The 64679-nt window shown below is 36.3% G+C and overlaps 14 protein-coding genes and 2 non-coding genes across 17 annotated transcripts; 5 read left to right on the forward strand and 11 right to left on the reverse strand.

Moving 5' to 3' along the window:
• Nucleotides 1-1004: 1004 nt before the first annotated feature.
• LOC125195446 (floral homeotic protein AGAMOUS-like) lies at nt 1005-1535 on the forward strand. The gene has a single exon (XM_048093594.1). The coding sequence runs from the start codon at nt 1005-1007 to the stop codon at nt 1533-1535; it is 531 nt and encodes a 176-aa protein (XP_047949551.1).
• Nucleotides 1536-7743: 6208 nt separating this feature from the next.
• LOC125193409 (cation/H(+) antiporter 15-like) lies at nt 7744-10747 on the reverse strand. The gene is made up of 3 exons (XM_048091192.2): nt 10356-10747; nt 9259-10236; nt 7744-9149 (listed from the first exon to the last, which is right to left on the reverse strand). The coding sequence occupies exons 1-3, from the start codon at nt 10578-10580 to the stop codon at nt 7869-7871; spliced, it is 2484 nt and encodes an 827-aa protein (XP_047947149.1). The 5' UTR covers nt 10581-10747; the 3' UTR covers nt 7744-7868.
• An 809-nt stretch (nt 10748-11556) lies between these two features.
• On the reverse strand, nt 11557-13602 carry LOC125192700 (high mobility group B protein 14-like). Its single transcript, XM_089070196.1, has 6 exons — nt 13443-13602; nt 13238-13369; nt 12636-12693; nt 12499-12543; nt 12002-12082; nt 11557-11886 (listed from the first exon to the last, which is right to left on the reverse strand). The coding sequence occupies exons 1-6, from the start codon at nt 13496-13498 to the stop codon at nt 11824-11826; spliced, it is 435 nt and encodes a 144-aa protein (XP_088926322.1). The 5' UTR covers nt 13499-13602; the 3' UTR covers nt 11557-11823.
• Nucleotides 13603-17539: 3937 nt separating this feature from the next.
• LOC125195447 (agamous-like MADS-box protein AGL61) lies at nt 17540-18272 on the reverse strand. Its single transcript, XM_048093595.2, has one exon. It carries the CDS (start codon nt 18118-18120, stop codon nt 17599-17601), a length of 522 nt encoding a protein of 173 aa, XP_047949552.2. The 5' UTR covers nt 18121-18272; the 3' UTR covers nt 17540-17598.
• An 832-nt stretch (nt 18273-19104) lies between these two features.
• LOC125191917 (3-oxoacyl-[acyl-carrier-protein] synthase I, chloroplastic-like) lies at nt 19105-22997 on the reverse strand. Its single transcript, XM_048089351.2, has 7 exons — nt 22390-22997; nt 21289-21720; nt 20358-20531; nt 19886-19999; nt 19689-19790; nt 19516-19582; nt 19105-19402 (listed from the first exon to the last, which is right to left on the reverse strand). The coding sequence occupies exons 1-7, from the start codon at nt 22852-22854 to the stop codon at nt 19335-19337; spliced, it is 1422 nt and encodes a 473-aa protein (XP_047945308.2). The 5' UTR covers nt 22855-22997; the 3' UTR covers nt 19105-19334.
• Nucleotides 22998-23883: 886 nt separating this feature from the next.
• LOC125191918 (NAD(P)-binding Rossmann-fold superfamily protein) lies at nt 23884-25929 on the forward strand. Of its 2 annotated transcripts, none has more exons than XM_048089352.2 (5): nt 23884-24040; nt 24150-24350; nt 25078-25197; nt 25269-25541; nt 25626-25929. In XM_048089352.2, the coding sequence occupies exons 1-5, from the start codon at nt 23930-23932 to the stop codon at nt 25788-25790; spliced, it is 870 nt and encodes a 289-aa protein (XP_047945309.2). In that variant the 5' UTR covers nt 23884-23929; the 3' UTR covers nt 25791-25929. The 2 variants fall into 2 exon arrangements, with proteins under 2 accessions (XP_047945309.2, XP_088925834.1); XM_089069708.1 differs by having other exon boundaries at nt 25642-25929.
• Nucleotides 25930-26085: 156 nt separating this feature from the next.
• Nucleotides 26086-26237, reverse strand: LOC125197698 (U4 spliceosomal RNA). The gene has a single exon (XR_007172225.2). It is a non-coding gene; the product is annotated as a U4 spliceosomal RNA (small nuclear RNA).
• Nucleotides 26238-27229: 992 nt separating this feature from the next.
• TRNAR-ACG (transfer RNA arginine (anticodon ACG)) lies at nt 27230-27302 on the forward strand. The gene has a single exon. It is a non-coding gene; the product is annotated as a tRNA-Arg (tRNA).
• A 98-nt stretch (nt 27303-27400) lies between these two features.
• LOC125191919 (uncharacterized protein At4g18257-like) lies at nt 27401-29382 on the reverse strand. The gene is made up of 3 exons (XM_048089353.2): nt 28994-29382; nt 28387-28719; nt 27401-27895 (listed from the first exon to the last, which is right to left on the reverse strand). Exons 1-3 carry the CDS (start codon nt 29299-29301, stop codon nt 27739-27741), a joined length of 798 nt encoding a protein of 265 aa, XP_047945310.2. The 5' UTR covers nt 29302-29382; the 3' UTR covers nt 27401-27738.
• Nucleotides 29383-30159: 777 nt separating this feature from the next.
• Nucleotides 30160-32042, reverse strand: LOC125194408 (large ribosomal subunit protein eL20). The gene is made up of 4 exons (XM_048092602.2): nt 31898-32042; nt 31679-31794; nt 31524-31587; nt 30160-30686 (listed from the first exon to the last, which is right to left on the reverse strand). Exons 1-4 carry the CDS (start codon nt 31910-31912, stop codon nt 30345-30347), a joined length of 537 nt encoding a protein of 178 aa, XP_047948559.1. The 5' UTR covers nt 31913-32042; the 3' UTR covers nt 30160-30344.
• Nucleotides 32043-33870: 1828 nt separating this feature from the next.
• On the reverse strand, nt 33871-35744 carry LOC125194409 (large ribosomal subunit protein eL20z-like). The gene is made up of 4 exons (XM_048092603.2): nt 35373-35744; nt 34986-35061; nt 34704-34818; nt 33871-34095 (listed from the first exon to the last, which is right to left on the reverse strand). Exons 1-4 carry the CDS (start codon nt 35596-35598, stop codon nt 34036-34038), a joined length of 477 nt encoding a protein of 158 aa, XP_047948560.1. The 5' UTR covers nt 35599-35744; the 3' UTR covers nt 33871-34035.
• A 493-nt stretch (nt 35745-36237) lies between these two features.
• Nucleotides 36238-39212, reverse strand: LOC125196323 (S-adenosyl-L-methionine-dependent methyltransferases superfamily protein). Its single transcript, XM_048094795.2, has 10 exons — nt 39074-39212; nt 38920-38989; nt 38707-38835; nt 38562-38625; nt 38415-38475; nt 37672-37756; nt 37516-37572; nt 37059-37172; nt 36780-36850; nt 36238-36656 (listed from the first exon to the last, which is right to left on the reverse strand). Exons 1-10 carry the CDS (start codon nt 39175-39177, stop codon nt 36335-36337), a joined length of 1077 nt encoding a protein of 358 aa, XP_047950752.2. The 5' UTR covers nt 39178-39212; the 3' UTR covers nt 36238-36334.
• An 863-nt stretch (nt 39213-40075) lies between these two features.
• On the forward strand, nt 40076-42517 carry LOC125193892 (uncharacterized). Its single transcript, XM_048091827.2, has 4 exons — nt 40076-40218; nt 41206-41474; nt 41601-41864; nt 42035-42517. Exons 2-4 carry the CDS (start codon nt 41247-41249, stop codon nt 42383-42385), a joined length of 843 nt encoding a protein of 280 aa, XP_047947784.2. The 5' UTR covers nt 40076-40218; nt 41206-41246; the 3' UTR covers nt 42386-42517.
• Nucleotides 42518-42901: 384 nt separating this feature from the next.
• On the reverse strand, nt 42902-46829 carry LARP6A (RNA-binding protein). The gene is made up of 11 exons (XM_048091826.2): nt 46527-46829; nt 45951-46032; nt 45244-45338; nt 44980-45051; nt 44823-44902; nt 44608-44692; nt 44141-44188; nt 43988-44053; nt 43772-43915; nt 43349-43469; nt 42902-43274 (listed from the first exon to the last, which is right to left on the reverse strand). The coding sequence occupies exons 1-11, from the start codon at nt 46719-46721 to the stop codon at nt 43150-43152; spliced, it is 1113 nt and encodes a 370-aa protein (XP_047947783.1). The 5' UTR covers nt 46722-46829; the 3' UTR covers nt 42902-43149.
• A 2124-nt stretch (nt 46830-48953) lies between these two features.
• On the reverse strand, nt 48954-51445 carry LOC125195687 (ornithine transcarbamylase, chloroplastic-like). The gene is made up of 5 exons (XM_048093847.2): nt 51237-51445; nt 50313-50647; nt 49856-49987; nt 49478-49753; nt 48954-49263 (listed from the first exon to the last, which is right to left on the reverse strand). Exons 1-5 carry the CDS (start codon nt 51418-51420, stop codon nt 49081-49083), a joined length of 1110 nt encoding a protein of 369 aa, XP_047949804.2. The 5' UTR covers nt 51421-51445; the 3' UTR covers nt 48954-49080.
• A 171-nt stretch (nt 51446-51616) lies between these two features.
• Nucleotides 51617-53654, forward strand: PFD6 (prefoldin 6). Its single transcript, XM_048093848.2, has 5 exons — nt 51617-51775; nt 51910-51980; nt 52072-52196; nt 52597-52657; nt 53354-53654. Exons 1-5 carry the CDS (start codon nt 51706-51708, stop codon nt 53408-53410), a joined length of 384 nt encoding a protein of 127 aa, XP_047949805.1. The 5' UTR covers nt 51617-51705; the 3' UTR covers nt 53411-53654.
• Nucleotides 53655-64679: the final 11025 nt, after the last annotated feature.

Genomic DNA, 64679 nt, shown 5'->3' on the forward strand with positions numbered 1-64679 from the left:
TTTTACAAATTTGTAAAATCATTTAGGAGCATGTAATTAAATGGTGCCACCAAAAAGAGTAAATAGCATAAAATCTTACTGTCAAACAATCTTCCACCCCTCTCTCTATATATATTTAATTAAACACGTGTGTATTTTTCATAATTAAAGACATACTTATCATTTTTATTTTTGTTATAATTATTATAAATTATTAGTATTATAAAATTGTTAGAAAACCATGATTCTTGTATTTGTTCTCGATTATACGAATTTTTTTTGGTGAAATTTGATATGAAATGAGAGCCAAAATACATATGTCGACGTTATACGGATGAATTAAACCTGCGCATAAGAATAACATTATCATTTGATTAAAAAATATGAACAACATCACGTCGACAATCAATTTTATTTATCATGGAAATAATTGAGAACAAATACAAATTCAGAATTTTTTAAACTACATAGTTGTGGGACATACCAAAATTTGACCAAATGGTATAGTTTTTGTTACAAATTTTTGTAATAATAATAAAAAATTGTTTACTAATTTATTGCTTATATTTATAGAATCGTTATAATAGTGTGATTCATAGTGATATAGAAGCAGTAAAAGAATTCAATTATTGGGAAATGATTCACGTCATATGAATTATGAATATCCACATCGATATTCTATTTTACTGAAATATACTGTACAACACTAGTACTACTATTAAAAATGCTATTTAGTAATAATTAAACAAATAGTATTACAAATAGGCGGAGAAGTAAATTAAATAATCTAGTTTAGTTTTTTTGCAGTATGGCTAGGTTTTCCGGTTGGTAATCGCAAAGAAGGAAAGTAAGAGAAGGAAAGTAAGAGTAAAAGAGTAAGAGAGTAAGAGAGTGAGAAGGAAAGTTTCATTAATTACAGCAAACGGCTATAAATATTGGATTGTTAATCCAACAATTCACACGTCTAATTTCTCTTCATTCGATCTAACTATTTTCTACTCTTCACTCTTGTTTCTGATCTACCAATGGAAAATCCTCAGAAAAAAACGCTTGGTCGAAGGAAGATTGCGATGAAGAAAATCGAGAAGAAATCCAGTCTTCAAGTTGCCTTTTCCAAGCGCCGCGGCGGCCTTTTCCGCAAAGCCACCGAGCTCTCCATCCTATGCGGCGTCGAGATCGCTATTCTGGTGAAATCTCCGGCCGGCAAACTCTACTCGTTCGGCCATCCCTCCGTCGATGCTCTCATCAACCGCGTGGCCCCCTCTCCGGCTGCGAAGAGGAGATTGCCTTACGGCAACGATGGTGGTCTGCAACTCCACCAATTGGAGCAATTGCTCAACTCCTTGGACAAAAAGGTTGAACAAAATCCGAACGATTGCGGCCTTCCATTGTCAATTCATGATGAACAACCTTCTTCTTCTTCTTCAAATCTGATGGCAGCAGATGAGTTTGTGATGGATGCAGCACTTCAACAACTCATCGCAGCAGATCATGACATTGTGATCGATACAGATAGCTTTTGGGATGTTGAAGAAGCTCTTGCCTTCTTCAATTGATTACATCAGAATTGTCGATCACCCTAATTATGTGAATACATTCATCTCCAAAATTAGGGCTTTTATGCTATCTTCATATCACTATCATGTACTGTCACATTTTACGTTGATAATAGATTAATTCTCAATTCAATCGTGTTGTTATTATGCTTTAATTTGATTCTTCCACACTCGTACAAATTGTTGAATAAACGATTGGTGGTTCTTGATCAAAATTTCGTAAATCTCCCAAACTACCAAATTTTCACTACTACACGCACAAAATTGCATAACTCTCCTAAACTACCAAAATTTTACTACAAAGTGTTTTGGATAATTCATTATTTTGTGTAAGAATCAAGTCAAAATAAAATTGAGTCAATAGATTTGGTCATGTTCATATAATTAAGGCAAGTTTCAAGATGTTTGTATTAAGGCAATATGATCGCAGCAGATAAATTTTATGATTATGAAGAAACGTCTTCACCACTTATCAGAATTATCACATTTTGGGAGCCTAACTATGCAAATAAATTCATCTCGAAAAATTAGGGGGTTTTTTCACATCTGAATTAGGGTTTTTTATGTTCATGTAAATAAGGCAAGCATCGAGATGTTTGTATTAAGGCAAGTGTGTTTAAATTAAAGAACGTTGAGGGAAAATCTTTACAAAATCTACAACTTTCCAAACTTAAATAAGGTAAGCGTGTTTTAGATTTTTGATTATGTCATCAAGATTGGAAGCATTTAATGAATTTTGGTGCAACTTTTACACTATGGTATATATACGTTGAGAAAACTTTACTATTTATGCATGCAAAAAACTAGTTATAAAGGCTAATGTACCCTTAAAGCTTTAGATTATATCTTATTGGGCCGAGGATGAATTATAACCAATCAAAAACTAAAATTCAAAATCCGGCCCAACTAAAAAGGATATTGATAATCAACTGAAAACTCATTGCTGATCCTAAAAGAACACTGGAAACATTTGTTTTTAACAATATTTATTTACTATATATTCCATTTCAAATTAATTCGTATGCCGTAGAGGGAGCCCATTTATATCATAAGCCGTATTTTTGTTCTTCTCGATTGATTTTGATAAGAAATAAATTGTAAATTTTGAAATTTTTTTAAAGATAGGAAATTTGCAGAATAATTCACAAAATATACCAAAAATGCAGTGATATTATATGAATAATTCACAAACCGTATAAAATGTCTGAATGAATTGTCTATTTTTCAATTTTTTTATAGGATGTGTACAATATGTATACAGCAAATAAAGACAGTACTCGTCCAACTAATATTGTACTATAAAATTATTTTCGCGCTTTTTTATATAAAGCTCTTGCTATGTGATTTTTACAGTCATTTGTGTGTGAATTAGTATAATGATAACTTGATTGATGGATATATGAAATACTAAATTTATAATTAAAAAATAATAATAGTTGAGTTGTCATATCTATTTCGGGCTGTTTTACTAAGAAACAATTCCTTTTTTTTTTTTTTTTTTCAAAAAAACAACATATTTTCTCCTTTTTACTTTATTTCCTATTCATTTATCTATGTTATTTTTTTCCTATTTTATTTTCGTTTTTCTCAATTCATTTAAAATATTTTTTTTAGATCTCGTATTCGAAAAAAAATGTCCCTATTATATAGGGATGGAGAAAGTATAAAAATAGGACTTAAACTGGAACGATAGACCAAACATTAAAGATTGGCGACAGAAGAAAAATGGAAGTTAGCAGAGGTTGATTTGTTAGATATAAAAATGTGCCTCGTGGGCAATGGCTGGCCTGCATGATTTTGAGCATATTTCAATTAAATGCCGCATAAAGTGTGACAACAAAGCAATATACATATGCAGTTTGTTAGGCAAAATGACAATAAGGCCTAATTACATTTAATATGATTAGCTATTGCAGCCACACATAAGAACAACCAATAAAACAATAGTTTATTAGTACTTTATTTCATACCACGCGCAATTTTATAGTACAAAATTTTATCATGCATTTTGGTTGGTAAAAGTATATACACTTTCAATATATAAACTACATAAATAACTTAAAAAATATTATGATAGGTTTACATGCTTTACATTAACTGAGAATTGAAGTTTAAACAAAACCAGAGCTAGAAAAAATCTAATACTAATAACTCTAAAAATCAAAAGACATACATATACTAACATCGACTCCTGGGATTATTTTTTATATATATTTCTTTTATTTATCTCTCTTTATTATGAATAGACGTGAAAGATCTCTTACTGCAAGAGTACTCTTATTTTGATTTTCTATATATGGTCTACAAAAAAATTGAACGAACCAAAATTATACCCTTCGAATTAAATACTAGTAGTTGGGCAAGAAAAATAGAATATCAAATTTTATATATTAAAAGTATATCTGATTAATTCATATATATGGCCAGCAAGAAAATAGAAAAATACAACGAAGAAAGAAAATTGGAATATCGGTTCAAAAGCAAAGAAAAATATTCGTTATATCTTTTCCATCATTTATTTGTCACTTTTGACGCCTTTGTCTTTTAATACCACAAAGCTTCAATCTCAATTGAATATTTCAAAAGTGCTTTTCTTTCACGACAGAAACGAGATTCTTTACAAATTTTAACATACATTTCATGATTTAAAGAGGAAAAAATTGTAATTGTTATTTCTATAATGGGACTATACTATATTTATAAATATATACTATATAAAAGTTAAATTGTACGTAATATTTACGTAGTTAAGTCGACTTATAGTGTAAAATATTTATTCAACTTAAACCTATTGACCATTGACATGAGCAAAACATAATGATACTAGAATTGCATACATGCTCCTATGTTTATTTATTATGTCTATGCTTTTTTCTTAAAGACAATTATGAAAATACAATACTTATCAATTGAATAAAACTAGTAGTACTTCTTTTTCTGTTTAATTAGTTGTTTTGTGGTAAGTAAAGTATCCATGTCCCATTCCCTAAATATATCTTATACGACCTTGAGAATCCAAATTTGTATTGCAAAGAAATCTATTTATTTGCATTAAAAAGAAAAAGGCAATTTCACTTAATTTAAAAATGTTCACAAAATCCTTCTTTTCCAATCCAATATGTCGGAGTTTTAATCACTCAATTACTAGAATCCTCTTTAAGAAGAGCTCATTAAGAATGGAAGTAGTGTAAAGGAGCTTGCTCATAGTAGAATCAACAATTGCATGACATTTTCCCTATTCACCCCACTAAAATGGAGAACCATTAGGTTATGTTGCAAGAGGGGGCGGGACCGGCGACTCACTACGAAGGAAATGAGGGCGAGCTAGTGATGTCCGATTGTTGGATTGTCTAATTTGGCATACCGAAAATAAAGAAAAATGTCAGTATTGAAATCGTCATACCGAAATCTTTTTGGTAAGGTAGAGTTACGGTTTTTCTCCTACCAAATTTTCGATAAGTTATAAGGTATGATGGTTTCAGTAAGATTTACTTACTCATCCCTACATGTGTTGGCCTAGCGGTAGAGTGGTTGATGTCAAACCAAAGATCACACGTTCGAGTTCATCGTTACAATTTCTTTAAAATTTATATTTATTTATTCTTTATTTGCCAAAAAAAAAAATAATTACTATTTACAGAGAAAATCATTATTGATCAAATTTTAATAAGTTACAAATAAAGCAATACAAGAAGAGTGGAAGTATCGAAAACAGGCTGTTCATAGTAGAACCAAGTATTGCACGACATCCATCCCATTCAACCCCACGAAAACGCGGAACCGTTAAATACAAGGCCTACTCGCAGGGGCCCACATAAACACTACGTGAAATTCCCAAAACACCCCTGATGACGTCCGTTATTCTACTTTCTCCCCTCTATTAATTCCCGTTTTTCTCGTAATACTAAAAAAACAAAAAACCCAAAACTCATTGTCGTAACCAACCGCCGTTTCACGATCTCAATCAGATCAGCGGAGGATTCGATTCATGGAGAAATCTTCGAGTTTCTCGCTGTTCTTCAAGAGGCTGAACAAGAAGGGGAACAGCAGCCGGAGCGAGAGCGGGAGAAGCACCTCCTCCGGCAGCAGCGGCGGTGGCAGTTCGTGGCGGTGGAAGTTGAGGGGCTCCGCCGCATTGCGGTGGAAGAAGAGGTTCAATCTGCACCTCTGGTTCATAGATGACGTCCTTTTCAAATTCGTCTCCGCCTTCGAGGCCGTGTGTTTGGTCTCCGCGCTCTGCTTCTTCTTCCTCTGCTGCGGATGCCATTTCTGATTTTGATTTTTTTTCTTCTCCCCTTCTCGAATTGAATCGCACAAGCACGTGGTTCTGGAGTGATAACTGACTGAAGGATTTGATCTGATGTTTCATTATTATGGCTGCTGTTTTCTTTTTCATTTTTTTCCAGTTTGATCTTTTTCCTGGATCATACTTATGTGTAAAGGCTAACATCAGCTGTATTAATTTTACTGATATATTCTTTATGATTTCTGCTGTAATTCAATATCGGTTGTGAAACTTCTGAATGATTTAATCTGCGTTCTATTTCACTTTGAATTAGTTGATTGATTTTTCATAAATATCAAGCACTTGTTCGATAAATTATTTGATTTGAAGATCTTTGATAAAATTCTTTATGATTTCCAGTTTGATTAGGAGATTATTTTGGAGTAATGGGAAAGTTATTCTTATTCAGATATTTAATTTGAGTAAAAAACAATCTTTTCCTAAATTAATGTAGAATTCTAAATATGTATAGTAATATATTCATTCCATTGAAAATAATTAATATTTCTAAAATACTTCAAAATTCCATTTAATTATATACTACATGTTTGACACGGTTTATCATTTCGATCGTCCCTGAAAGTTTGACACAGTTTACCATTTCGTTTCGTTCCTGAAAGTTTGACACACTTCACTTTTACAATTTTTAGTAGTAGACCTCATATTCCACTAACTCATTCCTACTCACATTTTATTATAAAACTAATACTTCAGAAGTAGGACCCACATCCCACCAATTTTTTCAACTCACTTTCCATTACATTTCTTAAAATTCTTATCGGGGCAAAGTGTGTCAATATTTGGGAGACGGAGGTAGTATAATATTAGTAGTATTTTTTAAGCTAATATTACTAATATTTAGAATTTCGATTTTAATCTGGAGGGCCATAAAATTTGAATTATTAATTACAAATATTGCATCACTACAGAAATCATAGTATTCTCTAAATTAAGATAAAATTTGTGTCTATATTGTGCTCCCTTAATTAATGGAGAATTTTTTTGGGTTAAACATTCCGTTATAATCATTCAACAATAGGTCAAGATTCCAAAAGTTGGAGAAAAGATATACTACTAGAAGAAAAAGAAGACAATAAAATAAAGTTTGAAGTGGCTAAAGAATTCAAAAATAAACTAAAAATTACAGCAAATATATTCTGTTTAATGCTTAACCGTTGTGGCTGCAATTTGGCAATCAACGGTCGAAAGCTACCTAATGCTCACGACAAACGACAGTTGTAATCTTGTGTTAATTCAATATTTATTGACTAATTTTAATGCCTTACCACCCAAGGCAAAGAAAGATCCTTAATAATTATATGCATTAGTTACTGTTAAAACGAAGACCATAGACTCCCAACGGTTATTAATTAATAGCAGTAGGGGGTGTTTGGTTTGCAAGATTATATCCCGGATTAAATTAATAGTGTGTTTGGTTCATGAGATTAAGTCCTTCAACTATGGATAATCATAGGATAATTAGTCTTAGCTAATCCTCTATGACTAAAATAATCCCACAACTCAATCCTAGATTATATCTTGGTATTATTTTATCTTGTCAACCAAACACCACCGTAGTATAATAAGTGTTGTTTAGCGGTTATGACTCATTATCGTATAATTATTATCTATCTAATATTAAGTTGTATTAAGATTATTTTAATTGGATGAGTAACTAATTAACTCTCTAAGATTAGACCGTGAGATTGTTTTAGTTGAATGACAGATTCTAACTCATTATCATAAAATTATCCATGATTAAAATGTGACATTCTTAACTTTGTCATTTCCATTTCAAAGCCCTATTATTGCTCTAAGGTCCTAACACAAACATTAAATGAATAGTTATAACTTTTTCGGCCGTTGTCTTCAATTTTCTTTTTAACTTTAGATTATGAAATACTACCATATAGAAAACTGAAATGAAAACAAAAAGTGAAAGTTTCTCTCATTATGAAAAACTGTAACAAGAACAACATCAATTGCCACAATCAAACTCATTCAACAAGCCTAATACAACTCACAACTAGATTGCATCAATCCGTCCATCAATTTTCATGATCCCACTTCCTGAAACTCCCAAAAGACTCAAACTTCTCGCTCTCCACCGGCGCCGTTTCCCTCACCATCTCCTCTCCGGCATAGTTCACCGACGTGGCCGACCTGTACGACCCCTCCCTCGACCTCCCGGACTCGTTGTACTGCTGCACGATCATCACCGAGAACGACGACTCGAACTCCGACGTCACCAAAAGGTCCCCTATCGGCCCCAGCTCGGGACAGTCACACCAGTCCGCAAGCCCCGTCGTCAGCGCCGACTGCATCCCTCTTCCCCTTCCGACGATGTACAGGTCGTGGTAGTGCTCGTCCATCGACTTGATCGCCTTGATCGTCTCCTCCTCGTCGTCGAGAACCAGGTCGAAGCACCGGATGTTGGCGCTGTTCGCCGTCGCGTTTCTGAACTTGTTGTAGTAGTCGTCGTCGAGGAGCTTCTCGCGCTCCGTGTCGATCTCGAGGCTCACGTGGCCGGCCGCCTCGTGATTTGCGCTGGCAGCCTCCGAGCTCGGGATGAACCTCACCACGGTGAGCTTGCTGTCCGTCTCGTCGGCCATACGCCACGCGTACGCGAGGGCCTCGCGGTCGTCTGGCCCTCCGAAAAACAGGGCCGCGACGTTTTGCGCGTGGTCCTGCGTCTCCGCGGCCCCTCGGTCGACCAGGATGCCGACCGAGCAGGGCGCGTTATCGAGGATGCCCTCGTTGATGCTGCGGAGGGACGGGTTGATGTCCTCCATCTCGCCGTCCGCGTTCCGCTGCTTGTGGAACGGGATGACGAGAAAGGACGCGCGGCGCTCCCGCGCGACCGTGCACACGTCGTCGTCCATGGTCGTGTAGGGGCAGCGCGCGGTGATGACCTGCGTCGCGACCCCCTCGGACCGCAGCTCGTAGTTGTCGAAGGCCGTGATGATCTGGTCGGCCTGGAGCTCGACCGTGCTGGAGTTGCGCAGCCCGGCCTTGCGCGAGCTGTGCACGACCATCATGGTCGAGGCGCGGCCCACGAGCTCCACGAGCTGCAGGGCGAACACGCTCATCGGGGACTGGGCACGCGCGTTGGACGTGCGGAGGAGGTGGATGATGCTCGGGACGTTGCGCGTGGTGTGGATGCACGCCACCACTCGGAGCTCCTCGTCCGATTTGGCCTTCTGCACCGTGCGCCTCTTGTACGCCACCACGTTCTGCACCGGCTTGAACCAGACAGCCGCCGGCGTTGCGATCATCGTCATCACAAGAACCGCCACGATCATCACCGAGTATGTCTGCGTGCTCAATGCCTATCAAGAACACAAAAACAACCATTGCCACTTTACATTAGCACAAACACAAACACAAACACACACACAAACACAAACAAAAACAAAAACAAAAACAGAGGCACACTACCCCTTGTATCTGGCCGGATTCAAGAATGATCAAGGCCATCACGCTCTTGGTATTGCACATGAACCCGACGGCCATCGCCTCATCGACCGGGATATCAGAGAAGGCCGAGACCGCGAGAGCGCTCAGCACCTTGACACCGCAGGCCAAGAGTATAACCAGCAAAACAACAGCCCAAGAAGTCTCATTCGACATCGAATCCACATTCGTCCTCAGCCCACAAACCACAAAGTAAACCGGCATCAGAATCCCCATCACGAAATCCTCCAACTTATCCACGATCGTCACCTCGAGCACCTCATTAGGTATGATGAGTCCGAACACAAACGCCCCGATCATCGGGTGCGTGCCACACGCGTCCGTGATGACCCCACTAAGGGCCATCCCGGACACAATGGAACATATATAGAACTCACTATACCCCTGCCCCTCGGGGGCCCTCCGGATGATCCAGCTAAGGCCGGGGCGGACAAAGTAGACGCAGCCGAGGACAAACGCCACAGTGCTGATCACGGACCACTGCATGTTTGACTGGGAGCTCGTGACAGCGAATCCGAGGGCAAGTAAGCCCCATGAGCACGTCTCGTTGATGAGGGCCGAAGACAGGGCGGTCTTCCCGCTCTCGACGTGGAGCATCTGCTGCTTGTCGAGGATCTTGGTGAGGACGGAGAAGCCGGTGACGGTGAGGGCAGCGCCCCAGAAGAGGCAGCCAGCTCTCTCCGGCTTATCGATTTGGAAAATGAAGTATAACCCTGAGCCAACAAAGAAAGGGATGATGATGCCAGAGAGAGCTACCTTCATAGCCTTTGGACTAGTTCGCATAATTCCTCTAACATCCATTTTCAATCCGATTAAGAAAGCGTAGTAAGTGATGGATAAATGCGCCATCGGCTCCAATATTCTGAACGAATAATTTGGGAATGCGAGCTTTCTGTATGCCGCAATTCGCCCAAATACGCTTGGCCCTAACAGTATACCACCCTGAAAATCGAACAAAATACCAAATCAAAACAAAATTGAACATCGATTCAACACAATGCAAACCCTAAATCAACGAATTGATCAAAATTGAAGGGAATCGGAGGGGGAAAAGGAGTTACGAGGACTTCAGCGATGAAGGGGGGTTGGTTGAAGGGTTTAAGAGCGAAGACGAGGAGGTGGATGACGCCCATGGAGAAGGTGAGCTGGATGAGGAAGAGAGAAATGAGGGGGGTCAATGGATCGGGGCCTTCCCAGAGGCCATTGAACCGGTAAATGGTTTCGGCGTAGCACAGAATGGTTTGATTGAGCTTGGCAATGTCCATCATTCCTGGAATTGCCGCCATTTCTGTGCTGCTACCACCTCATGCGCCGCGGCGGCCTCCTCTTCTTCCTCCTCCGCGTTGTGGAATTGTTGTTGAAGCGGAATGAGATTGATTGTGGGACGATGAGAGAGAGAGGGAAGGGAAATAAGGAGGGAAACTGGTTTTTTTCATGGTCCTCCGTTTTCCGTGGGAATGGAAAGCCGTTTACTTTATTAGGATATTAATATTAATATTATTATTATTATTCAAACTACTCAGTGATATTATTATTATTAATTTAAAAATATATAATATCATCGCTAAATTCAAATCTGATAACAGCATGCATGCATGCACTGAACGTACTTTCTTTTGTAAATCCACTTTGTATTTCTCCATATTTATTTAAAAAATGATAATTGACCGGAAATTCTTAAACTTTCTTAAACTTTCTTCAAATTCTGATTTTTGCGTATCAACATTAAAATCAAGATTGATTCATTCTCATTTTCAACCAATCAATATATCAGCATTGATATGACTTGATGACTTACTTACTTGACACTATCATGCATCAATGAAAACAGCGTGACACTGAAGGCAACCACAACATTCTATTATTTGTTGTACTTCATTCCATTTTGTTCCTCATTTTTTCATTTCTTCATTCCATCTCATTCTTTCTTAGTATAAACTGCCCTTTACAAAAATATCGGACAAAACCTACTACTCACAAGTTTTAAATCTCTAGTGCTTCAGATACAAAGAACTTACGAAGCACAACTAAATTGGTAAGACATTTTCTCTTAAATTAGTGTACAACGCGTTGAAGATCATAGCATCAAAAGAACAAGATCAAAATGTCAAGATTTCTATCTGATTGATAGAACTGCAGTGAACCTGAGAAAAAGAACAATTTATACCAGATTTCTTGATTTCACTAAATAAGGTATGGATCTACACAACAATATACAAGAGAGTGTATGGGAAAGTGTGGGTATAGATGCTTAAGACGCAGTTCAAACTAAAAATGTACATAATGGCAACTCCCACCACTTGAATCATGCAATAGACAGCAAGGTTTAGAACATGTCTGCAATCACAATCATGTGAGCTTGTACATTTAGGGTAAGAAGACCATTTAAATTTAATCAAATACTCAAGACTGTGATATCCCTAAAACTAATCGAGTTTTCTGCACAAAAGATTATACAGATACGGATACAAGAAACAGAGTCGAGAAAGTGGCATCTACAGTTGAGCATTGTACCCTAGTGTAGCAGTTTCATCCATCAAAATCCGAGTCGGCATCAAGGTCCGACTCGTCTTCATCAAAATCCCCACTCTCCTGCAAATTGTTTATCATGTTAAAGAAATGTCTACCTATCATTACCTTTTCTTTTCTCCCTCTGTTATGGAGCAATACAGAAGGTGGAAATGTTTATATTTTACTACAGTTTTACCTTTCTTTTAGTGAATTTTACCATAGCCCTATCAAACTCTGCTCGTTTTTCAGTGGCGATATCATAGTACTTCACCTTTTCCTACAGATCAGAAACCATAATGCATCAGAAATGGCAACAGTGCTTCGTAACAAGCTGCACTTCAGGTGAATGCTCAAACTTACAACGTAACAAGCACATTTGAATCAAGCAACATTATGAATGCAGTAACTCAGAGCAACCAAGTTACATAGGATGAAGACCATGACAAGACATGAAAGAGAAAACAAATAATGCAGGACCCAAAATCTATTCATCGAGATACTTGCTTCATCTCACGCATCAAAAAGGGATGTACTGCCTCATCTAAATAAAGTGGAAGAAGTACGTAACTTTTCTCCTATTTACTTTCCAATTTGTCTACACAATATAGTTTCAAGAGAGTGTAGATTCTCCCCAAATCATAAAATTAGTCACTAAGCTCTCAGATGAATAGCTGCAAAAGTTAGATCATAAACCTCATATGTCATCGTATTCCACTTCTCCCCACATGCTTTCCCGATCTGCAATAACGCTGTAACCATGACATTTTCACACTAAACCAGAAACATAAACAACAGATGATTAGTCCATATTGGGTCTCTGCAGTACATACATGACACATTGACTTGATATCAGGATTCATCTCTTGATATTCCTTACGAAAATCCTGCCTGGAACATCAAAAATTCATTGCAGAGAGGTGTTCAGGTGCAAAACTGCAATTTCGGTATCTTCTCAAGATTTGGTGAATTCGAAAGAGTATTTTCATACTTAAAGTGTTTCGCTTAAAATCTATGACAAACCACTCAACGATAGCAAGCTCTTCCATATACTAAACAACAGCAGATGCAATATTGGAAAAGTAAAACAAGTTCACAACAAACCTCAGCCAGCAAGAACAACCAACTACAATACATCAAAAGATAACAACCTTTTTTCAGCACACAAAACTTGAACTGAATTCAACTTGGAAGACGAATAAAGGGAATTCAGAATCATTCAATTGCTAGTTAAACAGTGTTGAACATCCAATAAAAGCTGCATTTTGTTCTCTACCTTTTTTCCCCAAAATACATCAATAAGACCTAATTATCACACTCTAAAACACTTCAATTCTTCAAAACAAAGCCACACACACATTGAATCAATATAGTGAAGTAGAAACATACATAATTTTCCATGATTTCTACATAAATTGACAAACGAAATACGTACAGGAAATAGAAGAAAGCCGGTGGAGGTTTCTTAGGTTTCATGGCGTCAATTTTCGATATAATTTTTCGCGCCGTCTTCTTCCTTCCAGCCTTCTTCTTGGTCTCACCATGATTCAATAGCACGCCAATTTTCCTTTGGAAGAAAAGAAAAAGGCTCTGTCAGCACATTTTGGGCGGAAAATTGATGAAACTAAAACTTGTTTTACCCGTTAGTTTTGGTAGAAGTGGAAGCTGATGAAGTTGTCGTTTTAATTTTAGTCATCTCGGCGGCGGCGGCGATTGATCGTGGCGGAGGGCTCTGCGGCGACCGATCGGTGAGTGGAAAATGCGCACGAGCGGAATTTGGGGAAATCAATGATAGGATAAGAAAATGAGAATATACTTTTATTACTATAAAATTTTCAATGCAATTTTTTGGCAGTTGTATTATTTTATTAATCAAATTTTCAAATATTTTTCAAAAAAGAAAAATTGTACTCCTACAGTCCTACGTCATGTTATTAGACTCAATAATTACTAGGATGAAAGTTTGATGTATGTTTAGAAAATGATATTGAATTATGAAATTAAAGAAAATGGAACAAAAAATATTAGTACTAAGAGCATCCCCATCTGTGCTCTTAGCTAAGAGCATGGAAGTGGGCCCGGACCCACTTTTACTGCTTGTCCTTAGCTAAGAGCACAACACCCACATTCGTGCTCTTAGCTAAGGACAAGCTCAAGGGTCCCACCATTCTATTATTATAAAAACATTTCCACAATATTAAAATGCATTAAAATATCCGAAATACTATTACAAATTACAAAATAATTAAAAATTACATAATTAAAATCCTAAAAATTAAAAATTATACAAATAAAATCCTAAAAATTAAAAATTACACTACTCGTTGCCGAATTTCGCCCAAATGTGATTGATTAGATCTTTTTGTAGCTCAGTGTGGGCTCTTGTATCGCGCATTGTGTGTCTTCTTTCCATCCTCTCGTTCACCGTCGTATGCACACCTCGGCGTGGGGGAGACCTCGCGGTTGAGCTTCCGGCTTCATCCTCGTCGTAAAAGTTACCCGCCATCGGTCCTTCGTCAGCTATAATCATGTTGTGCAAGATAATGCACGTGTACATGATGTCGGCGATATTCTTAACGTACCAAAGCCGAGAAAGGGACTTCACAATGTTGAATCGGCCTTGAAGGACACCAAAAGCTCTTTCGACGTCTTTCCGAGCAGACTCTTGACGCTGCGCAAAAAGAATCCGTCTCGGCTCTTGTGGATTGCTGAACGACTTCACGAAAGTCGACCACCTTGGGTAGATACCATCGGCGAGATAGTAACCCATGTGGTATGCATTTCCGTTGACGGTGAAGTCGATCGCCGGTGCTACACCATTCAAAACATCATCGAAGAGTGGTGAAGAATATAACACGTTCAAGTCGTTGTTGGATCCGGCAACACCGAAATATGCGTGCCAAATCCATAGGCGGTAGTCGGCGACCGCTTCAAGGATAAGCGTTGGGCCGCCACCTTTGTGCCCGCTTAAGTGTTGCCCCCTCCAAGCAGTCGGGCAATTCTTCCACTTCCAATGCATGCAGTCAATGTTGCCTAGCATACCGGGAAAACCGTGGACTGTTTCGTGAAGACGAAGCAACCGTTGACAATCGTCGGTGGTGGGTGCCCGAAGGAATTCCTCGCCGAAAGCAGAACGAACGCCGTCGCAAAAACTCTTGAGGCATAGGATTCCAGTTGACTCACCGACATGCAAATACTCGTCGAAGAGGTCAGCCGTTTGCCCAATAGCAAGTTGTCGGATGGCACAAGTACACTTTTGCAACGCCGTGAGACTTTGTCGACCGGTTGCGTCTGCACCTTCTTGAAAATATTCAACGCGGGTGGACAATGTGTTGACAATACGCATAAACAACCGTTTTGACATGCGAAAACGGCGCCGAAAGTAATCTTGTGGATACCGCGTGGTCGGAAAAATAGTCGGCAAAGAGCCTTTCATGGGCTCCCTCTCGATCACGAGGGATGTAGCGACGTTTTGCTCTAGTTGGTTGAGGAGGAGGGGCGTTGGCGGCGATAGGCTTCATAGGCGGCACGATATTGTTCATAATATTCTTGTTCTTCGCGCTCCGCTTCCGCAATGAGATTGGTGAAATCCATTTTTGAATTTTTTAGAGAGAGTTTGGGTGAGAGAGGAAGATGTAGATGATTAGTATGAAAAAGTATGAATGAGAGATAATTTGATGTGAAAAGTGGATGATGAATGTGTGTATTTATAGATGATTTTGGGATTAAAAAAAATCAAAAAAATCCAAAAAAAAACGTCTATAAACGGCTCTATTTTTTTGGGAATCCAAAAATATATATTTTTTTTTTTTGGTATTATTTTGAATTATTTATGAATTTTAAAAAAAAAATTAAAATTTGAATTTGCCAACGACTATGCCGTTGGCCAATAAAAACACGCCACGTATGGCTGCTCAGCGGCACGGACGTGCTCTTAGCTAAGAGCAGCGCCGTGCCGCTGGCACGGACGGACAACTCTCATCGGCGGACGGACTAGCTCGTGCTCAGCGGCACGGACGGACGGACAAGATCTTCAAACCGCTGCGGATGCTCTAAGTACTACTCCTCCGTAAACACTAATTAAAATTAAATTTTAATATTTCAAAGTTTTTTATTAAAATTGATAAAATCACTAAAACTGCATGAATAATTTGGCAAACGTGTCATCAATTAATTTAAGACACTTCTCTCTTTTGAGTCATACTCCCTCCATCCCTGATAATTCGTCTCACTTTGATCGGGCATGGTTTTAAGAAATGTAATGAAAAGTGAGTTGAAAAAGTTAATGGAACGTGTGTCCTATTTTTGTATATTAGTTTTATAATATGATGTGAGTAAGAATGAGTTAGTGGAATATGAGGTCCACTACCAAAAATAGTAAAATGTGAAATGAGACAAATTATGTGGGACGGTTCGAAATAAAAAAATAGGACAAATTATCTGGGACGGAGGGAATAAATATTGCCCATTTTTCAACTATGTATATATGGTTCTTGTTTATATTTTGTAGTATTCAAATTTTTAGTTTCTTTTCTATATACTTTTTCTTCTATTTTTTGCCTTTATCTAAAATAGAGTTTTGGGTGTTTTCTGAACAGTAGTTTCGAGTTGATTATACTCCATATTAGTAGTATTTTTTTTGGTTGGACTGGAATTTCGAATTTCAGCTCTAGATTACAATTAATTAAAGCATGTAACTTCTATTCAGTTCACCTTCGGCCCAATAAAAATTTGATTGAGCTTGTTTAGTGAAATTCGTTGCATGGAGTATAAATTAATTGACCTTGAAATCATGTTATTCAATTTTCTCTGTGAAATAAATCAATAATACAAATGTCAATAAGCTTCAAACTATGTTATATTAGTACTATACTCCTATATATAAAAGTTCATTTTCCTTAAAACTTCGTAAGATGTAAGAATATCATTCATATAACTATCAATTAAATCTTTACACTAAGTAATACTCATATTATGATGCATCCAAACTATAAAAAAAGGCATTTCCGATATAGAAGTTATAACTAAATTCGAGTATATATTTTAACTTAATTATAATATCATGTTTTTAGGGCACATTTGCCTTTATAGCTAGGTTTTTGCATGCATAAATAGTGAAGTTTTCTCTATGTATACCATACGATAAAAGTTAACGTTACTCTAAAATAAATAAAAAAAAATCATTAAATGCTTCCAATCTTGATGACATAATCAAAAATCTAAAACACTACCACCACGCTTGTTCATAACTGATTTAGTTTAATTGGAAATTTGTTGATTATGTACAGATCTTTCCGGAACTTTCCTTAATACAAACACACTTGCCTCAGTACAAACATCTTGTAACTTTCCTTAATTACATGAACTCATAACTCAATTTCACTTTACTTTGACTTGATTCTTACACAAAAAATGAATTACCCAAAACTGTAGTAAAATTTTGGTAGTGTGGGAGATTTATCCAATTTTGATGTGTCCGTAGGAGTGTTGGAGAATCATAAGAACAAAAAACACAACTGAATCGAGAACTAATCTACTATCAACATTAAATCATGTAGATCTATATGTTCACATAAAAACCCTAATTTTGATCGAGAACCTCCAATTTTGTATTCAACAATTTGTACGAGTGTGGAAGTATCAAAGGCATAAAAACAACACAATTGAATTGAGAATTAATCTGATATCAACGTAAAATGTGACAGTACATGATAGTGATATGAAGATAGCATAAAAGCCCTAATTTTGGAGATGAATGTATTCACATAATTAGGGTGATCGACAATTCTGATGTAATCAATTGAAGAAGGCAAGAGCTTCTTCAACATCCCAAAAGCTATCTGTATCGATCACAATGTCATGATCTGCTGCGATGAGTTGTTGAAGTGCTGCATCCATCACAAACTCATCTGCTGCCATCACATTTGAAGAAGAAGAAGAAGAAGGTTGTTCATCATGAATTGACAATGGAAGGCCGCAATTGTTGGGATTTTGTTCAACCTTTTGCTCCAACGAGTTGAGCAATTGCTCCAATTGCTGGAGTTGCAGACCACCATCGTTGCCGTAAGGCAATCTCCTCTTCGCCGCCGGAGAGTTGATGAGAGCCTCGACGGAGGGATGGCCGAAGGAGTAGAGTTTGCCGGCGGGAGACTTGACCAGAATTGCGATCTCGACGCCGCATAGGATGGAGAGCTCGGTGGCTTTGCGGAAAAGGCCGCCGCGGCGCTTGGTAAAGGCAACTTGAAGACTGCTTTTCTTCTCGATTTTCTTCATCGCAATCTTCCTTCGACCAAGCGTTTTTTTCTGAGGATTTTCCATTGCTAGATCAGAAACAAGAATGAAGAGTAGAAATTAGACGTGTGAATTGCTGGGTTAACAATTCTATATTTATAGCCGTTTGCTGTAATTAATCAAACTTTCCTTCTTACTCTCTTACTTTCCTTCTTACTCTCTTACTCTCCTTGCGATTACCAAACCGGAAAACCTTCCCATACTGCAAAAAAACTAAACTAGTAGATTAATTTAGTTCTCCTAATATTTGTAATAATATTTGTCTAGTTAATTACTCCCTAAATACTAAATAGCATGTTTAATAAGTACTAGTGTTGACAAGTACTACTACTGTATATTTCAGTAAAATAGAATATCGATGTGAATAATCATATGAAGTGATTTCCGTAATCATTTTTCCAATAATCGAATTCTTTTACTGCTTCTATCTCACTCTGAATCACACTATTATAACGATTCTATAAATATAAGTAATATTTTACTCCGTCCGTCCACAAACAATAGATCTATTGTTGTTCGGCACGGGTTTTAATATAGAATTAGTAAAGTAAGAGAGATGAAGAGAAAAAGTAGGTAAAGTAAGGGAGATAGGGAGAAAAAGTGAGTAAAGTATGAGAGAGAAGAAAAAGTGGGAAAAGTACGAGAGATAAACTTTCCATTTTTAGAGAGTGATCTATTTTTTGTGGACATCCCAAAATGGCAAAAGTGATCTATTTTTTTTGGACGGAGGGAGTATTATTTAGTAAACAAACGTTTTATTATTATTATAAAAATTTGTAACAAAAACTATGTAATTTGTTTGGATTTTAGTATGTCCTACAATTTTAAAAATTAGTTTAAAAAATTAAGAATTTTGGATTTGTATTTTCAACCAATATAGTCCAAAAAATTGAGATTAAGTTTGTAGTAAAATGAGTAGTGTTTTTTTTTCTGGAACAAGAATATAGTTTCAGATATTTTTGAAAATATAAAAAAAAAAACTTGTCAAAGATAAAAAACCGAATTCCCAAGTAAGGAAAATTGATGAATGGTGATAATTCAAACGTTGTGCAGTGTAAGTTGATTTGAATTACCCGGCAGTATCTACATTCATGAAACTGATAAATTACAATAGTCCTCAAACTAAAAGCTAAACTCACAGCAAAGAATGCAAAAATCCCTCGTTTGGATTTTCCCAGAGTGCGAAATCAGACGAGAGAGCGCCTCTGATCAGCCGTGTATATGGTAGATTTCTAACATGATCAGGGCTTGAATGCAGAAAATGCTACAACGGAGTTGTGCCCGCCAAATCCAAATGAATTTGAAATCGCTGCATATGATAACAATCACAAACAAATTAAGAAACCCGTAATGTATGTCTCCACACGAGAGAGATCACCGGATGATGTAGGTAGGGGAAATTGGAGTTGGGAAGCATCTTACCAACATTGACTTCGTGTTGCTTCTTCTTGTTTGCAACAGTGTCGAACTCAACAGAAGGCTCTGGATTCTACGTGAGTAATTATAGACGGTAGTTAATGTTGTGTATAAAGCTAAAAGAGGGTGGCTGAATCTGAAAGAGCTCCATTTTAAATGCAATAGCATTGTGGACTTACAAATTGATTTATTGAAGGGTGAAGCCAGCCTGTTGTGATGGCTTTCACGGTTGCTATGGCTTCTAAACCACCGGCAGCACCTAGGCAGTGCCCTATCATTGACTGGAATAACATGAAAAAAATGAGAACTCTACCACCTGTCACGTACTCAAGCAAAGATTACGAGCATAGCACAAATACAGAGCTTCGGGGCTTACCTTGGTTGCATTGATTTTTATATCTCTAGTGTCCTTGAATACCTTCTTGATAGCATTTATCTCGGCTAAATCACCAACAAGAGTGGAAGTTGCATGGGCGTTTATATAGTTAACCTGAAAGAGGACTCGAATCTGTTACTAATGCAAAAGCATTCAAGCAATAACATTTTAGACAGGTCCAGACAAGGATTGGTATTCAGTTACATTTTTTTTGCCAGTGACATCTCATAGCCTCTACAAATTTTGCCAGAATATCTGAGGGGCACGATAAGAGTTTCCGTAGGAATAGAGAAAAATGAAACAAAGAAGAACTTAGACTAGGAAAATTCCTTGAACTAAGAGTAAAGTTTGTAATAACTTGTGAAAACATGCACTTGGAGCATTTTTGTTTAATTGTCTTACTTCTTCTAGTTGGTGGATGCAGGAAAAACAAACAGAACACAAAAATGAATTGTTTGGGAAGAAATCACACCTCCTCAGGGGAAACACCTGCATCTTCAAGGGCACTCAGGATGCATGAAGATACACCAAGCCCATCAGCCCTGGGATCAGTCATGTGATAAGCATCACAAGTGACAGCACCACCCAAATACTCTGCAATTATTGGCGCACCTCGTTTCATTGCATGTTCCAGACTTTCCATAACCTGTTGAGAAATTTGACAAAACTAAAGGTCAGGCAATTGATTCAAAGATATGGTATTCTGCTCAGCATCAACCTTTTACCCACATATATATAGTCAGCATCTAGCACAAACTTTTAAAGGAAGATCAAGATAATCTATTGATAGTAGCAAATTCATATACAATGACAGAATTCTTTCAATATTCAAAAGTAATGAAAAGGAGGAAAAGAAACTGAAGAAAGAAAAGATCTAAAGGGTCTTAACTGCCTTTGTTTTCTTTTTCAATATAATTCACTATTCATGTTTCAACTAAACCGTGTCCCTTATCCGTATATAGGCTTGATACTTGTGCTCCATCATGCACACCTGTATAAGTATTATGTGTGAAATGGATGTGTGGGCCAACCAACTGTAGCTCTAATATGATTCATAACCCCCAAATACAACGAGTCAATTTTATACTCAGACAACTATTTTAGATCATTGGTTCTATTCCAACTCTACTTAATAGCCTATATCACCAATACAATATGAATGTGCCCATAGTACAATCATAAATATGGATATGCAGTACATTCTACACAATGAGGAGAGAAACCCATTCCGATGTTTCAACACACTGCCCACATGCAGTTGGCTTAACAAGTCATGGATATGTTCCGAGGAACACATCTCAGCATCTGAGTTAAAGTTCTCCCACAAAATATCAACTACTTTGCTGCTCAGTAAACAAATGATCACAGCTCATTCACACACACAGAGAGTGGAGCTAACTTACCAAGACTCCAGCACCTTCACCCATCACAAAGCCATCTCGATCTTGGTCCCAAGGCCTAGAAGCAGTTTTCGGGTCATCATTTCTTTGAGATAGAGCTCTGCATGCAACAAAACCTCCCAGTCCAATAGGAATAATGGCAGCTTCAGTCCCACCTACTACCATCAAATCTGCTTCACCTCTACGAATGTGATTCGCAGCCGCATAAAAGCAATAATTTGAAGTAGCACAAGCCGTTGAAATCGAATAATTTGGCCCCATCAAGCCAAGATCAATTGCTAGCAATGCAGATCCCATGTTCGTTATGGCATAAGGGATGAAAAATGGAGTAATCTTCCTGTGACCCTTCTCAATTAGAGCCTGAACACCATCAGAAAATACACTAAGACCTCCCATTCCTGTCCCAACCAGAACACCAGCTCGAATCTTGTCAATCTGCAGTTGGAACAAAACAATAGATTTCAGATAACTGTGACCTTAATGAGAAGAGAACACTAACAACTTTCACATGGGCAGAAGAATTTAAAAGGTCTAAAAAACAATCAGTCAAGTTTATTCTTAAAATCTCAGGCTAAACATCAAATCTCAGGCTTCCATATCAAATAGTAATAAAAATAAATCAAGTCATCCAATCAGTCAATGATGCTAAGCAATTCGAACAGAATCACCGATGTAAAAAAGCAAACTGAACCTTAATTTTTTAGTTCCAGCATGCATTTCAATTCAACCAATCAACTACTCATGAACAAATCAACAGTAACTCAGAAACATAACCAAGCAAAATCCAACCAGAAAACACCTAATTAAAGAACACTGAGAACTTTCACATGAGAAGAAGAATTACAAAAGGTCTAAAAAACAATTAGTCAAATTCTAATCAAAATTAATCAAGTCATGCATCCATTCAATGGTGCTAAGAAATTCGATCAGAATCATCGATTTAAGTTCCGGCATTTATTCATCCAGTTCAACCAATCAACTACTCATAAATAAATCAACAGTAACTCGAAACATAACTAAGCAAAATCCAACCAGAAAACACCTAATCAAAACCACAATTCTCCAAAATTGTAACTGAATCGAGCACCGGAAATCACCAATTACCTTGTCAAGCTTTTCGCCGCCGAGATCCGCGCTCTCGAGCGCCTTCTTCCCCGCAACAATGCAGTACCTCAAGCAATCGTCCAATCTCCGATCGTTTTTGCCATCGATGTATCCCTCCGCCTGGAAGCCCCTAATCTGCCCGCCGAATCGCGTGGGGAATTTGGAGGCGTCGAAGCGGTCTATGAGAGTGATGCCGCTCTCACCGGCCAGCAGCTTTTCGTAGTAGGCGTCCACATCGTTCCCGAACACGGAGACGAGCCCCATTCCCGTGATCACCACGCGCTTCTTCGGGTCCGTCTCGCGCTTGGGCGCCGTGGCCGTCGATGCGGAGATTGTGAGAGGGCGCCTCGTCTTAGCTGTGGCTCTGGCATTGTAGCTGGGTAGAGCGGCGGAGTGCTGCCGCGAGCGGCGGAGGGTTTCGAGCGGGGAGGGGTGGAGGAAGGCGGTGGATTGGAGGGCTTGCATGGCGGCGGAGGCGGAGGCGGAGTTTGCGATGAAATGAAATCAATTTGGTGATGAAATGCAGCAATGGAGTGAGGAGAAGCAGTTGGATTTGTTAGCTCTGATGTTGACTGCTCTTCAATTTTTTTCCTTTCTTAGCCAACAAAAATTAGGCCAAACTTTGTGTGCAATAAATACACCCTATCATGAGTTGCAGTATCATGAAAACAAATTAGTGGATCGGACCTAGTGAATAAGGTCGTTGCAGAATCGAAAGACAAAGGCTATGCGTTCGCCATTGCTATCTATGGAAACAGGGCGAAAAATATAAGTGAATCCGATCATTGGAGAAAAATGTCGCGCCGTGAGAATGAAAACAACTTAAAAAATCGAATTTAATAGAGTTTTGCGGACTTTGGTGGAAAGACTTTGGATAGGCTAAAAAGATCCATCTAGAAAGGGCAAATTCGCAACTGTGTAGGTAAAAACTATGTATATCATGTTTAAATATGAGAAAATTTATCGAGTTGTGTACCTAAGGTGCTATTTTTTCCGAAGTCCATAAGAATATTTAAGTGTATGGAAATTACTACGAAAAACACAACTAAACCAATTGTAAGTGGTGTAGTAGATGAAAGTATCTTTTCACGGGACAAAGTAATAGTATAATACTTTTGGCTAGTGCTTTTGGACTGAAGTATTATAGTCTCTAGAAATAAAACGACTTCCTCATAACATATAGAGTCGTCCCAAATCCGCTAGACATCAACAAACTTGACAGTATTTAAAAAATCGAGCAAACAATACTTCTAGAAATACGTACTTAGTATCTTGATGTCACTGGTTCAAACCCTGCCACCCGCTAGGAGACTTTCAGCCTTAAGCTGCAAGCTCGGTCGAGCAGGATTAGTCGAATTCCGCCAACGTACACCTGTGGTTAAACCAAAAAAAGAAAAATGTAATTAGTGATTCGTGAATAACGAGAGACGAATTGTGTAAAATAAAATTTAATATATAATCCAAATCTATTATTGTGGCGGGTATACTTTCCTTACCCAAATTATTTTATTATTTGAAATTTAAAAAGAAAAAAAGGCCAATGGCAATGGCTGCTGCCACAGCTGCTGCTTCTGGTTTCTTCCTTCGAACTTCTCTATCTCAATCCTCTTTCACCACTAGACCACACGCTCTCTTCGTCAAAGCTTCATCTGTACGTTCCTTCTTCTCTCTCAATCTACAACATTCTGCGTCTTTCTCAATTTGGTTCTGATTTGCGTTATCCGAATTTGGCTTTTGCTCTACTTGATTGGTGCTCGCAGATGGAGGGAAGCGAGATTAAGGAGGAATCGAACCAGCGCGGTATTGAGAGAAAGAAGATATTCGTCGCCGGTGCAACTGGAAGCACGGGGAAGAGGATAGTGGAGCAGCTTTTGGCGAAGGGATTTGCTGTGAAAGCTGGCGTGAGAGATTTGGGGAAAGCGAAGTCGACGTTCCCAGGGAACAATCCTGATCTCCAATTTGTGGGTACTAGGGTTCAATTGGATGATTTGATTGCAATTTCGCTTTACCTTTCTCATCTGTTCGTAATTTTGCTCTATCTTTTGGTCTTGCATTTGAATGGTGGTTTGACAATTGGCAGAAATGTGTATTGTTTGTGTAAATTGAAAGGCTTTCATTGCTGGAAATGGATTTTGAGACTGAAGGAGAGTGAAACAGTAGGAATGGTGTTGCATAGCTTTGAATTTTGATAGTTAATCACTTAATTGTGGCTTTCTCCTTCAAGCAGCCTGTTTTGTGATATGCAGCCATTTTTAGGATAAAGTTGCAGTTTCCCATGGATAAGTTCTTTGTGTGTGAAGCTAATATGCTGAAATCTTCTTTAATTTAAGAAAGCATTTGCTTAGAACTCGATTAGTTTAGCTTCTATGCTTTGATAGTTAGTTAACTCTTGGCCTTGATCATGTTAAGAACTATCTTAAGGTTTATATTCATATTAACAAATGGTCTAATAAAATAGCAATGGTTGGTTTCTTGTTGCATAGCTTTGATAGTTAATTGTAGTTTTGAATTCTTGAAATCAGAACCTTGCTAGCTAGTTTGCCCTTTCTCCTTCAAGCATCCTGTTTTTTATGATATGCAGCCATTTTTAGGAAAAATGGTTCTAAAATCTTCTTTGATCTTAGAACTCAAACTGTTTAGCTTCTATGCTTTGGTAAGAACTATCTTAAGGTTTATATTCTTTATCAGGTGAAAGCAGATGTAACAGAGGGTTCAGACAAATTAGCTGAAGCTATAAGTGATGATTCCGATGCAGTGATATGCGCTACTGGTTTTCGACCATCGTGGGATCTCTTCACTCCATGGAAGGTTGATGTTTTCGATACTGACATAACTCTTTCTTTTTCAATTGAATGCCTAACTTCTTTGATCCTACTCAGGTTGACAATTATGGCACTGTGAACCTGGTCGAAGCCTGTCGGAAACAGAATGTCAACAGATTCATACTCATAAGTTCCATCTTAGTCAATGGGGCTGCCATGGGGCAACTGCTTAATCCCGCCTACATTTTCCTCAACGTGTTTGGCCTCACCTTAGTCGCAAAGCTTCAAGCAGAGCAGCACATTCGGAAATCTGGAATCAATTACACGATTGTAAGGCCTGGTGGACTGAAGAACGACCCGCCCAAGGGGAACATAGTGATGGAGCCAGAGGTAGTGATGATCAGACAACAAAGCTCCCTTTCGAATTAACCTAGTTTCTGTTTGCGTGCTTGTTATTTACTCGTATCGTTGCAGGATACGCTGTATGAAGGGTCGATTTCCCGAGATCAGGTTGCAGAAGTTGCAGTGGAGGCGTTGCTGCACCCGGAGGCTTCCTACAAAGTTGTGGAGATTGTTGCAAGAACCGAAGCCCCTAAGCGATCTTTTGAGGATCTGTTTGGTTCTATCAAACAAAAGTAAATCGTTTATCTCATTTTAGTCTAGTTTTTGTTTAAATCCGCATCGATGAGATTCAGAATAAAGTGGGAAACTGGTAAATTCTTGATCTTGGAAATTGTTTGTAAGATTCGAAGTCAATATAGATTAAGATTGAGTACTATTTACGAAACACTAAAAACCCAATATCTGTTATAATTAATTCTACTATTTATGAAATAAAATAACAAGCCATAATGCAATTCCAATTAAAAAAAATTACTAAATTGTGAAATTGATCATAAACTCATACATCACAAGAATTAGACTTAGATTGTAGGGCTTGCCCAAAAGAGGGAGCCCTTCCAGAAATTCTCGACGGCCCGAGTCAAGCCCGGGCCGAAGAGGGGGTTTGGAAATAGTTTTCAACCAGCAATAGACGCGCCTCGGTTAGAACCTCACTAGCTGCGTCATTGCCCCAAGCGCAAAGATGCTTTCAAACAAATCCCACTCTCCCTTTTTATACCCACATTTCGCCACTCACTCTTTCCCAACCTTCGATGTGGGACAAATATGCTATTTGCTACACACACATTAATCATCAACCATAGTCATAATTCAATCTCGAGATAAAAATATATTCCATAAATTTCATCAACAACGTTACACGAAATAGATAAACCGAGAAATTTTTTAAAAAAAAAAGCTTAAAAGAAAGCAGCGGCGGCAAGTGAAGCAACGGCGCCTATGGCGGCGGCTGGAACACACAGAGCCACCGCAGCGCTCTGCGCTGTAGGCGGCAGAGCCGGGGCTCCGGCATCTTCTTGCGCTACGGCATAATTTGCGCAGCTCATGAAAGTCATGATGCAGACAGCCAAAGCAGCAACAATTTTTCTTCCCTCCATTTTTTTATCAACACAAGAAGAATATTCAAGAATGTGTGTTTTTTTTCAGTGTGTGTGAGTGTGTCATTATGTTGTGGTGGAGTGAGGAATTTATAGCATGTTTTGAGGTGGAAAAATACAATAATTTTTTAGATAATTTGATATTTGAGCAACAGCCTGTATGTTGATGTAGTGGAGCTGGAAGACTACATAAAAAATTTGGACACTTTACAGAGGGATTTTTAGCATGTTCTTGATCAAGTACATGAATTGTGGTTTAATTTGTGATGATTGCAATGATTAATTCGGTTTATTTTAGTTGAATCTTGCTACAGACCATAATGATGCCCATGTGGTAGCACCAAAATAATTTCTTTGATTAGTTTTAAGTTGATTCTTGTTAATAGTATAACAACTATGTACCTGGCATTTGAGTTCCAATTGTTCAAATCAATGATTATTCCCAAATCTCAATCAAGAAATATTTCATATAAATAAGTTCCTTTTTACACTAGTACTAGTAATTGTTTTTAAACTAGTATATCTGCACATGAGTTTCAAATATATATATAGTTAAAGAATTTTAATTGAACCAACAAGGACTCTGTGGCCCAATGGATAAGGCGCTGGTCTACGGAACCAGAGATTCTGGGTTCGATCCCCAGCAGAGTCGTTTTCTTTTTTTTTTATTATGTATTTTCTCATATTGCTGTTTCTGTTTTTTGACTTCAGGTCTGACACAGGTATCATCTTTCTAATTTACAAGTATGCTTTAAAGATTATAAAAATGACAACTTTTGCAAAATGTCTCTTAATTGCTTCTATTAGACACTAAAAAGGCTAGAACTTTGATAGACCAGAAGATATACAGCAACTAGAAACATCAAAGTTCATAATGAGTTATGTGATGTTTCCTAAGAAAACAAGGGATTCAAATCTATGCAATTCAATCCTTAAAAAGTATACTCCATAGTGATCAATCACCTCTCCAATCAGGCTTGCTCTGCTTTAGCTGCTTTCAACTTCTCGAGCTGCTTTCGGAGTGGGCTTGCTTTAATTTTTCTCTTTTTGTAGCTGCTACTGCCTGTGCAGTTTTAGCTGCTTTCCAATCAGGCTTGCTCTGCTTTAGATGCTTTCAACTTCTCGAGCTGCTTTCGGAGGTAGGCTTGCTTTAATTTTTCTCTTCGTGCAGCAAGCTGCTCTTGTCTACGCAGTTTTAGCTCGGAGACTTTTTCCCTTGCTTGATTTGCTTCCTCGTGAACTTCCCTGTGAAATGAAATGGTGCGATGATAAAATCAAAAACTCTTTCACAAAATACTGAAGGAGACTAGATCTAAGGTACATCACGGACAAGCCATATAACTGAACTGATGTGTTATTCATTTCTTTCGATCATTTTTATTCCATAGATTCGTTTATGGCAAGGGAAAAACAATAAACACATATACTAAGCAGGAACTGTTTAATGATTTCTGAAAAATCATGGAAAGCTGCAACTCATTTACACAAATGGCATATAGTCATAGTCCAAGAAAAGCATATTTCGTCTAATCGTCTTAAGGCCCTGGACACACCATCCCCTAATTCAAACCAAAATGGACGCTATGTAAATAAACCATCATTCTGTCGAGAGGCACAAGCTTTTCATGTCTATCAGCATCACATAGGCACATATATGTCGTAAAATATGGAAGAACTAACAAATATTAACACGGTTTTGGACAAACAAACAAAGACAAATGGACTGAAGAGCTTACATTACAAAATGCTTATGCTGACTCCTGTCCACAGCAGCAGACGCCCGCCCGACCCCTGCAGCTTTTGCACCAATCGGCAAGAAATCATCACCATCATCAGCGTCTACATTCTCTTGAGACGTCTGAGCTTGGGGCGTGGAAGTATCATTCTCTCTCGAAATCCGGGGCTCATCCTGCTCCAGACCCTTCCTAAAGAAATCAACACAGTACTTCTCTTCATCTTCTCCATCGGAAAGTTCCCCCCTCACCAGCTTGTTATATATTTCCGCCTTCTTCTCCAATGCAGCGTAGCTCGCTGATCCATCCTGAACAGCCTTTAGCTCAAGCTTATCCCTAAAAACATAGAATCAAATTTCAACACAAAACACCATTAATGTTATGCAAAGCATCTAACCACGATTGAATTTTGAAGCATAACAATATCCAATTCTGGTAATTGAAAAAAACCCCAATTCCTAAAAACCCTAGAACGATAATTAATCGTACCAAATAGCAATACACCTCACAAATCATACATAACCCGGTAAAACACATCAGAATTACCAGAATCCGCATGGAAAGAGCAGATGCAAACCAAATTGAACGCAAAATTGAAAAATTGGCTTACTTGTGGGCACGGGCATCGACGCCGGAGTTCTTATTGGAGAAAGTGTCCTTTTCGGCGATCTTCTTCTTGGCGCGATGGACCTCGAGATGTTGGGCGTAATTTTGGTCGGTGGGGCGCACTGCGTCTTTGGGATTGCGTTTCGACTCCTCCTGCGACCTGTAGAGTTGGGCTTTGAGCTCGAGGATGGAGGAGGCGCCGACTCCTTCGATGGCGCGATGCTTCCGTGGCATGATTGATGATTCCGTCAGCCATCCCAGCGACTCCACCGCCCTCTTCTTCGTCTCCGTCTTTGCTTCTTCTTCGCCCATTCTCTCTGTGTGTCTCTCTCTCTGCGGAAGAAGATTGTGGGGAGGTTTTGGGGAATAGGAAATGTTTTAGGACTTGAAATGAAATCATGAAAGTGGCGGTGGAATTCATTTTGATTTTTGATACTCCACTCCACAATAAATTCATTAATCTAATTATTCTCAGTATTTAAATTATGGGATAATAGACATTTAAATCATGAAGTCGGTTCATGAATTTTGAAATTGAAATATTAAATTATGAATATCAATTTTTCTTAATTATCACATCCATCCACAAAATGTCGTCTTTTAACGATCATCAAAACGTGTTTCATTAAAATAAATATTTTAATGGATATTTAAAATAAGTAAATAGATGGCCAATTGAGATTAAAATTGAAACTTCGGAATTAATATTCTAATTTTAAGTTTATGAACCTACCTGAATTTCACCAAATTTTGTGACTTAAATGACTATCGTTCCTTAAATTAAATATTAATATTATAATTCCTTCAATGAGATTTGGAACCTTATGCAATTCTTTGTTAATTGATAAAAACTACCTCCATTCATAACTACTCCTTCCATCCGCTATTATATAAGTTTCATTTCTTGGCAACACGAATTTTACATAAGATGAAGAAAAGTAGATAAAAAAAATTAGTAAAATATGAGTTCCACTTATATACTTTTAGTAGTTTTAAATGAAATGTGATTGAAATGAATTAATAAAATGCAAAACCCTATTACTATTTATGGTAAAAAAAAATGAACTGGAAGTCCTATTCACATACTAACTAAAATAAAAAAAACAAGTCTAGCAGGGGGAGTATATTGTTGTAAACATAGAAATAATAAAGATACACGTGTAAAGGATCTCATCAAAAATAAAACTATCATAAATAATGTCTCAATATGAAAATCCCAATGCTCTAGGTAAACAAAACAAGAAATGTAGGAGTTCAGGTAGATAACACTAATGAAGAAAATTGTCCCTCACTTTCTCTCTGGATTAAAAAAGAAACAAAGTTATTTTTCCCCAACAAGAAATGACCCATACAGTTTACATAAACAAGTTGGGCCTGGTTGCTTTGTATGTAGTCTTGAGCTTCCTTGATGGTGGCCTTACCTTCTTGTACACCAGGGGAAACTTGATTTTGGAATCATGGAACTGCTTGGTGCTCTCCCTCTTGCAAAGCTTGGCGGGGACAGTAGCAGTCTTAATGATTTGGATGCAGTGGCTGCGCACCCTGTGGCGGGAGGCCATCTCGGTGTACATCTGCTCAACACCGCCATTCAGAGTGGTGTCACGGTACTCCTTGTACATGTTGTGATACCCGGTTCTGCTCTGATATCTCAACCAGATGCCATAGTTCTTGATGGTTGTAGGGTTCTTCTCAAAAATCTAAGCAGACAGAATGAGAGCGTGATGAATGAAGAGTAAATGCAGAAATAGGAGCAAAACAGTTCAGAAAAGAAAAACTAGGAACAAGAAATTACAACATTTGTAACATCAAGCAAGTAGATACAATCTTAACCGAAGCTCAACCTATAAATCATTCCTATAGTAACATAGCGTATCAAGTGATCTGTTTTAATTTTAAGTTAATGTAGCAATGGCACTGTGAGATGCTGCAATGTGTATGCAACTAGAATAAAAATTTCACTATGATAATTGACAAGAACAGTCTCAATACTACGATCTAAGCAGCTCAGAAATCGAGAAGCTACAATCTCAACCTAAACTAATGCAGGTATGGCAGCAAACGAAGCAATTAAAGGAGATACAACAACAGCTCAATCTATAAACCATTCATTCCTATAGTAAGTAACAAGATATAATGTGATCAGTCTTTAACGTTTGCCATAAGCCTATAACAATATAAGAAGGTAAGATGACCATGCAACTAGAATAACAGCTTCATTACGTAGACGAGATCAATCACAATGCTATGAATTATGATCCAGCAACCAAAATCAAGTAGATACAATCTTAACCAAAGCCTATGCAGATATGAGCAACAGAAGAAGCAAGCAAATGAGCTATAACAACAGCTCAATCAATAAATCATTCACATAGTAACATGATATGGAGTGATTATTCTAATTTTGAGCTGACATTGCAACTAGAATAACAGCTTCACTATGAAAATTGACGAGATCAATCATAATTCAATGATCCAGCAACCCTAAAATCATAGCGTCATCTACCTACTACTATAAGAAAAGGCTTAAACCATACCTCATTGATAGCGAGAACCTGCCCGTTGCTCTTTTTCACCTTCTTAAGCTTCCTCAAGAAATACCTACACAAACAAATCAAATCAATCACAATCCAACCGAAACCCCAAAATCACGGAAAACACACAGCTTCACATAAACAAATCAAATCAATACCAAAATTTGGACTTGGCGCGGACTTCATTGGTGGCCCAGAGCTTCATGCGGTAGATCTTGGGGTGCTCCTCCGTCTCCGTGGGCAGAGCTCGCCCCACCACCTGGTACTGATGGAACTGCACAACGTACAACGCATAGAAAATACTTCAATCAATCCAACTAAAACACTAAACATCTGAAACACAATCTCACAAAATAGAGTTGGCGGCGGATGCATACCCTGTAAGTCACCATTTTCCGGCCGAGTTGAAGATTATCTCAGCGATTCCTTTGTGGAGAGAGAGGAGACTGCGGGCGGGTGAGGTGGTTTTGTGTTTAAAGATCGACATTTTAGACCTCAGAAACCCTAATTTTTTCATGGGCCAAAGGCCCTCTTTAACTCTATAGTAATAGGCCCACCTGTCTTCTATCTATGATAAATTTTGACAGTATAAATAGCAAATAGGGTGTACTAAATTTTTATCATTAATTAAAATTAATAGTAGTATATTAATAGGTGGTGATATCTAGTAGGGGTGAGCAAAATAACCGAAAACCGAATATCCGAACCGAACCAAACCGAAATTTTAAAATTCGGTTCGATTTTTTCGGTTTTTCGATTCGGTTTGGTTTGGGCGAAAAAAAAATCCGAAAAACCGAATTATATTTTAAATATATTATTATATATTTTTATCCTATTAATTTAGTATATTATATCATATATATAATATATATATTCTTCTAATATATTTTTTATATAATAAATATTATATATATATTATATTAATTTTATATTATATATATTTATATTCTATTAGTATATATAAAATAAAATAAATTAGATATATTAAAATATACTATTTTTTTCGGTTTTTCGGTTTGGTTCGGTTTTTTAAGTTCGGTTTTCGGTTTTTCGATTTTTGGTTTTTCGGTTTTTCGGTTCGGTTCGGTTTCAATTTTAGCCTAAATTCGGTTTTTCGAGTTCGGTTCGGTTTGGGCGAAAAACCGAACCGAAACCCGAATGCACACCCCTAATCAGTGGCGGACGCAGAAATTTGTTAGAGTAGGGGCTATATATTCAAATTTTGTATGGGATAATAATTTTCTTATACTTTTCTATTTTGATAGGGGCTTTTACACATTAATTCACACAAATTATTAACAAAATTATAAGATTTTATAACTAAAAAAGTTTTTAAAAAAAATTGGAGAAGGGCTTAAGCCCTCCCCCACCATAATGTGTGTCCGCCAGTACCCCTAATATCTACAAAACTCATTCTTATTGTAAAACACTAAACCAAAATACAAGGTTATTCTTGGTTACCATTTAATCCATTTTTAGTTTATTTTAGCAAGGATAGACTTAGAATGGTTAAACGATGACCTTCATATTTTTAAAATCTAGATTGTATAAAACGACCTAAAAATGAACTAAGAATGACCTCCTTATTATATAAATATTTATAGTTTCGAATTATGCAATAAGATGCAAAGTTGTTTTGATCAAAATCATGTACATATTTTTTGTTTACAATGAACATAATTTGGTTGATGTGTCATGTGTATACAAATAGCAGCTTACAACGAAATTTTTATCAAAACTAGTCATTATTATTATTCAATTTTTGTAATGTTCGAATTTAAAAAGTGACTGAGACCGTGCCAAATTTTTTAATCTACGTATAATTCATTCTTATATTTTTATTTTACATGAAATAACAAATGGCTATATATATCATGGTTTCTTTTTAGTTATTGAAGCATCCTCATTGCAGAAGGTTCTTGATAAAGCCAGACCATATTCATTTTTGTAGTTCAAATCTTTTCTTTTAATTTTTAAAATTTAAAACATGACAATGATTTGTACTGTACAAGTTTTATGTACTATCTTTTTATTTCAGGAATAACAGTCAGTACAATTCTATGCACAACCCCAGTTCAATCCAGAGAAGGTCATAAATCTTAGTACTAAGTTGCAGACAAGGCAAAAAGTTGCAAAATCATTTGAAAATATTACTGAATTTGTTAATAAAAAACATTTACATAATTGATAAATACAATTAGATCCTAAAAATGGTTAAAGTTTTTTTCCTTCTCCTTTTGTGGCAAATGGCCATATAATATTAAAAATGATTTTCCTTCTTCCTACCAAGCTTCATAAAATGGGAATTTTTTTAAATCATAAAAAAAAAATGGGAGAAACAAGAGAGCAGTAAACAATAGAACACGTATATAATTTCATGGATAATCAATCATTCAGGAATAGGAGGTGATTACTACAAAGAAAATAATATCCCTTTTCTGAGAAATAAATACAATCAACAGTGTCCAACTCTGATGAGGACTTTAGTTGTTGGAGAATATACAACATGGCTACTTCACCAGGAATGGCTTACCTTTGTCACACCAAGAGTAACAGCAAGAGCAGCTAAAATAGCCTGCAAATGTTCAAACACAAGCAAACTTCAGTTATGATGATAAGCAAGCATATAGGAGCGTAGCTTGCTATTGATGATAGAGGCAACGATTCACACATAATACTGAAAATTCGACGATGTTATACGAATAAGAAAAACTTTCTAGCTTGGTTGAGGCTCAAGCCCCTCCTTGCTTCTGTGTGTGTTCGTCAGTGTGCATACCATCCTTTCTCTCTTTTAGCTTTTCATAGAGATTAGAGCTCAAGGAGCACACTACAATTTGTGATTCCATCATTCCTGTCTTTCATTAATACTCTTTTCTCAATCTCATAACAAAACGTCAATTTGATATTAACGGCTCCCAACAAAAATGCATTCAAACAGTCAGGCGAAGAAGCAAAGCACGGTCTTATACACGTGATGAATGGCAGATGATTGATAGATAGATAACGCTTCATCACATCAACAAGATAAACCACAGATACATATTCACATATAACAATTTTTCAAAATTCACTGGGCAGAACAGGCAGAAAGCACCAAAATATGAATATGTATTCTGCCCAACAGTTGGGAACATCCATATATGCAATTTTGGTAAGATTCTAGAAGAGATTGGAAACACTTACACCTATGGTACACGCAACGAGTCCAGGCTTCTCCCTGTGATCCATACGAACACATAGCAGTAAAAGAGCTCCTATGTACCAGGGGACTGCGCCCAGAAAGAAACCAGTAATGAACCTTGCAAAGAAGTAAGCCAAATCAGTAACCAAATCCTATTTACAGAACAAGATTGTAAATCACTCAATTATCAACAGAAGCATAAATAATCACAAAATTATCAGCTGCACCACATGCATTATCTCTTGAAAGACATTCTTAAAAGAAAAGAATTGAGATTAACTTACAAAAGCCATCCAAGTCCAATACCACAACAGGGGAGCCGTTCCACCCTAACAAGTCGTCCATGAGCAACAACGTGACCTAGAATCACCAGAAAATTGAAGGAAAGGGAAACAGACATCAAATTCATTGCTAATTTCAGTACTGCGATAATGCCTAAACAGCTGTTTTCATTCATTGTTGCACCTTTGTAAATTTAGTCACATAAATCGCATAGATTCACACATTCAAATCCAAATTAGAGCCAAACCATGTGCAGCTCGCACATCAGAAACAGATTCCCAAAGCTACAATATCAGCTACACCTTTCTCGCTTACATCTTCATAAATTCAAAATAATTTCCAGGATTTTCAATATCGAATCAATTAGGGGAAAATAAACCAGGAAATACCGGGCACGGCGTGATATCCCCGAGGATAGTAATGCGGCGGATGGGCAGCGATGACGGGAGGCTGCACAGGCTGAGGGATTCCTATCACCGAATAATCGGGCGGCAGAGGCTGGGGCTGATAATTAGCCACGCCTTGGAAAGTGCCGTAGTAATAATTGGGCGGCGGTTGCGAAGATTGGGCGGCGGACGAGACGCCTGGATTCTTTCCTCCGCCTTCTCCGCTCATTGTTGCCGGAATCAGAAGCAATCGATTACGGATCGCGGTGCTAGGGTTCCGGCTCTTGGAAATTGGTGGTTTTGTTTTGTTGATCGATTGTGATGATCGATTCAAATCAGCTCCTTACCTTAGCCGCGTTATTCTGAGGTGACCGCCGCCTCTTTATTTTATTCAGTATATTTAAAAAAAAAAAAAAAACTCTAACAAATGTTTATACAAAAAATTAGTGAGGTATTATGAATTTAATTTTATACTATATTGTTTTTATAGTAAAATGTGAATTAAAAAATTGATCGATCTACTTATCAAATGGAGTAAATAATAAAAGTGAAATAAAATCGGTAAAGATAGACATCCTAAAACAGCAAGACGAACGAAAGAAGTAGGGGGTGTTCGGTTGGCAAGACTAAATCTCATGATTAAATATGTATCAGGTTTGGTTCATAAAATTGAACCCTACAAATTAATTCTAGATGAATAGTCTCATGATAATTAGTCATAGCCTGCCCCTCCAACTAAAATATTCCCACAACTTAATCCTAGTTGGATAGTCTCATAATAATTAGTCATGACAATCGAACATGACAATCGAACGCCACTGTAGTTGATTTTAAAAACATACAGTACATAATTTTAAAAACATACTCCTAACTAAACATTAATCAAATAGTAATAATAATCCAACTATTCATACAAGTGCAACCAAACCCATAAGGCTGAAAAAGGGAAGGATTTGGCTAATGGTTTACACATAAATTCTAAATATCTTAATGTTAGGTCGATCATAAGATCTTAGGTAAGGAAGAAAGTCTGACACTTTGATCACTTCAGTGAGGTCGGTGACTACAAGATTGGCCTTCTCAGCCAGCGCAAGGAAATAGTTGAAGGTGTCGATGTTACGAATCACAGATGCGATATATGCAACGGGGTGCTGCTCTCCTTCCCTAGCTCCTTTCTCCGGGGAAGCATCAGACTGGAGACCAGCGTGTTTGCGTTTCAAGAGAGCTGACAGGACTCGTACGAGATGAGGAAGGCATGACGGATCGTATAGAACATCAGCACCTAAACTGTTGAAAAGAGAGTGAAAGAATGTGACTTGTAGCTGATGTGTAAGTTGCAACCCTAGATAACTGAAAACATCATGATCGCATTTGCAGTAATATTCGAGCTGAGATGGATGGAGGACTTACATAATGTCAGGGGCGAAGCAATGGAGATCATCCTCTGAGGCAGATTCCCAAGGCAAACAAACACATTGGACCTATTATCAGTAGATGGTCAGCTTCACTATCGCGACCTTGTTCTGATTCAACGAAAATGAAATGCCTCACAGTCGGAGTCGAACAAGAAAATCATATAGCGCATAAAAGTGCAAGGACATTACATCCATCTCAGCTACTGAAGCATTGAAAATGAGCAAGGAAGATGAGATAGCATGATAATGTCCACACATATGTAATATGTCTCACCATTTTTTCATGTAAATGAGAGTCCAATGTGTGATTTGCTGTGGACAGGTTGTTCAGTTCCAAGTTGACCTTCATATTTGCTAAAGTTGAGAAGTCACCATCAGTTAGTATCACCTACATCACAGAATTTTCAGATAGAATCTAAGATACACGTGTTAATGTGTGTAATATGATATTGGTTTTGTGTAATGTTAATGATGTGATGCTATTAGATCTATATACGTCTTTTATACCCGAAACTCAGGAGACAATTATTTTACGAACTGAACTTGTAACCTCGTATGCAACCAGAGAATCTGAAGCTTCAAATTTACCCATCATGTTCTAATCATGTCAACGAAAGCAAGCAGATGAATTTTTTTTGTTATGTTGCCACAAAAACTGATAAGGCAATTCTTAACATAGGATAGTGTAGTTGAAGAGGATGGGATACGAATTCATGTATGCACAAGCTCACCTTCGATGCTTTAACATAAGAAAGACAGATACCAACCAATCCAACCCCTGAACCAACCTGTTTGAACAAGTGAATATTAGTATCAATTTAAAACACAAAAAAAAAAAGACGGGGGTGGGGGAGAGAGAAGAAAATTTTCTGGAATGTGCCTCTCACCTCAAAACAACACTTATTTGAAAATAGTTCAGGGAAAGAAAGTATAAATTCTGACATGAAAAGGCTTGAAGGCCAAATAGAGCACCTACACAACAACAGTTACATAGAGAAAATCAAAAGAATTAAAGAAAAAGGTGCAAATATTAAAAGTTTGCAGCATATTGAACCAATGCTACGCAGGCAATCTTTCCTGACAATAACTTACACGATGTAAAAGAAAAGGCATAAATCAACATGTGACAAAAATTAATTTAACTTCCCCAAGACACGAAGATGAATTCTGCAAAAGAAAGAAGCAAAATTTAACCATTTAGCACCCCTCCCAGTTCCCCTTTAGGAGAGTGCTATGATCACTTATCCTTCTACTTCAAAATAGAGTCTGGAAAACTAATGCCGAAGCTGGTTTTCAAATATATTAGTTGTATGACTGTATCTTTCTCAAGTAGGAAAAGAAAAGCCTTAGCAGTATATAGTGAAATTAGGTTTGAATGGTGATTGTAAGGCGATATTGTAATAGAAAGAACTCGAATTGTAGAAGACGATCTGGCATGAAAAGGATAGTGAAACAAGCCAAAAATGCTAAGCTATCCAACATGTTTGACACCAAACTTCTTACTTTCACCTCATCAACAAAACAGTGAGTCTACGGATTAATACAACCGAAGTTGATTCCTTCTCCCAGTACGATCACAAAAAATATAAGAAAAAAAAATAAAAATCAATAAAGATGATGCTTCTGTTACCCTGTATCTCCTTCAAGCATGTTAACAGAAGAACGAAGTCGAACCTCCAATTTCGTGGACCCTGACCACATACAGAAACAGTCTGAATTCATCACTTAAGTTCTAAACAAGATATGAACAAACATATAACCCCCAAAAAGAAGTTACCATTTGGAAAAATAAAAGAGATTGTTTTCAATAGTTTCGAGTTCCCAGCATTAGCACCATCATCCTAATAGAGAAATAAAATTAGGTCAGAAAATATCCATCAATTCACAAATCAAAAAACTAGTGTGAGTAATGTATCCATTACCTTTAGAGGAACCAAGCATGATGCATAGTATTCATACAGTTCATCCAGCACCATCTCGCCACTGGATTCAATTTCATTGATTAACTTCTTCAGAAATCTCTTCAGGAAAGGCCCCTGCAACTTCAAATCCTGAAAACAGAAAAAGCACACTTCGTTTTTCCTTCCAAAAACATTATGTTTTACTATTCGACTGCGAGAGAGTTGAGAGATTACTGCTTTGCTGATGCATCGAAGCCAAATGCACCTCTGTACACTCTCGGTGATGGAACCGCCACCAAGTTCCCTAATTTCAGTAATTTAATCGAATTAAAATACAGTAAAGAAGAAGAAAGGGGATAATTTTGGAAGGTGGAGGTCGATAGATGACCTGGCGTAGGAGATTACGACGTCGGGCGGTTCCAACGCTAGAAAGGCGGAGATCATGTAAAGGCACGGCCGATCGGAGACGGCGAGTTCTTCCGCCGCCGCCATTTCTCAAATTCTGTTACTGCGCAAGTACTCTTTTGAATTTATTTAATTTTATAAATATAAATTGTTAAAAATGTTTATTACATTAATTATTAAGAGCATCCACAATGGTCGGCGAGCGGCCAGCTAGCCGATTCCCGGCGCTGGCCGGCCCGCTTGCCGAACCATTGCAATCGACGAGCGTCATTTCGGCGAGAAATTCGGCGAGCGCTGACCGATGGGCTCGCTGATCCGCTCGCCGTGATTGTAGGCCGGCGATCGGCGAACGATCGACCAACGCATTTTTTTTTAATTAAATTTTCGAAACACTACATATACACGATTTTTACGTCATTTTCATTCGCACCACTTGTTTTAACAAGTTTTCTCACTCTCTTAATTTATGTACAAGAGCAATAGCGCGAAATGGATAACAACAACGAGTCTACTTAATTTATGTAATGTACTTTTTAAAAAAATAAAATTAATGAATTTTTCCGTATATGTGTCGTAAATTTAATTCTGTATTTTGTGTTTAATTTTGTAAATTTAGTTGTTTTTTTTATTTTAATTATTGTGGCTAACCTATTGCTTGTCTAGTTGCTTGTCCTGATGATGTGGCAAGAGGAGTTTGTGGTTAGACTATGGCTAGCCTAAACTAACTGTGGATGCTCTAATAGTAAAAGTTGGAAATATTTCTCATTATCCAATTGGACTTTTTATACATATAAATTATAATTGTGTCAAAAATATTAGCGATAGATTATCCTCTCAATTAAAAAAATAATCATTCTATATAAATTCAAATATATTATGCTTATATGAATATATATTTATAAGAATAAAATTTATTCATAGATATAAATGTAAAATAAACTTTCAGAATTTAAAATACTCCTTTTAACTATTGCTCATCTAATTAAGGCAGAGAAAAATTGTGTAATTATATAATTAAAGTAAATTAAAATGAAGATAATGAGAGAATACCCTTTTCCCAGCTGACATTGAGCTCTTCTTCCCAACGGCGCCGAAGCTGTTCGAGTTCAGGCGCAATCGGAAAACTAGGTGACACTCTACTCATTTGTTGAGTTTTCTTCAATCTCAGATACTACTTCGCAATTTGAATTCTACAAATCGTTGTTCGATTTCGACATTTGCACACGGATTTTTTATGGCGGTTGTGGTTCTACTTAAATGTAATCCTAAATTTTCCTTACTGAAATTGACGCCTAGAATACGTTGATGGAAGAATTTGTGTGTGTGTGTGTGTGTGGGTTTCGTTTCGATTTTTAACTGAGGAGAACGATGTTAGTAGATTACTGTAACCTCAAGCTGATTAGGGAAGCATAGAGGGTATAATTTTGAATGAGCCAAAGTTTCAATTTCTGAAACTGTGATTCTGATGGATAAAACAATTAATTTGTTGTGAGCATTGGCGAAATTGAAATCAGAAATGAAAAGGAGATTGAACTAAGGTACTAGCTGCCTTGTTGATCAGTCATTCTCCAGGCGATTTGGCAGCATTAGTAGTACATCTTGGGGGAAAAATTGCTTAAGTGCTGCTCAATGTTATTGTTTTTGGTTGAATATGGCATAATCTTGAGAAAAGTGATTGTTGGCATGTTTCTCAGACTGTGTGCTGTGACTTTTGAGTATATGTTATGATTCTGAGAACTATGCTGATGCTCTTCGCATGGCTGACGAGAGAAGTATAAGCTAAAATTGATTTTTCTGTTGAACTGTGACCGTCTTGTAAAGTAGTTGTATGTGCTCATACAAGATGATTGCATAAGAAAAAATATCTGAGCTATGATTTTTAGGAACAAGGAAAAAGCTGATCCACATAAAAATGGAGTAAATTTTTAGGAAATGGTATGTGAGTTTTGTGATTGTACATGTAGCATTGAGTATGACAGTGAAATTGGTTTTATGACACTGGTAGTAAGTTGTGGTCTTTTCATATGTTTAGATACACATGATTTGATTTGATTTGATTTGATTTGTTTGTCTTATGGCACGGTTAATTCTGAAAAATGTTGCTTATATTTGCAGTTATACCTTTAGATTGCTGCTCGGGTCTTTTGAAGTAAGCCATGAGTTGCTTACAGATAACTGCCAGCCGTTTAATCTGTTCACCTTCTGCATCCCCAGTGCCAAGTTCTCAATTGAATAAGGCATTTACAACCCCCTCGATTTACCTGAGAACAAAAGCAAAAACTCCTAAGCTCCCCCTGAACCTGACCTCTGCCACATCTCGATATCAACGAGCTACAACTGTGTGTTTATTTGGCGGCAAAGGGAAGCCAGATAATGGTGACGAGGTAACTGAGATAATTAACTTAATTGTCTTAAATAGTTTGTCCATTTTGGGTTTATTTCATTGCAGCAAAGCTTAAAAATAGAGCTTTTTATTGAGGAAATGAATTGTTTGTGATAATCCATGTAAGGGTTCTCCATGGAAAGCTATTGAGAATGCCGTGGGCAATTTGAAAAAGGAGCCCTCAGTTGAGGAGTTACTGAGGCAGCAGATTCAGAAAAATGAATTCTATGATGACGGAGGTAGCAGTGGGAAACCTCCTGGCGGGGGTGATGGTGGTGGTGGTTTTGGTGGTGGTTTTGGTGGTTTTGGCGAAGCTGAAGATGGTGGACTTGCCGGAATGTGGGATGAGTTCAGCCAAGTGATTCTGGCAACTATGGGCTTCATATTTCTGGTAATTCTAATCTCACAAGGAAACCTTTTGTGTTAATCTTCATTTTAATACATATAGTCCCTGTGCTAACGTGGTGTGTGAGTTCAATCGACTCTCGTATCATATCTACGCTTGCGAATTACCCAATGCTTCCTCAGTAAACTTACCTGAGTTATTTTGCTCCACTTCAGTATATTTACATCATTGAAGGGGAAGAGATTACCGTACTGGCAAAAGACTTGCTCCGGTTTCTCTTCAAACGGCAAATGAGTATCCGTCTAAGGCGTCTAGTTGAAGAGTGGCAGGATTTCTTCCAGAGCATGAAAGACAAGCCAGCTTACGATCCGTATTGGCTGGAACGCGAAATTCTAAGTACCACAACATGGTATGACCACCCTGCCAAGTATGTGTACATGGCCAACACTCTCATTCAACGCGAGTCGACATCTGATGAACGTGAGTCACAGTTCGATCAACTTGAACCAGCATCTGATCAACCTGAGTCGAAATTCGATGACTACGAAGATGATGAACAATACTAGATATTTGTTATTTTTTTTCCATATATGGCTGGCTAGCTTCTCAACTGCCATGGCTAGGATATTTGTACTTTTGTTCCTTTTTCAGACATTTTAACGTGTATTGGAATAGAGAGTTAAGTTTGTGTTTGTGAATTAACTTATACTACCTCTGTTCCCCAAATTTTGACATAGTTTACCATTTCAGTCCGTCCCTGAAAATGACACTTCAGTTTTTACCATTTTTGGTAATGAACCTCATATTCCACTAACCCATTCAAACTCACATTTTATCATAAAACTAGTAGAACCCGCATCCCACCAACTTTTTCAAACACACTTTCCATTACATTTCTTAAAATCCGTGCCGGGTCAAACCGTGTCAAAATTTGGAGGATGGAGGTAGTAACTTTCACTATTATGATAGTATAAATTAAAATTATACTTTAATGAATACAATTCTTATCTGCATTAACTAATACTCCATTATATGGCAGAGACCATATTAAATACAAAACCAAAATAATTTGAATTTCTGAATAACAAGGAAATTTTCCTTTTTTATATACTTGGGGAGTCTCCACATAATATATGGAAGCAAATTTCACACAATCTGTCAAACACCAAAACATTTTCGAGATATGACAGAAGCTGTAAACCATGGGCACCACTGTTACAGAGCACAAAAGATCGGTTTTCCGGGATAGATATCCGAATGAGCACGCTACACATGTGGAATGTATTCAACTTATATCAACAAGATGATCCTGAAATCCACACCGGGAATCTCAACTGGTCGCCGGAAGAGGTCGTCCCCTGCCCATAGTGAACCCTCGTGTTCCATCTGGCATTTTGGGGCCCGGTGGCGGCTTTGATGGTTCGACGCCATGGCTGGAATACTGGGTTCCATGACCTGGAGTGAAAATATTAGTTTGAAGCAAGTAAAAGATGTATTGTCTAGAATATTTGTTAAGACTTGATAAATACCATGTCCATTAGTGGCGTGATACTTTTGTCTCCTTCCACCACCTCTGTTGCGACCCTTCTGCCCGTTTTTGTCTCTAGGAATATGCGGCCCGTTCTTATCTCTAGATAAGAGATCCACATCCTGAACAAGCATTTGAAAGAACATTAGACACACTAAACTGAACTTATATAATCTATATGTTCCCAATAACTCAAGTTAAAGTAGTTCGAATGTAGAAGCTTAAATTTGCGAGAACAGCAAAGAAACTCTACATCTAGAGGATCACCCATTTGCAGTTGTAAAAACAGCCTATCAGTTCAAACAACAAAAAAGCTGAAGCAACATCATTATTCCCGTATACTGCCACAGCATCTAAACGTAGGAAGAGTTTCAACTGAATCAGAAGTAGTAACAAGGCACAGATGATAAAAATGAAAAAGTACCTCCACGACCCCATCGTGTGGATCGTCATGATGCTCACTTGCATCATGGTTCTCCTCACTGGCAGCTGGCTCCGTTGTCTGAACAGTGCTACCCTTGTCAGGCTCTAACTCCCTCCATACTTTTTTCTTCTGCCCCGGGTTGTTCTAGAGAATTTAAAAAGGCATTGTCATACTGCTCTACTGCCAAAAGAAGAGAAAGGCAGTAGCACTACATACCAGTTTTTTCAGAAGCTTGACTCGCAATCCATATCTCCAATCTTGCTCGTTGTTCAAAGTGGTCACCTAAACAAGAATAATTAGAGTCAACGATTAGAGGCTGAAGAAAAACAGAAAAAGAAAAGAGTGAAAAATTACTGGTAGCGGACTCACAGCTTTCTCAGCAGCCTCCACAGTGTCGTACTCCACAAGAGCATGCAACTATAGAGAAAAGCCAAATTAAAGCAACAGACACACAGCAGAATGCTCATATGATGTTGTGTGTAAGTTTATTCCATATGAACTGTGTAATGGGTGGACAATCAGTACATCAAATGCATTAGGCTTCTCTCTTATGATTGACACTACAGTCTAATCAAGAGCACCACATTGTAGAGCCAATTATTGAGTAACATAGACTAAGCAAATTTCATCTAAAACCAATCTCAAGATATATGCACAAGGAAAACAGGAAAGGATTTGTAGAAGAGAAGCAATATTTCAATATACCATAGGAAAGGGATATCTTGACTTCATACTATTAAGTAGCAATTGATGCTACAAAGTTAGCATATTTATATTACAGAATTTTGCTGCATTTGCATAATCCCATTTTTAACAGAAAAAAAACTGTAACGCACCTTTCTGCTAATCAGCTTCTCTGCCACGGTACACTTTTTTGGATCAATTACATCATGTGGGTCACGAATGGTAATATTCTTTATGCTAGCAATCAGAAACAAAATGAACTGTTAACTAGCATAGGAGGACAATAGCATACAAGTAAAGAAGGGGAGAAAAGAAGCAGCACAGTTATAGGCTTATAGCACAATTTAAAGAAAATTTATATGCATACGTTCCAGCTTCACCAAACAGTCGATTGAGGTTGTCCACTGAATGATCCTCGGGTAGATTCTCCACTAGTACAGTGCATACCTATTATACATTCAAGATTTAAGATTCTTTAAAGCAAACCTAGTAAAATAAAGATAAAATTAATTGAAGAGCTCTACCATTGGGTCCTTGATTTCAGCTGATGGAAGAGGATGAAGTCGCTTCACCATTTTCCCATTAGAGCTGACAACCTGAAGACAGCAGGAATAGTTTTCTTGTCATATTGAAAAGCTAAGCAAATAAACTCGGTTAGACAGAACTGTCTCAAAAACAAAGTTATCTAACTCGGGTAAGATTGCAAAGTGCAATGTTAGTGCTAGTTCTACGAGCTTTCGCAAAACTCATAGAAATAGTATTTTTCTCAATAAAATATATCCACTCACAAGAAAAGTAGATTCCTTCAGTGCAGCCACAATCCACGATGTGTCTTTGGTTAGCTTCTTCATTTTCCTAAATGAGGCAACAACTCCAATAGGAACTGCAGCAATGTAACTATGTAAGTGATTCTTCTTGGACATGCAAAAGAGCTTTGGATGGCAAGTTCAAAAATGCATGCTCATGAAAGTCCTGTGCAAAATTTTAAAACTACAGGGACTCACCACATATGGTACAAAGTTGACACATATAAAACCACATCAAAAGGTCACCCAATTAATAGTAGAAAAACAAAGATCCTTTGCTAAATGCTGAGAGTCTTTTATCCTTTACTTAAAGACTTGGGGCATGCATCGGATTATAAATCATAGGATCCGACTCAATAAACAGATCAATCGAACTCTGGATTCATGAGCTTGTGAATCATATTACTATGTGGATTGAGTTTCTTCATTCTCATTCTGTTCAATTGTATTTATAGAATGGAGCAACAAGGGTGATATTTAAGCACACAATACGTATTTATCCAATCCAATCATCAGGCAGGCATTCCCTTCCATCTAAAGACCTCAAAAGGATATTGACCAAACATTTATCATATCAAATGAAATAATGGCATTCTGCTCAAATAAGAGCGTGCATTTTAGCCTTTTATTTAACTCAAGAAATGTAATAACAGTGATGGTATTTTGCTTCCTAGCAACTCTGCACTCACCAAACCCTTCCACATTCCTTGTAACGTATTTCAGCATAAACTTATCATTTGGCAGATTTTCATCACTGAAGTAATACTCCACCTGCAAAAGTTATTTCAATAAGTAAGCCGGTTGGTTTAATAAAGACAAACTAATAAAATTAGATTAAATCAATAAATAACACTACATTCATCCCAATAACTCACGAGCAAGGTAGTACAATGAAGGCACTGAATATACTTTCATCATTATATATATTGCTTATTGGGCAAGCTCCTAAAAAGAACTCAAATTTAAACAATATTTTCCAGATTTTCACGAATTAGCCTAGTTATGAAACTGTTTATTACATAGGTAACCGAAGATCACATTTTTGCGTTACGGAATGAAAAAAGAAGAGCTGCACTAAGTCGTCTCTCGAGATTAAACCTTACTACCAGCTAATGAAACCTAACAAAAAACAGCTTAATCATCACTCAACTAGTCCAATTAACTCAAATTTCTGATATTGCCTAATTGCAACTAGCCCTCTGAATCAACATACCGCCACCGCCGAATCAAATTTAATCAAACAATAGACAAATTTTTAATTCCACCTGCTTGATGATCTTGCGGCGGAGATCATCGGTGAGCACGGCGGGCTGCGGCTGATCCGTCGGCGGCGGGAAGTGAGTTTCTGCTAGCTCCGGTGAGCCGACGGGCGAGGAATCGGGGTGATCCTCGCCGTGATCAAATTCGTGATCAGACGAGGCGGCGGGGAAGTGGAGGGGAAGCTCCTGGGGCTGCTCCATAGGAGAGGAGAGAGAAAGAAGAGAGGTCAATAATGGAGAAAGGTAGAAACCTCCCGCTCTTATTTTTTTTGCCCCTCTTTTCTTCTTTCTCGATCTCTCGAAGAAGTGTTTCGTGCTTGAAGGGTTTATATTGGCGGTGGCGCCCCACCGTTACACGGTGAAATATTTCCATATTTTAATTGTGCAATATCCTTTATTTAAGAAATATTACTTCTATCCAAAAAAATATATACAGACAAAGTTGTAAATGAGAAATGAGATGAATTTTTTTTCGCAATTTTAAGGTTATTATTTGTTTAAAACTTTTGATATTAAGAATTGAACTAATTTTGGTGGACGGTCCTAAATGGTAAAATTAGTCTATTTTTTATGGACAGAGATGGTACTATTGTTATTTAAGCATTCTTAATCGTTGACAATAATTGGACCGAACCTAAGGATGTGCGCAGCGGGAGTTGCGGGATGGAGCGCCTCACCGCTCATTGCCTAGCAGCGCGGGGTGAGAGTGGGTGGGCACGACCCGTTGCATGCAGTGGAGGTTGAACTTCTATGTTATTTATTCTAAATTTCAAAACATTGTAAATGCTACTCTCACCGTCCCCCATTAATTGACACTGTTTGACTTGCTTGGTTTTTAAGAAATGTAGTGGAAAGTGAGTGAAAAAAGTTAATGGAATGTGAGTCGTACTTTTATATATTAATTTTATAATAAAATATGAGTATAATGGGTTAGTGAAATGTAGAGTCCATTACCGAAAGTAGTAAAAATAAGGATGCCGATTAATTGAGGACGGACAAAAAAAGAAATTAATGCCAATTAATGGGGGAAGGAGGGAGTATAACTACATTTTCGTATATTTATTTCATTCTCATTCTTTATCACAAAATAGATAAGAGCAACGATAGTGAACGAATTTGCTTGTTCAAAGGACCGAGACGGTCAAGGGTCGATAACCTAGAAAATAAACGAGGATACTTTTAATTTTATGAATTAAAGTTTTTAACTAGAACTTGTAATTTTAATGTTCTTAGTGAAGTGTGAGTAATTTTTTTTATTGATAAGTGAAAATAAATTTAAAGGCGCGTCATGGTGGAGTCAAATCCGAGATCTTTGGCATCGGACATTAACCGCATTACCATCAGACCAACACATACTCTTTATGAAGTAATTTAGTTATTTATGGAGTCATGTCACGATAAATGGATGAGTTTGTTTGTTCAAAAGACTAGAACCAACGAGGTCGACAAACTAGGAAATAGAGGCAAAGGTACTTTAGTTTTAGGAATTCAAATTTTAAACCTTGTGGAGTTCAAATTTGTAAAGCCGTAGGACTTATAATTTTAATGTTTTTAATGTAAGTAATTTAGTTATTTGTAGTATATTTTATTTTTAAAAAGTTATAGGTAATGAAAATGGGTTTTCTTTGTAAATATGGGAGAGATAACTCCTGTAGGAGTTGTATATAACAGAAGGTACCCGTTGTGGATGGCGTGGTCGCATGTCTATTTTGGGGGAGTAAGGTTAATCGTTATTAACCACTTGCACGGACTGCAGAACAATCTTTTTTTACTGTTTTAGGAGTAGTTTTTGTGAATCATAATTTTATGGCATAATCTGATATGTAGTTTGCAAGAATATTAGGACTTATGTTGATGGATGGATCTAATCCGATGTGACTCAAATTTGTGGCATGCATTGTAAATCGTTTAGGCCTTTCTTAGTAGTATGATAAAATAAAATGTGATTTCTAATTTTATTTTATTACTCAGTATAATGAAATAAAAGAGAAAAAAGAATTTAAATGTAAAAATACATACAAATAAATTATCATTTCATTTCTATCTTTGTCCCATTCTCACCTCATCATTCTTTTCCATCATACTAAGATAGTATTTCGTGACATAATGAGAAATATAAACTACTCTATCTAATAATCTAAAGTTTTTTATAGAAACTTAGCTCTTAGATTAAAGACAAAGTTAAATACCGATGACAATTTACATAAGTAAAAAATGTTTGATATTTAGTTGTTGTCAGTATTTAGAAAGAGCATCAGAATCAATTTTGTCAACTTAGTACTAGTAATTAGTAAATTAAATAGATATTTGAGAGAGTTTTTAAATCATAATTAAGTTCAAAATGATCACAACAATAATATAATTTCATGGATAACCGAGAAAGAAAAACAGAAATGCTATTTAATAGTAATACAACTCATAAAAAAGGACAAATTCAATCAACAGTTCACCTTTATTTCCAAAAGATTTCTTTTGATAATGCGGAATTCACATCAAGAAGGAATCATCTCTGAAACTGCTACAAAACACAGCTTTACTTAAGGGTGCAAAGGTTCAGCAATCACAGCCCAAGGGCATGAAGCATTATAGCATTCTGCGCGTGCATCCTGTTCTCCGCTTGGGGGAAGACAATGGAGTACGGAGCTTCCATGACGCCGTCAGTGACCTCAACGCCCCTCTCAGCTGGCAGACAATGCATAAAATATGCTTTTGGACCAGCTATCTTCATAAGCTCCTCGTCCACCTAACAAATTATTAGACAGCATGATTCAGTAATATACGACAAACATGATGTCTCAGATATGTTCAAGGGTTTATCCATTCGTTCCATGGCAGCAAGACACATGATGAAACTGACTCGATTACGACCTAATCTCAGAGCTTAATTCCCATTTTCTTTCATCATAAAATATGTGGTTGCAAATAGTATCGAATATCAATCCATATAAGGTGCATACCTGGAATCCTTGAAAAACTTTGCGGCGGTATTCAGCTTCATCTTTCTGTCCCATGCTGGCCCAAACATCAGAATAGACGACATCAGCTCCCTTTACAGCTTCTTTGACATCGTTAACTATTTCTATTTTGCCGACTCCAGCCTTTATTGCTTTCTTAGTTGTCCTTGCATCAGGTTCAAAACCTGGAGGACAGGCACAAACAAAGTGGAAAGGAATGACAGATGCCAACAACAGCCATGAATGCACGATATTGTTCCCATCTCCAACATAGACAACCTAAAATTTGCCAAAACAGAAACATTACACGTTATCTACCGTCAACAGAAAAAGACTCTGAAAGGCTATTAGCCAAATACAAATAGTAGCACATAGTCTAACCTTTGTCCCTTCCAATTGACCAATGTGTTCGATGATCGTGAGTGCATCAGCCATGATTTGACAAGGATGGTTAAAGTCTGTCAAGCCATTGATCACAGGGACAGTTGCATATTTAGCAAGATCAAGAATATCCTGCAAAACAAAAGTACTGATGTAACATCCGTAATCCAGTAGACTTTGAAACAATAAACCAGACAACAATCTTATCAATTCATTGTCCATCTATCCAACGGAATGGAAGGGCACATTATGGCTGACGTTGGTGGTGTCAAGAAACAGATGGGCGAAAGGTCCTCCTTAAGCAAATGGATATCATAAAATGTCTTCTTATTTTAAGAAGTGGAAATACTTAAATACATATCATAGCTGTATGATTTAAGCAGCCAAGACAGTAAGAACGAAATTATCATGCACAATCAGAAGTTGTATGCCCTTATTTAATAACTCACCAGCATACCTGATGAGCAAAAACTCGTGCCATAATGATATCATTATAGCGACACAGCACGCGAGCGACATCGCGAGTTTCCTCCCTCTTACCCATTTGGATGTCATTAGGCCCAAGGTACAGAGCATGCCCTCCGAGCAAATGAAAACCTGTCTCAAACGAGACTCTGGTCCTCATAGACGGTTTGGCAAATATCATAGCCATAGTCTTTCCTTTAAACGGGAGGTATGTCCTCTCTCCTGACTTAATGAGAGCCTTGACCTCCTTGGCCCGATCCAATATCTTTAAAATGGTCTCCTTGTCAAAATCATCTATGTGAAGGAAATCCTTAAGCCCCAGTTCCGCTGAAATATCAAACCATATCCAAACTTCAATAATGACAATATGCAATTGTTATTGAATAGCCTATCCAGTGTGATTATATCAACAATACTCAAATGAATGCTGCAAATATTTATGATAATTCTCAATTACACTAAAACTGAGATGAATCGGAAGATTGCAATGTTACACAATGAAGAACGATTCACCAGAGAACATGAATACAATTAACCCTAATTTTAGCACAAAAATCAACATCTGAAAAGCTCTTGCGACAGTAAACATGACGAATGCAGCTCCGCGTCGTCAACAGAAGATCGTGAAGTTACGCTGATTGATTTCTAACTTTTATTTTCTTTATTTATAAATATTTATCGGTTATTAAATCGATTATCAATGCATGGTGAGTTTAATCATGGCAAGGCAAATGAAATAAATCCAGCTCTAAAACCTAAAAACATAGCATAAAGCCAGCACCAATGCATTTTCCGGCAAACGAAGAAATACTGAACCGTAGCTTCACGAGCATATACTATTCCCCCCAAAAAAAAATTGAAAAAAAAATCAAGGATCGGGAAGAGAATCAGCGGCAAAGGAATAAAGCGCGAGAACCTTTAAGATTGACAGGAGACGAGGGCGGCGCAGAAGAAACAGCCTGGCACGAGATTCGTCGACGAATTGCAGGAGCTGCAGCAGAGACGCCGGGTAATCTGAGGAGGCTATTAGCACCGCGCGAAAGCGAAGCTGATTCCGGCGAGGAAACGGAGGAGAGATGGCAAAAAATGGTGGCCGCCATTGAATTGGGTTTGAGAGTAGTCTCAGTGACTGTTGGTGACTGCGTAGATGCTTTTGTAGCGCCAATACGACGTCGTCACAAAATTATATGAACACGATATTGGGCCCAAAATTGAGCCCATCAAGAATAAAACACGACATTGGGCCCAAAAAAGGCCCATTATCAATTACGATAATTTCTTCACAGATTCGTGCTATTGCCTTGAACAACGAAACCGGTCGACATCGGAATTCGAGCGCCGTCGATAAATAACCGATTTTACCGGAGGCGCGAGGCGGCGGAGCGATGGCCGGTGTGAAGGAGCTGACACGCGATCTAGAGAACAAAGCCAACGATTTCAGGAAACTTGAGAAAGGTAATTTTTGCAAACCCCTCTCGAATTTCATTGGCTAAAGCTAAACCCTAACTCCCTTCCGATACAATCACAAACTGTGATTGTAGTATTTTCCTTTGCTTGTTGAAATCGAGTTTGTGCGTGCAAATGCGCAGATATTCAGAAGAACCAGCAAGTGAAAAAGAAGTACACGATTCAGCTCGGCGAAAACGAGCTCGTGCTCAAGGTAGTTCCTCTGTATGTTCTGACTTCGAGCTGTAGTTTTATTGAGCTTGAGTGAGTTTGTGATTTTTTGCTTGATTTTTTTTTTCCTGAAGGAACTGGATCTATTGAATGAGGACACGAATGTGTACAAGTTGATCGGCCCGGTGCTAGTGAAGCAGGATTTGGCTGAGGCTAATGCCAATGTTCGGAAGCGGATTGAATACATCTCCGCTGAATTGTATGCACTTCTCTGTTTGCTGATGTTTTTTTGTAGGAAAAGTCTTACCATAATCAGTGATCACACATATGCTCACTTGTTAAAATCAATTTGCACGCGTAATGTTTATGGCTGCATTAAGATCTAGATTCATTTAGTTAGAAGGGTGATTTCTATGTAAGTTTGGAGTCGGGACTTGGGAGTTGGGAAACGAATGTCCCTTGCTCGAGTTTAATTAGAAGTTGATGCTATATTTTTACAACTAATGCGCTGGCGTAATATCTTGTTAACCAACTAATATTGAACTTTTTGGTTGTTATGTTTGGCATGTGTACTCTCTGAGTTGTTGAATGTAGAGTTGCAGAATTAATTTGGTTATTGTTGCTTTGCCATTTATCTTTGACATTGTTTCTTGCATCAGGAAACGATTAGACGGTACACTTCAAGATTTGCAAGAGAAGCTAAATAGCAAGCAAGAATCGGTTTGTCACTATTCTGTTTAGTCCTTTTTATGTGAATTTTCAATTTTTGTATCACCTTGTCTAAGTTGTTGTCCATTTTATTTGTCATATGATGGGACTTTCTCCTGCTAGGACTTAATTAAGAAACGCCTTTTGCTGCTTGGAGCTTGTCAGACAAGATTATGATGTCATATAGAGTTATATGAACAAATAAAAAATGGCATTTGTATCCTCTTCCTCACTCCCAAGAAATAAATTTGATAGCATTTGTATAATTATCATGGGATTGGATTGTCGTGTCTCTACTGGACATACTATTTTAAAATGGATTATGTGTAAATTTCAAATGTCCAATGAGCTGCTACATTAGTTTTCAGAGGTATTTGATAATTGCTTTGGCAGGGCTAAAATGTTCAATTACGCTGCAGAGTTCCATGAACTAGAATCACTTAATACTGCTTGTGCTTTTGTTAGTATCCGAGAAAGAAAAATTTCCCCTTTGAAAGAACTTAATCTATTTCTGGAAAAAGCAGTCGTCATTTCTGTCACAATTGTTGTCCATTTTGAAAGAACTTAATCTATTTCTGTCAAGACCAGTTGTCTTTCTACTAATGTATATATGGCAAGACCAAATCTCTTATTACTAATATATTTCTGGCAAGACCAGTGCATCAAATGTCTCTCTCTTCACCTGATTTCTTAAATATGATTTTGCAGATTGCCAAGCTACAACAAAGAATCCAGACTCTTCAGGCTGGAAAAGCAAAGGCCTGATATGCATGCCCAACCCAGTCACTTGGTTGGCTTGAACATAGACGTGGCCTCTTTATATCAAAATTGCATTTCGTCCATTGATAGTCCTTTTTTAGGTAAACGACGAGGACTTCAGTCGCTGTATTACCAACTTCATATTTTATTCCATGTAATATGCAAAAGTTGAATACATTGTTGGTGGATGATATTTTGTGCTCACTCATATGGAAATGGAATTCGCAGTGGTGCTATCAGTCTTGTATAACATAGCTTTTTGGGTGCACGACCGGACTTAGCGTTGTAATATTAGTTTAGATCCTTTTGATTTCCTATTGGATTTTGTGTTTAAACTTATAGTTGTTTGTTTCCGAACTTTTTCTAGTAACCACATACGGCATACCTTTCCTTGTCTTGACTCCATGAAATGATTTTAGAAAGGGAAGAATTATGTTGCTTTGACGTCGAAATCCCCAAATTCGTTAACTCCACGAGTTGATTTGGAGCTGGAAGAATCGTGCTTCTTTTAGTTTGAAAGGGATTTAGAATCTAAGATAAGCAGTAGTGTAGAATATTACAAAGCTTTAAGGTGAAGCTTAATTTAATGATGGGAAGGAATAAAATAGCATAAGAAGTTCTCCATATCAGAAATATTAGATAAGAAGGAACAATGTGATCACAAGCAGCCATCGTTGAACACACTTGTATGTTTTACCCAAATATTAGAGCTCTGATTCTCTTTTGCTAGGAGAGTAATACGTGTTAGCCATATTATGCTCAGATTTGGTATCGAATGAACTCTCTAGAGAAAGTATGATGATTAGTCGCGTTTATAGTAAGTTGCAGACCTCTCCTTTGGCCGCATAATATTCTTTTTCGCATCTGTAGAATATAGAAGAATGATTTGAAACCTGCTATATTTGCTCTGTTACTAGTATTTATTCCATGTCTACATACGGTTCATTCATACATGTATATATTGAGTGGAGAATTATCTTTACTGCAGGAAGAATATTCTCATGATTACTTACAGGGTTTATGGACTTATTCCAATGTTTGAATTTAGATAATGATCTTCACTGCCGTATTAACTGGCAGGCAGCTTATGTATCTGCTGGTAGGGTAGAAGAACATAGTGGCTGCTCTCTCATCTCTCACTTATCTAATCTTAAAGTCGGACAATCGTGTAGAAATCCTCTTGCACATATCATAATTGGATTTTGAAACTTAAGGCCTCACGCAGCACCACCTGGGCCGTATTCTTTGTTGCGTACTTGCTAGATATTTTAGATTTTGCTCTTGTTTGTGTGTTGAAGACTTTGTTATCCACTTATTTCAGCTTGATGCCTATTTTGGAACCCAGTTTGCTAGATTTTTGATTGGTATGTGATAAATGGTTTGTGTGACGTCTGTGTTGCGAGGGTGGAGCTTCACCAACAATATGAACATGATGATATGCTGTTTGAAATGTTATGCTTCACTGTGGTTTGATGTTGATAATCATGAGATAAGATGTTGGGATACCCACGCTTTTATCGTACTATAATGGTGATTTAGATTTTTGCAAAGATATAATTCTGAGTTTCTTGGCTGGACTTGGGGGTTCCACCACCTCACCTAGTTGCCTCTCCTTTCCCATGTGTTTGTTGTTTTAGATGTTGCAAATTTCATTTTTGTACTATTAATATTTTAAACATACATCAGACATGTTTACTTATGATTAAAGGCCATGTCTAATTTTATCTCTTGTTCGATTGGCTTTTTTTGCAAAAGCTCGGCCCTTGACAATGTATTTTCGTATGTCAACACAATATCAAGATTACATCATATCTCATGATTAACCATCTTACTTTCTCCTTTTCCAATTTTTAGTAATTGAGTCTCATACTCTACTAACTCAATACACTATTATTTTACCATAAAATTAATAGTACTTCCTTTATTTCAAGAGGTTGATGTATTTATTTTGGGCACGAGATTTAAGAATTTGATTTGTTAAAAGTTAAAGTGGAGAAAGTAAAGTATGAGAAAGATAAAAGTAAGAGAAGGGAAGAGATAATAAAGTATGAGAGAAGATTAAGTTTTTGTCAAAACAAAAAAAACAATTATTTTGGGACAATTCAAAAAGGAATGCGACTCAACTATTTTAGGACGGGGGAATATATAAAAATGTGAATCACATTTCACTAATTTTTATTTTACACATTTTCTTTATGAAGTCGAACGATTTTTTAAAACTCGTGCAGACAAAACATGTCCTTGAATGCCGATAGAGGTAGTATTATTTTGTCTAACAAAACAAATGCAACCTTGTATTTTTGGACTTATTGTTTTGTATTTTTGTTCGTACATTGTTTATTTGATTTTAAGTTATAGTATCAATATAGTAAACATGCTACAATTGTGCATAATTTGGACCCCAAGTGGTGTTATGATTGTTCGATTGACATGGTTAACTTGTCTAGATATTGTTGTCCGAAATTAATTTTGTTTTAGAGGAAGATCAAGACTAATTCTGTGGTATTGTTGCTAGATTATATATTGCATCTTTTATTTCAATCGAACAAAATTTATAAGATTCTGGTTTGTTTAATTTGTTTAATCGAAGTGGGTTTGTGTGATTACCTATCTAACTTTATCCTACATTGTCATTGCAAATTTGAAATGGGTTGGCAAATATTTATGATTTGTCCCTTTAATTCGTTTTACACGGCTCACATTCTTGGAATAATTTCTCCTTTTGATTTATCTATATTAGAATACAATTTAAATCAATCTCTAGCCAGTCAAATTACTTTGAGAGTAGCTATCAATATGTGATATCGACACATTGTCCGTGACTGAGTTTGTTTTGTTGTATACAAGATCAATGTCCCACTTCTCTTTTGCTAATATATAAACAAGATTCCAACCTTTTTTAACCCAAATTTACATTTAGTGATACTCTCCCCGTCCTATTATAGAAATAATAAATAATTAAAATAAGGATAGAATTATATTTAGAAGAGTCTTTTCTTTTTCTTACTTTATTTATCTCTCTTATTTAAAAATATCCAACAACCTTTTCCTTTCTTAGCTTAAAATTTTAAAGTAGGCTGGATAAAGTAAATGCTCCATCTGTCCCATTAATATATTTTTTTCCTTTTTTGATTGTTCCATAAAAAATGAAAATAACACTATCTCTACTTTTTTATTTCTCTTACTCTACTCTCTCTTCATTAACTCACAAAATAAAACTGCATAAAATTCCGTGCCAAAAACCAAATGTTTCATATTTATTGGGACGGATGGAGTATTTAATTTGATTTATTCTGGCCTACATGATGAGTGCATTTTCAGTTCTTGACCAATCTCTTCTCTCCATATATTGGACCACCAATCATCACCTCCTATAGTGTGAAAAGTATAATGTAAATAAAATAATGACCATCATACAAATGCAAAGGACATTACATTATTAACTTTTATTACAAGTTTTTCATGCATCATACCATATTATATACATATAGATTGTATGTGCAACAATATGCATGGTCCCATATTATTAAAAAATGAAAACTAAGTTAGAAATTAAATAGCAAGATGGTAGTGCTACAGTCCTTAACCTGTGAATAAAAGGACCACAAGAGCGTGTTTGGGTGGTTGGATGAGGAAGACGAATCGGCTTTTATTAAGTCGTAATTTATGAGCCATAAATTAGATTCCGAGAGCAGATGCATTTTGTGTCTTAGGACTTAGGTGTTTTATTAAGAGCCAAACGTTTCTTTCAAAATTAAAGAACAAATGATGGCATAATCTCATTTTCCTTACAATTTTATTTTGTGAGGACATGACATGGGCTTTTTTAGATTCGAGAACTTATTCAATTATTATTATTATTATTATTATTATTATTTTGCTTTTTTTTTCTTCTTAATTTAGATTTTATATACACATATATACCACATTTTAAGCGAGAGAATGTAAAAACAGTGTATTAATTTAACGTATAAAGTATCTGCACTAGATCGATGTAAAATAGCTTCATAGGGGAAAACACTATAATGACATTAATATATCTTAAAATTGTCGTAGTGGCAATACCATATTCTGTTTTTAAAATGCACATTTAAATTATGATAAAAGAAATAGTAGTACTATATAATATAGGTTCTTTTTGGAATGATTAATGATTTAGTCTTGTAGTAACTAAATTTGGCCATTATATTTGTAGATATGATGTTAACAATGTGATAAATAATTGTAACACATAGGAATGGAACACCAAGATTAAAATATATAAGTGTCAATTTGTTCACAAAAATGTCAACCGGGATTAAAACATACGAATGTCAACTCGCTTCATAAAAGTGTAACCGGGGTTAAATGAGACATTGTGGGGACTATTGACAATAAATCTGGATGCCAGAGATTTAGAGCATCCAGTCGAAAACGTTGGTGGCATGTGGGTCCTACTTTTATATATTAGTTTTATAATAAAATATGAATAAGAATAAGTTAGTGAAATGTGAGATCTATTACCAAATATAATAAAAGTGAAAAGTGACAAATTTTTAGAGACCAACGAAATGAAAATAAGTGAAATATTTTGAGGCATGGAAGTAGTATATGTAACGCATAGTTTTAGTAAGAATATCATTTTTGGGGTGTGATGCATAACATGGTTTGAGAAATAAAAAAGTTATTGTTATGAGACCGTTTCATGGACGTGAATTGATGAAGGGCCTAATCTATGTTAAAGCGATAAACAAGGAATAAAGTATGATTAGATAATCATCAAACATACCATCAATGTTTCTCAATTGTGTCCTTGTAAATTATATTCGTAAATATTGAATTTATGTAATTGTACTCCTTTAAAATGAATTGATCCTTCACCTTTCGTTTGTGAAAGTTAGATCCTTCACTTTTATTTATGTTAATTTAAGCCATTGCTTTTAGTATGACACACTAACCGTAATTTTAATAAAAAAAATAAAAAACATTAACAAGTACATGTGTAACTTAATAAAAACTCGGAAGTAATTATGTAAAAGAATCATTGTGCTATACTAAATATAAAAATTGAGCCCAATTATTAAAATCTAAATACAAAAATTCATCTTTAATAAAAATCTTAAAATTAAATCACAAAAGCATAACTCTAATGAAGGCTAGTATTATACTATTACATTTTTGACGTGTTCAAGCCAAAAAGATAGCGAACAACAGAATAACAATACAAAATCAACTCATAATATAAAAAACAATGAAATTAGTGTATCATCAAAAACAACATAATATCCAAAATCACTATGAAAACAAGAAAATAAAAATAAAGAATTAACAAACTTCTTATTTTTATCTGTCAACTTCATCCACGATTATACCACTACATAAACCACCTAGATTGGCGTAAAATTGCTTCAACTTAAAAATATGGAGTAGTATTATTCTTTTCTTAAAAGAATTAAAATAAACGTTGTGTTTGTGAGAGGATAAGTAGATGGCATTAAAAGAAAAGTGGACCATGTAATGAGAGAGTGGGAAGTTGCTCATATGATCATTCATCACATGAAACCACATTAAATTAAAAACGATTTTTGGAAATCAAATAAGTACATGCAACTGGACATTGATCGTTTCAAACATATCTTCAATCCCTAGTTGACTAAACCTCCCCAACCAATCACATCCCACTTTCCTATTTTACCTTTATTTCGATTTTAATTTTGTAAAATAAAATAATTAAAATAGAATAATTAAATACTTTAGCAATAAATAGCAATAACTGTGATTGCATGAATTTTAGTAATTGTAAAGAGATATGTTACCCTCTTTTGTCTTAGAAAATAATGCACACTTAGTAATCTTGAGCATCCCACAAACACTTAGACCATCTCTAAGGATACACTAAAACCTAAAATAAGATAGGTATTTAGCTCCAATAGCACTCAAAAACCAATCATATTTTTGGTTTTTGAGAAAAAAATACCTATTTTTTGGTTTACTATAAACCAATACCTAAAAGTTTTTCAAATTTTGTGAGTAAAAAAGACATAATATATAGAATATTCTTTTAAGTTTGAGTTTAGTGTAAATGGTTGGAGTAAAATCAATATTTAGTGTGAGATTTACACTAAAATAAGTTTGAGTTTAGTGGAATGGTTGGAGATGCTCTTAACCATTTTGGACACCATTCATTTACACATTATCCCCATTTTATTCCTCCCTCTGTTTACTAAAAACATAAATTCTTTCCTTTTTAATTTGTTTTATAAAAATAGAAACTCTCTATTTAAGAAAATAGATCCCACAATCTTTTAACACTAATTCTACTACTATTTTTTTTATATCTTTATCTCTCTTACTTAAATAATTTTTTCTCTTCATAACTTTTACTTTACCAGTTTTGTATTAAAACCCGTATTGTTTTCAAAGTTTTCCTTTTTAGGAAATGGAGGATGTAATAAAAATCAAACATGACATACCATTATTTACATCAATTAACTAACATTAATAAAACTAAGAAATAAAGTTATTTCTCCATTCATAAAATGTAGTAGTACTACACAAATGCACTAGTTTTTGAGCTAAAGGGAGTACTATAAGAAAAAAGTCACATGCATGCATTATTCCGAGGTACTCCATCGTTAAACGAAACAACACAATCCTATAAAATATATAGCACCTTTCTATATATAATAGTAAATCCTTATACCTATAAGGTCAAATAATTAAAAATTTGCATAAAAAATGTAAATGGAATAACGTAAGTGAGAAAACTTAATGTATAAAATGTCTCTTAGAGACTTGTTCGGTTACTAATTAATGACTAGAAGCTATATTTATTCGTAATCTTGTTCGATTGCCTTTTTTCTCAAAATCTTCATCAGTGAGAAATATATCTCGGTCTGTCTCCAAGGTACTAAGATTACATTGTTTGTCAGGATTATCCAATGTGATCACTACTTTAATAATTTAAGATATAGACTATTTCTGTTACCTTAGTATATAACATTATGTCAGTATTATCTTGTCTAACGCACCAAACTCACGGTATAATCCAGTGGTATGTATTTATAAGTAGCTAAACTAGGGGAAAGTTTAGGTGTACAAAAATAGAGAGACACAAGTTCATGCAATAGATCGCGATTTGTGGACAAAATCTTGTAGCAATGGATAAATGCAACTAGGGTTGCACATGGAAAATTTTCTATAACACACTAAAAGAGGGGCCTCACCATTTCGAAATTGGTACTACTACCAACTATCATATTTTTTCCATTCATTTTCTTTAGTAGTACATCGAAGCCATCATTATTATTCGCACTAATATATTTTTAATATTCCAAATTTTCAAAGGTCAATATTAAGGAATTAACCTTTTCTCTTTTGAGTTAAGGGATTCACATGTATTCTCTCAATCTCTCGAAGGAAAGAAATGTCATTAAGTTATGTGGCTTTTGGTGGTTAGTCATCAAAATTCTCGAGCTTGAATTCCACTGATGCTTTGATGCTTTCTAGACTGAGGCTATCATATTTAGTTTTTTAAATATTGTACTCCCTCCGTTCCATAGTAATGGAGACAAAACTTTTCAGCACGGAGATTAAGAAAAATTGTGTTAGGTGAGTTAAGTAAAGAGAGAATAAAGTGGAAAGTGAAAAATGTAGAGAGATGAAGAGAGAAAAAAGTAAGAGAGAGTAAAATAGGTGTGGAAAAATGTATTGACTTTTACCAAAAAGAGAAATGACTCTATTACTATGGAACAGACGGAAATGAAAAAACGCTCCTATTACTATGGAACGGAGGGAGTATGTTTCTCCTTTGTGATTTGTAGGCTATTTGCATAGAAATGAAATTTATTTGGTTCTCATTTTGGTATCAATTGCGGTATACCTCAGCCATCAAATTAAAAATATTAATAGGACAAATATTGACCAAACTTCATTATTCTTTTGATAGTTTGCAATGTAAAATTAGAATAAAGCTACATAATTTGAGAGGTTAAATGGAAGAAGTTCATATAGATTCGAATTCCATTAAAAAAAAAAAAAAAAATCTAAATCAGCATGCATATAATTAGATAGAGCACTTATAGTAATAGCAGTTGTGACTTGTGAGTTGGTAAGAAGAAAGAAAATAAACTATTTATGTATATTGCTCATGCATGTATATAGCACAAATTACACCAATATCTGTTGACTAAATCGAAAATCTGAGATAAAATAAATAAAATCGAAATGATATGGATGAGTAGGAGATGTCTTGAACTATGAAAAGGACACTACTAGCTAAAAAGGACCCATTTGTCCCACTTTATTTAAGATTTTTATTTTTATTTTATAAATTTTAGTTTTTTTATTTTCATTTTGTATATATTAATTTAATTTTGTATCTAATTAAAGTAAATATTTTTTTCCAGAATTTAAAGTCACTTTATTAGATAAAAGTTTATTATTGAAGTTCATAAATTGACAAGTAGAATATATAAATTTTGAATTTCTCATTTTCTTAGATAAGTACTCCTTTAGTTATGATGTAATATAAATAAATTTTCATTTGTATAGTAAATAATATTAAAATAAATTATTTAAAAGTGGGACATTGGTCATTCATGATTTTAGAGAAAAAAAAATCATAAATTAATACTATCTCCATAAAAAAAACTTGTCATAATAAAAATCATGAAAGATTGTCAAATTCAGGTTCGTATCACGCTTTTCCAGATCTGAAAAATAAACCACAAAGTTTGGGATTTTTGCAATGATCTCATCCTTTCATTTTCTGACGAATTACACGTTGATGTGACAACCGGTTTAAAACACATTGACAAAACGTTATTGCGAACTTAATTATACATTGTTGTTGCATAACAAAGTTTTGTCCACGTGTTTTAAACCGCCTGCCACATCAGCATGTAACTCGCTGGAAAAGAGAAGAATGAGATTATTGTGAAAATTAAACTTCAATTTATGATTTATTGTTTAGATGTTGAAACCAAAATTTGACCATCTTTTACATTTATTTGGCAATTTACTATTTATAACCACTCACCACTCTTACCAATTTACCCTAGTCCATAGGTAATATACTCTTCTAACACTACTTAATTACCATTAAAATTAAACTCGTGACGTTCATAATGTAACAATTTTCTTGACGAACCGGTTTTTTAATTTCGTATTTTATTTTATGCATAACATACACGTTTGTTGGAGCCGGCTAGCTGCTTGACATATAAGTATGGTTTCACATAGTGTTTTCCATTTTGGAATAAATTAAAGGACCACGAATTAACATTGAGACGAATTTATTAATGGAGAGGACCAGCTAGCAGCCGTCAAACCTCAGTTCTTGGACCAGCAGCATCGTGTGTTATTCTTTTTATTTCTTTCTTTTTGTTCTTTCACTAAATTTCATTTAAAACTTTTCTCTTAGATGCTTGATCAAAGGTGGGCCGAATGACACTTTTTTTTTCAAAAAATTATTACAAAACACTCAATTAAAACAAAAATAATTACTCCTACTATACAAATAAACAAAAACATCTGATCGACAACAGAAAATGTTCTATTAAAATATACAACTAAAGAAAATGTTCTATCAAAATATAAAACAAAAGAAAACCAACGGGAGAAACAGAAGAAAGCAGAATAAAAAAGGGCAACGCACACGTCCTTGCGTTATCCGTCAACCTCATCAGAAATAGTATTAAATTAGTCTCATATCATCTTCAAACCGAATAAACATAAAATACACAAAAATAAGCAATAGAAGTACACTAATAAAGATCAGTAAGGAATGTAATTTAAGAAATGTAAGCGAAAAAGTTAGTGGATTGTGAGTCACATTTTTATATATTTATAGATAAGTGCAATGAGTTAGTGAAATATGTGACATGTTTATATTTATAGTAAAAGTAGAATTTGAACTCTTATCAGCAGACAAACCGAAATGACATAATGAAACTCCTATTGCCGGACTCCGTTCCTTGGTAATTGATGCACGGAGATTAAGAATAGTGTATTAAGTGGATGGTGAATAAAGTAAGAGAGAAAAAAGTAGGAGAGACAATTACCTTTTGTGAAAAAATGACTCAATTATATTGAAATTTTTTAAAATACAAAAATGACTCCGTTAATATGTAATGGATGGAAAATTAATTATGATATACTACTCCATAGCTAATCATTACTAGCTTATTAAATTAATTAAACTATAATCACATAAATGAAAAATAGATTAGAAAAAGAATAAAAAACAAAATTTAGCTTTTAGAGGATCGAAGAGCTAGTAGAATAGTTGCGTGGTGTATAGAAGAGTCCAAAACAAATAGAAAACGGCGTATCATGCAAAATACTACTCCCTCCATTCCATAGTAATGGATGCGTTTTTTTCAGCACGGAGATTAAGAAAAATATTGTGTTAGGTGAGTTAAGTAAGGAGAATAAAATGGAAAATGAAAAAGGTAAAGAGATGAAGAGAGAATAAAATAAAAGAGAGTAAAATAGAGGTTGAAAAATGTGTTGACTTTTACTAAAAAGGAAAATGACTATTACTAGAAACGGAGGGAGTACTATATAGAAAAAAGCCTAGCTTTTGTATTTTATTTTTTCACACAAAATCACCTCCATCTCCATGCAATCTCTCTTCAAACACTCCACGTTTCATGCGTTGGTGAGTGGGTCTTTTGTGTTTGAGAGAGAGAGGGAGTTTATCATAATCAAACTTTTTAAAATCTAATTTAATTATGACTATCATCCGAATATTCGACATTGGTGGAAATTTTATCAACGATGAATTAATTCTCCAAACTAATTTAAAAAAAAAAACACTTGACCTCGAGTCAAGACTACAATGATAGCGCGTGAATTTGTAATAAGAAAGACAATCTAACGAGTGGCTGATTTTCAATGTTAGAGACTAGAGATTTTTTAATTTTATCAATTCAAACAATAACTATAAGATAGAGAGTAGAGATTACAAGTTTGATAAATATCTCTATATCTTCTTGTGTTGGAAACAACAAGAGGTATTTTGGTAAATTTATTCTTTATCAATCAATCAAATAATTTTTGTATCCATTGTAATTTCTTAGTCTTTGATTAAATATCTATGCCTGCAGCGCTTTTGCAGTTGTCTCTCATGCGTCACTCAATCTCACTTTCTTTCTATGTGTATCTCTCTCTTGCAACTTATTGCCGACACTGCCGCATTGATTCCCTGATGTTGCATGTTCTTTCAACGTCGATGTTGCTTTTACTGATAACTATCGTATGTATAAGTCGCTCTCTCCTTGCCCTGACCGCT

Source organism: Salvia hispanica, chromosome 4 (genome assembly GCF_029641045.1).
Source record: "Salvia hispanica isolate PSC_SH4W2 chromosome 4, Shi_PSC_v1, whole genome shotgun sequence".
Taxonomy (NCBI): domain Eukaryota; kingdom Viridiplantae; phylum Streptophyta; class Magnoliopsida; order Lamiales; family Lamiaceae; genus Salvia; species Salvia hispanica.

Bases quoted from the DNA above. Each gene is read 5' to 3' on its own strand.
- LOC125194408 (XM_048092602.2), bottom strand. The intron at 31,588-31,678 runs GTATTGATTTGA...TTGTTTGTGTAG, and splicing joins CGCGCCAAGTCCAAATTTTG to GTATTTCTTGAGGAAGCTTA. The intron at 30,687-31,523 runs GTATGGTTTAAG...CTGTCTGCTTAG, and splicing joins AGGTTCTCGCTATCAATGAG to ATTTTTGAGAAGAACCCTAC.
- LOC125191917 (XM_048089351.2), bottom strand. From the start codon at position 22,854: ATGCAAGCCCTCCAATCCACCGCCTTCCTCCACCCCTCCCCGCTCGAA. The intron at 20,000-20,357 runs GTGTGATTTCTT...GTCCTCTTTCAG, and splicing joins CAGGTGTTTCCCCTGAGGAG to GTTAACTATATAAACGCCCA. The intron at 19,583-19,688 runs GTAAGTCCACAA...TTACTCACGTAG, and splicing joins ACCCTTCAATAAATCAATTT to AATCCAGAGCCTTCTGTTGA.
- LOC125191919 (XM_048089353.2), bottom strand. From the start codon at position 29,301: ATGGGCGAAGAAGAAGCAAAGACGGAGACGAAGAAGAGGGCGGTGGAG. The intron at 28,720-28,993 runs GTAAGCCAATTT...CTATGTTTTTAG, and splicing joins GTCGATGCCCGTGCCCACAA to GGATAAGCTTGAGCTAAAGG. The intron at 27,896-28,386 runs GTAAGCTCTTCA...TTCATTTCACAG, and splicing joins CAGCATAAGCATTTTGTAAT to GGAAGTTCACGAGGAAGCAA.
- LARP6A (XM_048091826.2), bottom strand. From the start codon at position 46,721: ATGGAGCAGCCCCAGGAGCTTCCCCTCCACTTCCCCGCCGCCTCGTCT. The intron at 43,916-43,987 runs GTATGTAGTGCT...TAAATTCTCTAG, and splicing joins TCAAGCTTCTGAAAAAACTG to AACAACCCGGGGCAGAAGAA. The intron at 43,275-43,348 runs GTATTTATCAAG...TTTTCACTCCAG, and splicing joins TCACGCCACTAATGGACATG to GTCATGGAACCCAGTATTCC.
- LOC125196323 (XM_048094795.2), bottom strand. From the start codon at position 39,177: ATGGCGGCGGCGGAAGAACTCGCCGTCTCCGATCGGCCGTGCCTTTAC. The intron at 38,476-38,561 runs GTAACTTCTTTT...GTATGTGGTCAG, and splicing joins CTCTTTTATTTTTCCAAATG to GGTCCACGAAATTGGAGGTT. The intron at 37,757-38,414 runs GTAACAGAAGCA...GTTGTTGTGTAG, and splicing joins ATGCTTGAAGGAGATACAGG to GTGCTCTATTTGGCCTTCAA.
- LOC125193892 (XM_048091827.2), top strand. From the start codon at position 41,247: ATGAGTTGCTTACAGATAACTGCCAGCCGTTTAATCTGTTCACCTTCT. The intron at 41,475-41,600 runs GTAACTGAGATA...AATCCATGTAAG, and splicing joins AGCCAGATAATGGTGACGAG to GGTTCTCCATGGAAAGCTAT. The intron at 41,865-42,034 runs GTAATTCTAATC...GCTCCACTTCAG, and splicing joins CTATGGGCTTCATATTTCTG to TATATTTACATCATTGAAGG.
- LOC125194409 (XM_048092603.2), bottom strand. From the start codon at position 35,598: ATGAGCGGAGAAGGCGGAGGAAAGAATCCAGGCGTCTCGTCCGCCGCC. The intron at 35,062-35,372 runs GTATTTCCTGGT...TGGTGATTCTAG, and splicing joins GGGATATCACGCCGTGCCCG to GTCACGTTGTTGCTCATGGA. The intron at 34,819-34,985 runs GTAAGTTAATCT...CTTCTTTGCAAG, and splicing joins ATTGGACTTGGATGGCTTTT to GTTCATTACTGGTTTCTTTC.
- PFD6 (XM_048093848.2), top strand. From the start codon at position 51,706: ATGGCCGGTGTGAAGGAGCTGACACGCGATCTAGAGAACAAAGCCAAC. The intron at 51,776-51,909 runs GTAATTTTTGCA...GCAAATGCGCAG, and splicing joins TTTCAGGAAACTTGAGAAAG to ATATTCAGAAGAACCAGCAA. The intron at 51,981-52,071 runs GTAGTTCCTCTG...TTTTTCCTGAAG, and splicing joins AAAACGAGCTCGTGCTCAAG to GAACTGGATCTATTGAATGA.
- LOC125195447 (XM_048093595.2), bottom strand. From the start codon at position 18,120: ATGGAAAATCCTCAGAAAAAAACGCTTGGTCGAAGGAAGATTGCGATG.
- LOC125195446 (XM_048093594.1), top strand. From the start codon at position 1,005: ATGGAAAATCCTCAGAAAAAAACGCTTGGTCGAAGGAAGATTGCGATG.
- LOC125191918 (XM_089069708.1), top strand. From the start codon at position 23,930: ATGGCAATGGCTGCTGCCACAGCTGCTGCTTCTGGTTTCTTCCTTCGA. The intron at 24,041-24,149 runs GTACGTTCCTTC...TGGTGCTCGCAG, and splicing joins TCTTCGTCAAAGCTTCATCT to ATGGAGGGAAGCGAGATTAA. The intron at 25,542-25,641 runs GTAGTGATGATC...CGCTGTATGAAG, and splicing joins ACATAGTGATGGAGCCAGAG to GGTCGATTTCCCGAGATCAG.
- LOC125193409 (XM_048091192.2), bottom strand. From the start codon at position 10,580: ATGGCGGCAATTCCAGGAATGATGGACATTGCCAAGCTCAATCAAACC. The intron at 10,237-10,355 runs GTAACTCCTTTT...TTCGATTTTCAG, and splicing joins CCTTCATCGCTGAAGTCCTC to GGTGGTATACTGTTAGGGCC. The intron at 9,150-9,258 runs GTAGTGTGCCTC...TGTTCTTGATAG, and splicing joins AATCCGGCCAGATACAAGGG to GCATTGAGCACGCAGACATA.
- LOC125192700 (XM_089070196.1), bottom strand. From the start codon at position 13,498: ATGACTAAAATTAAAACGACAACTTCATCAGCTTCCACTTCTACCAAA. The intron at 12,694-13,237 runs GTACGTATTTCG...TTGATGTTCCAG, and splicing joins CCGGCTTTCTTCTATTTCCT to GCAGGATTTTCGTAAGGAAT. The intron at 12,544-12,635 runs GTATGTACTGCA...GCGTTATTGCAG, and splicing joins ATATCAAGTCAATGTGTCAT to ATCGGGAAAGCATGTGGGGA.
- LOC125195687 (XM_048093847.2), bottom strand. From the start codon at position 51,420: ATGGCGGCCACCATTTTTTGCCATCTCTCCTCCGTTTCCTCGCCGGAA. The intron at 49,988-50,312 runs GTATGCTGGTGA...TTTGTTTTGCAG, and splicing joins CACGAGTTTTTGCTCATCAG to GATATTCTTGATCTTGCTAA. The intron at 49,754-49,855 runs GTTAGACTATGT...GGCAAATTTTAG, and splicing joins GTCAATTGGAAGGGACAAAG to GTTGTCTATGTTGGAGATGG.